The 72,089-nt window shown below is 39.1% G+C and overlaps 2 protein-coding genes and 1 long non-coding RNA gene across 3 annotated transcripts; 2 read left to right on the forward strand and 1 right to left on the reverse strand.

The window, feature by feature from the left end:
* Positions 1–3,288: 3,288 nt before the first annotated feature.
* Positions 3,289–4,255, forward strand: FERD3L (Fer3 like bHLH transcription factor). The gene has a single exon (XM_039238855.1). The coding sequence runs from the start codon at positions 3,289–3,291 to the stop codon at positions 3,778–3,780; it is 492 nt and encodes a 163-aa protein (XP_039094786.1). The 3' UTR covers positions 3,781–4,255.
* A 5,826-nt stretch (positions 4,256–10,081) lies between these two features.
* Positions 10,082–35,459, reverse strand: LOC120236220. The gene is made up of 4 exons (XR_005529604.1): positions 35,372–35,459; positions 31,836–31,995; positions 29,930–30,261; positions 10,082–10,235 (listed from the first exon to the last, which is right to left on the reverse strand). It is a non-coding gene; the product is annotated as an uncharacterized LOC120236220 (long non-coding RNA).
* Positions 35,460–36,059: 600 nt separating this feature from the next.
* Positions 36,060–37,813, forward strand: TWIST1 (twist family bHLH transcription factor 1). The gene is made up of 2 exons (XM_039238856.1): positions 36,060–36,791; positions 37,310–37,813. The coding sequence occupies exon 1, from the start codon at positions 36,144–36,146 to the stop codon at positions 36,747–36,749; it is 606 nt and encodes a 201-aa protein (XP_039094787.1). The 5' UTR covers positions 36,060–36,143; the 3' UTR covers positions 36,750–36,791; positions 37,310–37,813.
* The last annotated feature ends 34,276 nt before the right edge of the window (positions 37,814–72,089 follow it).

Genomic DNA, 72,089 nt, shown 5'->3' on the forward strand with positions numbered 1-72,089 from the left:
CAGAAAAGGCACTTATTTCCACTTATTTCATTTGTAAATCTTTTAATAAAATGAATATGTTTAATGAGATTTAACAGTTCCTTCCAAAGGGATGAACTGTTTTAAAACACTTATATAAATTTACTACATATACTGTAGTAGTGAAACCAAATAGCCACAAAAGCATTTTAAAAAGAGCAGATGTTTCAAAACAGAGAAAAACAATTTCAGTCATTTCTATTCTATCATTATATTTATAGATAAAAGATAGAGTCAGCCATTAGAATTTAGATTTTAACATTTGTGTCACCATGATTAGAACCTTAAAGGATAAACTGAAATTATTGTGGTATAAACAGAAGTGTTTTTCTTGGGATGTTATGATTCAAATTAAGAGAAAGGAGGGTGCCTGGGTGGCTCAGTCGGTTAAAGCCTCCAACATCAGCTCAGGTCATGATCTCACAGCTTTTGGGTTTGAGCCCTGTGTTGGGTTCTGTGCTGATAGCTCGGAGCCTGGAGCCTGCTTTGGATTCTGTGTCTCCCTCTCTCTCTGCCCCTTCCTCACTCGCACTCTGTCTCTCTGTCTCTCAAAAATAAATAAACATAAAAAAATTTTTTTTAATTAAGAGAAAGGTATTTTTAGATTATCACTACAGGCATACCTATTAAGATATTTTTATAAGTTCCCTAATATTTAATATTAATATTTCAGCCCTATCCTGTGCAGTGTTAATTTTGCTATAGTAATTAATTTCCATTAATTTTGTTTCTTTCATGATAAGATTGTTGAAATATTCATCCCCTTGCATAACATCCAAGAAATCTAAGAAAAAATGCCTCTTTAGAGTCCCATGATAGCCTCTGACACCTATTTTCTTAAATTTTACTTCTAAATGTCTGTCATGTTTCCCTTCAGTGAGTGTCCTAATGTATTTTATTGTCAAACTAGATTCTCACAAGATGGAGTATTTAATCCACTTAAAACAGAAAAGTTATGGGGCACCTAAGTGGCTCAGCCAGTTAAGCATTTGACTTTGCCTCAGGTCATGATCTCATGTCATGAGTTTGAGCCCTGTGTCAGGCTCTGTCCTGACAGCTCAGAGCCTAGAGCTGCGTTGGATTCTGTCTTCCTCTCTCTCTGCCTCTCCCCAGCTCTCTTTCTCTCTTCTCTCTCTCTCTCTCTCTCTCTCCTCTCTCAAAAATAAACATTTAAAAACTTTTAAGATAAAAGTTATGAGAAACATTTAACAACTACAAGTCAACTATAAAATGTGTCCAAATATTTAATAACACATCAAGTAAGAGTTAGAAAGCATGTTACTGCTTGCCGAACAAAAATTAATTCTCCCATTTATGTATTCTTTAGCCACTATTGAAATTTCAATTCGTTTTCAGTCTTCTCTTTGAAAGAGGTTGGGTAAAAATGAATACGTAATCATAATCAAGGATCTCATTTTCATTAACATCTTTCAAGAACATAAATTTCAGTTCTTCTCTGCCTGAGTTATCACAATGCACACTGGAGTGTGAAAAATAAACTCAAGAGAAAAGAAAATCAACTAAAGGACAAAAGAGCAAGAGGGAACAGAGACACAAATGTGTTTTTTAAAGAAGAATGAATGAAAGAAAAAGAAGAATTCAAGACAATGCTGCTTTAATAGTACCTGAGAGCACACACTGGGAGGTTAGGAAGAAAAGGAATTGTGCTGACCTGTTAGAAATAGGCGGTTTCTGGGAGCTGTCCAATGTACTAACCGAACCGTCACACAGCTTCCCTCCTTAATAAGAATGGATATCTTCAGGAATTCTTTCTTGAACCAACGAGGTTCTTTACTCATCTTTTTAGGCTATTTCTTTAAACCTATATTTAAAACGATTTTCTAACGTGTTATTCTGCTCTTCTGTGTCTTCCTAAAAATCCCTACACCGAATAATTAAATAAATATAGCTACTGGCAAAGAAGGAAAAAAGAACACTTCTGTTAACATATTAGAGATAATATGAAATTAGTAAAATTTTGTTTTCATCATACCAAATTTAAAATTTCTTTTCGTCTCAAAAACATGATCTAAAGATAACTTTAAAATCTCCCTTAAATAGAATTCAATAAAGTATAGTTTCCACTCTTAAGTCCTGTAGGGCAGTACAAATCAATGAGGAAAATGACCCAGATGGAAGTGAAGATTATCTTTGTTCGCAAATTCCTTGTTTAAAAATCGAAAGACTTCTCCACAGAGAGTGAGGTGATCGACCCATTGGCTTATCAAAGGGTAAATCGCATTTTTGAAAGGAGATCGAAGTTGTTTTGTTTGGGGCGGGAGTGTTTGCTTTTGCTTTACCCGTCCTCCCCACCCCCCGCCGCCTCACGCTGGGGTTACACAGTGAAGCACACTCGGGAGAAAATATAATGAGCTTCCTTTTTTTTTTTTTTTTTTTTCCATTTTATTGCCACCATCATTTTGCCCTGAAGTAAAATCTTCCACTTTACATGAGTAGGAGATAAGTAGGGAAAGGAAAGTCAAGTATCTCAGTTGTTAGGCTGATTACAACAAAACAGGCTTTGGAAGTCAGGGTTTGTAACGCGGCAGGAGAGCTGTTTCGATGCCCTGGAAGGAGAAAGCCGGTTCCAACAGCGACTCTGGGGAATGCGCTCTCGGCCCCCCCTACCGTGCTTACTTAAGCTAATGGAAGATCTTGCCTTTCAGTAGCCGCTGCACTGGGATACCAGACAAACAGTTCCCCTCGACCCCTGGCAGACAGGGCCCCTCTTCAGGACATCATTAAAAGCACATGCACTTGTTTCACACCCATTGCCAGCGTCGGGTGTGGCAGGATTCAGGACTTCTACTCTGAAGCCAAGGAGAAGCCAGAGCGGTGGAAAACATCCTCGCTTTGAAAATCCAAAGCTAAATTAAAGAGCTACATGAGATAAGGAGCCTGAAGAATATTAGTTGGCTGCGGGGGTGAAGAGAGACACAAAAAGCACAGCAGGTAAGAGCCGCGGTTTGTTGCCAAAAAGGAACTGTCCCAGGTGGCGCGGCGAAAGGGGTCTCCGCACTGGAGGCCTATCCCTTTGAGCTTTCCCAGCGCGCTCAAGCTTGTCTTCTTTCATCAGTTTCGAGAAGACGGACGTCGTCAGAGCCTTCCCTATCGGTGCCACTAATCGTGTTATCAGCTTGGCTATAAATATTAATCCCCCTGGCCCTTCGTGATGCTGCCGCCTCAGATTCGGAGCCGTTAGGAAGCCCATCACCAGGATCCCGCCCCTCCCTGCGAGAAACCGATGAGAGGCAGCGCCAAGGCAACGCGATGGCTGCCTATTCGGAGAGGTGCGTGGACGCCACCGTGCTGGACTTCGTCGCGGACCTGTCCCTGGCCTCCCCGGGGCACCCTCTCTTCTGCGACTTCGCACCTGGGGGTCCTTTTGGGGACCGAGACCTTGTGCTCCGCGAGGGAAGACGCAGGAGGCTGGCACGCTTTGAGGAGGAGGATCCAGAAGAAGGCGAAGTAGACGAGGGGGAGGAGGAGGAGGAGGAAGAGGAGCATGGGAGAGGCGCATCCCCGCTGGGCCGTCCCAAGAGGAAAAGGGTGATCACCCATGCCCAGCGCCAGGCAGCCAACGTCCGCGAGAGGAAGCGGATGTTCAACCTCAACGAGGCCTTTGACCGGCTGCGAAGGAAGGTGCCCACTTTTGCTTACGAGAAGAGGCTGTCCCGGATCGAGACCCTACGCCTGGCCATCGTCTACATTTCCTTCATGACCGAGCTCTTGGAGAGCTGCGCCAAGAAGGAAACCGGCTGAGTCCGGGAGGGAGGGAGGTGCGTGCCCCTCCTCGTGGGCGTGCGCGGGCTTGGGGCGCTCCAGGACCCGGCTGGGTGCGGCTGAGAGACCGGGAGGGAGTCTCTAAGACAGAAAATCCGGCGCTCTGGAGCTGTGTCCGCAGCTGAGAAATCCGCACAGCTCTCGCCGAGAACGGCAGCCCGGGAGTTAAATAGACACGCGATTGCTTTCAAAGTCTGGGGCGCCCGAGGAGGTAGAATTCGCTGTGGAGGCAAACTTGCAGAGGCGGCTTCTGCCGGCCTGCTGGGTGGGGACGTAATCCTTTCCTCAAACTGCAGACTTCGGCGGCTTTAACAGAGTCCAAACTCTTTACTTCTAAAAAATTTAGAAATAATAAAATAGACATTCCTACTTTTTTATTTTTTTCAAGCCTCAACCGTCGGTGCAGCCCAGTTCCGGGCAGACGCTCGGTTCCGGTCTGAGGGCTGAGGGACGTCCTGGAACAGATACTCACAATGGGGTGCAGGGTGGAGGGTCTCCTGGGAGGCGGAGGGGCTCTGGACCTCTCCTTCGGTGCTCTTAGGCTTGTCGCGAGACGGAAGGAAGGAGGGGAGAAAGGAAAGGGGGGCCAGTGTACAAGCGACCTCCTAGAAGGGACATCATTCTCCCCTCTCTTCGCCTTAACGTGCAGAACCAGACATCTTGTTCGGGTTCCTCCCAGAGACTGACGGTTGAACTCGGAGGAGGACAGGGAGAGCTCCAGCCCTAGGGGCGGGGACGCTCCTGGGCCTGCAGGATCTTGGGCTCCGAGCGTTGGCCGCAGAGCTGGACTTCCCGCTGCGCTTCCGGGAAATGGACCTGATCTTCCCACACGCAGCGCAGTCTCACCGCACACTTTTAAATTGTTAGCTGTAGGTAGAGAAGACAGCTTTCTTTCTAGTCGCATCTAGGAACAAGCAAATCAAAACTCAAATGAGGAAATGCATTCTACCACTTTGCCAATATGTGCGTGATGGAGAGGAGGTTGAAGCAGGGCCAAGGTGAGGGCCCATCTCCAGTTTGGATCCTCTGCCATACCACGCTTCTTCCTTCTGGGCAACCTGCTAACATCTGAACTGGAGTTCTTCAGATAGCAGTGGGTAAGTGAGGAGGAAAATCCGACTGAACAAGGCCCACCCAACCGCCAATTCCATAATTCTTTATTTTCCTACTTCACCTCACCCATCTTTTTGCATCCAAACACACACACACACACACACACACACACACACACACACACACACACTTCTCCCTATACCTTTAGTAATGTCTTTATTAACAACTAACATATACTTATCCTAGGAAGTTTGGAAAACAAAAGTTAAAAATAAATAAAATTTAAATCACTTCACATCACCACACAGCTAGCATTTTTATTTCCTTTTGGTCTTTTGCCCCCCTGTATAGATATGAATTAAATATGCTTAAGAAATTTGAGCTACTTTGGATATTGATCTTTCTCCACTCAGCAGTATAGAAAAAGCACTTTTCCTGACTTTAAATACTATTCAAACGTAATTTTAATTACTTTATTTTATTGTCATAATGATGTATCACAACTTACAGTCCTTTACAGGTAGATAGCTAAGATACTTCCTCTTTAAAAAATAAGTGATGGTGCAAAGAGTATTCTTCTAGATGTCTTGCCTGCCTGTGATAACTTCCTGATATTAGAGAATTAGAAATAAAATTTCTTCATCATATGAACATTTCATTTATGGCTACAAATGGCCCGATTGCCTTCCAGGTAGGTTCTGCCAGTCCACACTCCTTCCCACTAGCACTGCCTGGATTTGTTCCTCTTTCAAGTGTCTGCATTTAAAACTCTTCCTAGTTCTCCTATCTATAGGAACTGAATTAGTTCTGAAATGACAAAATTTCACAACTAATTCAAATTGTCTTCCAAAGATAATTTATTTTGACTGTCTTTTCAGTAGGATTTTTTCCACATCTACCAGATGAACGTCAGGATAAACAGGTTAAAAAAAAAAAAAAGTAACCAGATAAGACAAAAAAAAAAAAACCGAAAAACAAAAACAAAAACAAAAAACAACCCAGCATAATTAAGGAGGGTATTTTTATTCTCTAGTACCTTTATAAAATAAACTGAAATTTAGACAATGACCTCTATATCAGTTTTATAAAGTAAAATTACTCATTTTCTCTTCTTTTTCTCCACAACCTTTTGGCTATGGAGACCAATATATCTGTATTTTTAAAGGTGAATTTAAAATTACTCATCTTAATATGCTGAAAGAAAATAATTTTTTCTGAACTTTTCATTAAACAGCATTCTGTTCCCCAACTTCTTATGGAGTGCTAGTGGCTCCATCAATACCTCAGCTTATCCAGTTATTTATTTAATTAAAAAGTGTGTTGACATTTTACATATAGTGTGAACAGGTTCAAAATCAAAAAACTTGCAGAAGCTCCCTTACTTCTCCCACTTAAAGTCCTCTTGAGAATTAAACATCATTTTAAAAATTCTATAAGTGTTTTTTAAAAAGTCGTTCAACTCCAGGAATCATCAATAGTTTTATTTTAAAACTAGAAATTTAAAAAAAATCCATGTAGACAAAGGACCTCTAAATCTCTGGGTCATAAAGAGTAAATACAAACATCCATCATCATTAATCCTCTTCCTCATATTCTGAACCATTTTGTTATATTCTTAGTAATCACAAAATATCTTGCAGTGATATAGTTCTTCTGCATATAAATAATATCTAAAGAGCCTCTAAATAAAAAGTGATTTCCCCATTATTACTAGAATTATGTTCACAATTTTCCAATCTGTTAAATCACGTGAATGTTTTGTCCTTTGTAATTTTTTTCTATGTTTAGAAGCTGCTTTAAAATGCAAAGTCTCTTAAAGCATTTTCTTAATCACTGTACTGATAGAAAAATCTGAAGCCAAATAAGGATTGTAAACACAGAGAAATGGGGTGACTTATTTCTTATACCAAACCATCCACAGAGATAAGACACAGTCATCTGCATTTTGAACATGAATCCACTACACCTCCATATCTCAACACTCAACTTTTGTAAGCGATGGGACAGGTCTAGTTTTTTTTTTTTTTATGTTAGATCCATAAATTCAGCGTACTTTTATTTTTTTAATTTATTTTTTTCACTATAGTTGACACACAATTTTATGTTAGTTTTAGGTGTACAACATAATGACTCAAACAGCTCTATACTTATGCTATGTTCACCACAGGTGCAGCTACCATCTGTCAGTGTAGTTTACATATATTTTTTAAATGTTTATTTTGAGAGAGAGAGACAGAGAGAGAGAGTACCGGGGAGTGGCAGAGAGAGAGGGGAGAGAGAGAATCTCACGTAGGCTCTGCGTCATCACTGCAGGGCCTGACTCAGGGCCTCATCACAAGAACCCTGAGACCATGACCTGAGCCAAAATCAAGAGCTGGATGCTTAACAGACTGAGCCACGCAGGTGGCTGTGAGTGTACATTTTAATACAAGTGTTTTTAGTGTATAACATAAGCTATGTTAAAATTGTTTTATTCTTTATCTTTTAAACCAACACTAATAAAATATCAGTAGATACTGGTTTTTTAATACCTGCCACCAGTTTAAAAAAAATTCTAATGTCAATTATTTCTGGAAATTCATAATAATGTTTTTGAAATCTAAAAGTTATTTGGACATTTGGAATCTAAATACCATTTTAGACGTTGCATGGAGGCAACAATTTATTTATCACACAATTTATGTGACCTGCCTTTTGGTCTCAAACTAAGTTCCCATAGTTTTAAGGTTACTATTAGTATTCTGACATGTAAACAAAGATCTAAATGAAATTGTATTCGAAAGACATAATCAGACTTTCAAGGAAAGTAAAAATAATCAGAAGCCTTTGCCATCAACAGGCAACCATTCAGGATGATCATCTTTTTAAAAAAAAATTTTTAATGTTTTTTATTTATTTTTGAGAGTCAGAGAGAGACAGCACAAGCAGGGGAGGATCAGAGAGAGAGGAAGATACAGAATCTGAAGACAGGCTCCAGGCTCTGAGCTAGCTGATAGCACAGAGCTTATGGGGGCTCAAACCCACGAACCGTGAGATCATGACCTGAGCCGAAGTAGGACTCTTAACTCACTGAGCCACCCAGGTGCCCTGAAGATGATCATCTTTTATAGGTACCCAATGTGAAAGTAGATTTTGGCAAAATTTAGCACTGAAAACTGAACCAAATATTATGTTAGTATGTATGCATAATTCCTGCATGAACATACAATTAAGATCCTTGGATTTGTATTGGTATTTATTGTTGCATTTGTCAGCATTTCCATTATAAAAACAATATGGTGGAAGGTTTATAACTATAAAAATTCTGAGATGAAATTTGGTAAGCACAGTTTAGCATAACTATTATTCTTAATTACAAATCTTCAAAGAAAATTTCAAAGGAATTGAAAACACTTACGTACATTTTACATGTAAGCTTTCAAAATGGACCTGCAATTTGAAAAACTAAGAGACTGTATTTAATACAAAATGCAAATTATTTTAATTTGATCAAAAATAACTGGCAGATTGATATTGAATTTTAAGTACTAAATCTACTTTTTATAGGGTGGTGTTTCATTAAATTATCTTTAATGTAAAGCAGAAAAGTGTTAAAGTTTTGGTACATATCTATGTCTTGGTGCAAGTTCACTCAAAGGTTCCTGAACTTTGCCAACATTTTGGGTGAAGTTAGTCCCAGTTTCTGGCCAGCGCCCTCTCTTCCTGTGAATGCTGAACTAAAAAAGGTTACAAAACAAAAGTCAGCAGTTCTGACCATTTTGTTTTGACTTTGGGGTTTCTTTGAATCCAAAGCTCAAAACCAAACCTGGCGGAGGAGGAGACGGACAGGAAAAAAATCCATGCACACTGACATGAACAAAATACCAGCAAGATGGAAAAAACTTCAAGTCTCTATAAACCAAAGCCTATAAAATTCCACAACCTTCTCTGTGACCCCAAATTTTTAGTTCTGTATCTAAGACATATTCCATAAAGAAAGAAAAAGAATTGCAAAGAATAGTAATATATTTTAAAACACTCTTTATGGTTACCATTTGGCAGAATTCCACCTTCAATCTTGCAGAAAGCAAAACTTTTAATACTCAGTGAAACCAAGAATTTAATAAATATGATGGAAATTATCAGAATAAAATGACTTATAGTTACTTAGTGCTTTATGGTTTTCAAAGCACCAATCATGTACTTCCTCTCTTTTGATCCTCCCAACTGGATTTTAACAGATCTAGAGTCTTTCTATTAGATTGAGTCATCAGTGTGCCATCTTAAAAATTCACTCACTCATTAAAATCAGCATGATTCCAAGATACCTAAACAGGATCAATGGTCATATATAAGCAACACATTATTTTGAAAGATATTGTTTCCAAAGATCAAAAGCACCTTAACCCACTTTGTGGATGATAAATTATACCAAAGGGGAGTAGAGTCTGGCTCCCTCAAAGGCTAAATTTTACCACCTTCTATTTGAGTTCTGTGAAAGAGATTTCCACCTGCAGTCAGCAAACATAGATGACCTCAAAGCAGTTGTTATAGACAGCTTTTTATAATTTCCAGTCTTCAAAAGAGAGGAAAACATCTATGAGAATTTGGAAATAGATAAAACAGGTAGTGGTGAACAATAAAAGGCAACAACATCACGTACATGTGTTTGATTGAACAAATGAATGAATATGATTGCACTTTTTTTTTTACTGCTGATAATTTTGTGATTTCTCCAAAACTTAGTAAAATCACAAACTGTCTTTGTTCCCAATAATATCTTGAACTAATTGACTACATTTAGTCCTATAGTTTAGTTGGCTATATTTAATCCCATAGTTTAGTGAAATATTGGAGAAGCTAGCTGTCTCCAGAAGTAAAACCAAATAACTGGATTCTTAGGTCTGGGTGAAGTAATAACATTTATAATAATAAGTAGTGATATCTAATAACCATATCTTTATTGTATTGCTTACTATATTGAGCTGAATTCTTTATATAACTATTAAAGTTCAGATAATAATTTTAGGATATAGACATTATTATTACCCTAGTAATGATGAGGGCACTATGGAATAGAGAAGTTAAATAACTTTCCCAGGCTCAATCAAGATTTACACCCAGTCAAGGACTTGAGACCAAATTCTCAGGGACTGTGGTTATTTGTTAATGATTATATGGTTATTATTTTTAAGTAGAAATGATGTAAAAATAAGTAACTATTTTTATCTTTACTGAGGATCAGAAATGTGGACGTGGGTTTACCATTTACCAAAGGGATACAGTCTCTGCAATGAAACTGACAAGGTGGACTACTGGTGTAAGTTTTTGAAGAAACCTTGAAACAATCTTCTGTGGATATTCTAAAGCCACAACTTTCCTCTAGCAGCTTCAGTGCATTCCTGCCAGAAAAGAAGAGACAAAACTCTTTTGATGAACATAATCATAAACACAAGCTCTGGAATTTGACAGATGTGGGTCTGAATTTCAAGTACATCATGTTCTAGCAGCCAGTACAACTTACTTAACTTTGTTGACCCTCAGTTTGTTCATCTTTAAACTATGGATAATAATATTCAGCAAACAGGGCCCTTAGGAGGATTGACTGAAATATGTATGCATGCAGAGTAAATGGTGTACAGGCACTCACTAAATGGTAACTACTGTCAAAATACTCCTCCTCTTCCTCCTCCTCCTCCTCCTCCTCATCATATCCCTCCCAGTTCTATGGCAACAAAAACTCTATAAACAAAACATCACCTTTACCATCAGTGGTAATATACAAACGTATAAAATATATTAAAAGCAGAACTCATCATATAATACTTTTAAATAAAATGAAAAAAATCAGGGTTTTTTTATTCTCCAATATTTTTTATTCCTGGAATACTTGAGTGCCAGCATTTAGTCCTGGTCCATCCATCTTTCTAAGTAAAACAATACACACCCAACAAGTGAACAGAGATCAAACCCCCTCCTTTAACCTACTACTGCAATAACATGTATATTAAAAAGAAAAGGTAAGTAAGTCACTTTAAATCTGAGAAAAAATGATCAGAATTTGTTCAGATAAGTTTTATTTAATCAGCAGCCTAGATATTAGTTTAATATATATTTTCCACATCTGTATGCATTTATTCAAATCAGATAATTTCTGATCGAATAGTTTTACATCTTAATTGCAACAGTAGTTGTGCTAACCCACATTTGTGATAGAATGGCATAAAACGATGTCTTTTTACATTAGTGTTAATTTACTGGCTTTGATATTGTGCTATAGTTATGTAAGATGTAATCAATGGAGAAAACTGAGTGAAGGGTACACAGAAGCTCCCTGTACCACCTTTGTAATGTCCTAGGAATCTATAATTATTTCAAAATAAAGTGAAAAAATCAGATAATTACTATGACATTTCTTTGAGCCTACAGGGCATCTTACAAATGTAAATTGTCATTAATTTTAGGGAGATAGTCACATAAACTTGACTCATGTCCTGTTCTATAATTTTTCTTTAAGTGTCTCATGAAAGTGAAAACAAGTTTCGTGCATGGTATTATGTGGAATCTAGAATGAAAATCAGGATTCTACCCCTAAAGGTCATAGCCAAGAACTCCTTATCTGATTCTGGGTTCCTCAGCCAAATACCTTCCCAAGTATGGATTTGAGTGTTGGAGGAGCCACTTACAAAATTAGGTAACTCACTTAAAACATCTGGGCTTCAGTACCTACCCTGGTCTGTAAAGTAGAAGTAATAAACACAGAACTATTTAAAGTAGCAGAGGGGTTAAATAAAGTGTTAGTACAGTGCCTGATACAAAGTAAATATTTAGGTAATGCTGTTGTTATTATTATTACTGTTTATGCTATTGCAATGTTCAATGTGTATACAGAGCAAAATGACAATTCAGCCGTTTTGAAGGATTCATGAGAACACACACACACAAAAACAATATTAAATTGTTTTGCTTCTCCTAAACAGAATCAGTCTTTAAAAATTTTTTTAATTTTTATTTATTTTTGAGAGAGAGACAGAGACAGAGTGTGAGCAGGGGAGGGGCAGAGAAAGAGAGAGGAGAGAGAGAGAGAGACAGAATCTGAAGCAGGATCCAGGCTCTGAGTTGTCAGCACAGACCCCAATGCGGGGCTTGAACTTCCAAGCTGTGAGATCATGACCCAAGCCGAAGTCGGATGCTGAACCAACTGAGCGCCCTCAGAATCAGTCTTGTAAAGAGCATGGCATTTCTGCTGAATTTAATCTCATCAGAATAGTGTATTTTTGTTTAATTTTGTTTTGAAAGCATAGAAATTTAAAGGCAAAGCTTCTGGTCCATGACATGTAATCACAATCTATGATCTGCCAAGAAAACCACTGTAAAAACCCTACATTTCCAAATAACCTCTAAATTTTGCATATAAAGCTTGTTGTATGAAATGGTGATACTTCTATTGGTAAATCCTCTGGGACTTTTTTTTTTTTTTTGAGCAAATTCATTTTGAAAGCTGTGGTGTTGAGTAGGACTACTTCAATTACTAAGCATTTATGCATGCCTGATCTGATCTAGACAAACACGAAGTAAGAAACCTGGAACTCAGCTCAGTCAATGGAATGGAGTATGGGGTCATGCTTTGTTTTAGGTCCCCTGAGACACATAGGAGTTCCTGTGTACCTAAGAAGGTTAAACGACCACCACCTGCTTTCCACAGAGGACAATCAGGGAGGAAAAGACACAAGGCCCCTCTTTGGAGCCGTAGAGAGGGAAGCTTGATCTCAAAGTGCACTCTGGGACATCTTGTGCTATTTCTGCCATTTACACTTTTTGAAAAGTTGGTGCCTGGCTTTATCCTCTTCACTTGCAGATTTCTTTTTCGCTCTGATGCTAGTGGATTTATACAAAATCTTTGAAAACTTTTGAATATTCTGGCCTAGACTTACTAGCAATTTAAATAGGAGTTTTTGAAGATAAAGGTGGCCTGAACTTACACATAATTTCTCAAAATTTAAAAACGGGTAACTCTAGGGGCAGCCAGGTGGCTCAGTTGAGTGTCTGACTCTTGATTTCAGCTCAGGTCATGATCCCAGGGTCATGGGATCAAGCCCCACATTGGGCTCCACACTGAGTGAGGATCCTGCTTAAGATTCTCTCTCTCCCTCCGCCCCTCCTCCCTGCTTGTGCGCAAACAATAAAATTTCTAAATTCTCTCTCTAAAATAAAGTAATAAAAGATTTAAAACAAAATGGGTAACTCTGAAAAAGAAAAATAAAATAATAAAAGTGGGTAACCTTTTTCATATCTACTATTTTAATAATTTTTCTGCCTTGTGTAGAAAGACAAAAGGATAATTATCACATCTTGCTTCTTTTAAAAGGTTTGATTCAACTTCAAGTGGTTTGAGGGTTGATGGTAAAGGGTCTCCTGAAACTTACTAAAATTCTTCTCACTTAGGAAACATACCCACTTCAAATATTCTCACCATGGGTTCATATTTTTTACCAAAAAATGTGGTAACTGTAGCTAACAAGCATTTGACAAGTAGTGGTTTTGTTAATTGTAGATTGTACTGAACATGCCACACCATTTCTTTCATCACTATTCATTTATTTGATTTCATCGAAGTTCATTAAAATTAGAGCAGATGAACTCGGTTAAAATATACATATTGGATGCCACTTTGTTTCAAGATGACACAACTACAAACTAAACTTCATACCCTCATTAGTATATTGTATTCATCAAATTCAATCAACTGCTTCTAAAGTTAATATGAAAAGGGCTGAAAAATGCCCAGAACTCAAAGTATCACACAACAAAACACAATGAAAATCTTCCCAAATTTCATCCAAATCTCAGTCTAAAAAATTTTTTTAACGTTTTATTTATTTCTGAGAGAGAGAGACAGCCTGAGCAGGGGAGGGTCAGAGAGAGCGAGAGATACAGAACCTGAAGCAGACTCCAGGCTCTGAGCTAGCTGTCAGCACAGAGCCCGAGGCGGGGCTTGAACCCGCAAACTGTGAGATCATGACCTGAGCCAAAGTTGGACGCTTAACCGACTGAGCCACCCAGGTGACCCCAAATCTCAGTCTATATTTCAGTCCAGACCTCATGGTCCTTAATCATGACACCCTCAGAGCTTCTCTATGGTTATAACCCTTCTCCCATTGTATGAGCCACATACATGCAAACATGCAAACACGTAAAAGTATTTTGATCAAAATGCCTTCATATGTATTTTAGAATGGATGGTACATAGGTACCTTTTTTTACTACTAGCTCAGATCTTAAAAATGTTTTCATTTGCCTTCCTTCTCCATACTTTGGTAGTTTTACTGTTTTTCACTAATAGCCATCTCTTCCTTGACTATTTCATAGTCATAATATTAATGATTGTTGAATTTTTCTAACCTTTGTCAGCAGAATTCAAGTGAACATTATTGTCTTTACATATATTGAAAACAAGCCCAGGAATTACTTCAATTATCAGCTGAGCATTAGCTCCACATTAGTCTATCAGCCCTGCATATAATTACTAAGACCAGCAGCCAGTAAATTGTAAAAAACAACGTGTCTGGAATTGCCATTGGGGAAACCTACAGAACACTCATTGATTAGATGAGGGTCATTTACTCAATGGGAAAAACAGAATTTTCCCCAGGAGCAGAGCTACTTTCTCTTGGAGAGATTCAAGACTATCTGAAGTTCAGGTAATTTACCATATCAAGAAAGACGTTATAAAGGATTGAAGAATGCTCTCTAAACTTTGGCTTTAGTTGGGAATATCTAAGCCATATTTTACAACATTAGGACATTTTGTGGATTCTTGCAGCTTGCTTATGGAAATTTCACTGGTAGGAATTTAGCCTAAGGAAATAACCAGTACTAACCAGTACAAAGATTAGATTACAAAAGATGTATCTGGGTATTGTTTATAACATCAAAATTGAGAAAATAACCTAGATACCTATAACATAAATCCTTGTTTTAAATTAAGGATGATGTACAGAAGAGACTGTGCTATGGGAAGATGAATCCACTACATGAAAAAGTATTAAATTGGGGCACCTGGGTGGCTCAGTCGGTTAAACATCCGACTTCGGCTCAGGTCATGATCTCACGGTTAGGGAGTTCGAGCCCCGCATCAGGCCCTGTGCTGACAGCCAGCTCAGAGCCTGGAGCCTATTTCAGATGCCGTGTCTCCCTCTCTCTCCGACCTTCCCCTGCTCGCTCGCTCTCTCTCTCAGAAATAAATTTTTTAAAAGTATTAATATGTAAATGTGTGTGAATATGTATGCATGCATGCGTATCTCTATATAAATGTTCATTTTATATATGCTAGAGGAAAACTGGTCATTTTTGTACTGGTTTGTATTCTTTCTGGTTTTCTAGCAATTTTTGGAGTCTAGCATTATTTTAAAACAAGTGAGACTACACCAAACTAAAAAAACTTTGCACAGCAAAAGAAACCATCATAAAATTAAAAGACAACCTATGGAATAAGAGAAAATATTTGCAAGCTATCTGATAAGCTGTTAATATATAAAATATACAATTCAATAGCAAAAACAAATAATCCAATTAAAAATGGGCAAAGGACATGAGTACACATTTTTTTCTAAAGAAAATCTACAAATGGCCAGCAGGTACATAAAAAGGTGTTCAACATCATCAATCACCATGGAATTGCAAGCCTAAACCACAATGAGATAGCACCTCACACCCCGTCAGAATGGCTATTATAAAAAAGATAATGATCATTGGTAAGGATGTGAAGAAAAGGGAACTCTTGTGCACTGTTGGTGATTATCTAAATTAGTATAGCCTCTGTGGAAAACAGCTTGGAGAGTCTTCAAAAACTTAAATCTATGATATGACCCAGCAATCCCACGTCTGAGTATATATCCAAAGGAAATGAAATCACTATCTGGAAGAGGTATCTGCACCCACCATGTTCATTGCAGCATTATTCACAATAACCAAGACATGGGAACAAACTAGTGTCTGCTGACAAATTAATGGATAAAGAAAATGTGAACTATACATATAATGAAATACTATTCAGTCACAAAAAAGAAGAAAATCCTGTCTTTTGCAACAAAGTGATGGATTTTGAAGATGCTATGCTAAGTGAAGTAAGTCAGAGAAAGGCAAATACTGTATGTTCTTATATGTGGAATCTAAAAGTGCCAAAATCATAGAAATAGAGTAGAACGGTGGCTGCCAGTTGTGGGGCAGAGGAAATGGGGAGATGTTGGTCAAAAGGCACAAAGTTCCAGTGATAAGTCCTGAGAGTCTAATATACAGTCTGACGACTATAGTTAACAATTCTGTATTACAGACCTGAAATTTATCAAGAGAATGGATCTTAAATGATATCAAAACAAAAAAAGAAAAAATAATAAAATTATTTCCTGGTAAAACTTTGTGAGTTGTTAGTTCTATGTCAGGATGGTGTTACTTAAGTGAAAACCATTGCCTTCTTAACCCTAAAACATTTTAAAACTAGATATTTAACACTTAGATATGATATTCCATAATATTTTTCTTTGGCTACTACAGAGCATAACATCAACATATGAGAGGGCCCTCTTATGCTTTCCTCTACTTACTACCCTTCCCTCCCAACAAGGATATCTAGTAACCTGATCTCTAACATCCTTGACTAGCTTCCCAGTTTTTTATAGCTGTATTGTTTTATATAGCTGAAGTCATTGGGTTTACGGAAAAGAGGGCTTTTCAATATAAATCTGTATTCAATAAAACAAGTATTCTGACACTGACCTTCAACATACAAGAGAAGTTGAAATTAATTAAAAAGATAAGGATTAAATTTGCCTTTTAATACACAGAGTTAACAAAAGGAAAAGTACTTCACAAATAAGCACTTTAATTTTATTGACACTGGAATGGAAAATGCAAATGGAAATCTTAACAATGCTGTGAGTCTTCTCAAACACAGCTGAGTTCACCCATAATTCACACACATACACACAAACACACTCCTAATAAGAATAACTACAGTAAACTATACTTATTTCTAATGAAATTCCTGATTTTTAAACAATTAGTACCACAATTTTGCTTCCTATTAAGTCCCATGGGAATTACAATACATATATGAGTATGTGTGCATGTGCCTTGTGTATGTGTGTGTGTGAAGGTACATATTGTATTGATATTTAATGTTCATTTCATTTTTTAAAAGGATTAACATTCAAACCAAGTAAGTGTGATCCACAAAACTTTACATATTCATATACACTTTCATTTTCATAAACTTTTCGTATTCAAGTTTGAAAACTTTGCCACACAGTAAAAGAAAAGAAGCACATTACATTTCTAACAAGTAATTTCAAAATATTTCAAACTTGCACTGCTTTTAATAACTTTTATTGTTTTTAACATGTGACATTTTATCCCCATTAGCAATAACAGATGTCTAATGCATTAAAAAGGAAAATCCTGCACACATGTTGAAATAGAGGACTTTACTGAAAGGAAAGCATGTGCTTTGATTTATATTAGTCAAAATTTAGATACTGTACTTGGTGCTATTTCAGGAAATGAAAAGGTGAGGAAATAGTTATATACCAGTAAACCAGAGCAAAAGTCTCCATAGAAACCAAAACAGTTTCAGTGGGAGCCACATAAGCTAAATTAATACCTAGAATATGGTCATATTAGCCCCTAGAGAGCTAATTCGAACAAAATAAAACACCGTCCATCGGTTCGTGCATGTTACACTGTATTTACAATTCTTCTTTGTTCACATTTAATTGTCAAAACCTAATCAGTCATCGAGACTATGAAAATTTGCGTGAATACTAAAGAGAAAAGATCACAAAACAGCAGCGTTTACTTATTCTTCCCCAATTCCATTATCTTCACCACTAGTCAAAAGGAACACAAACGGCAAACTGAAATATAATGAACGATAAATCCCATTTTATTTGTTTGGCTAGTGTTTGGCCTCAGCTTTCACAGGTACTGCTGTAGACTCCTCACCTGACTTAGTGCTCCCCACCCCACTGCAGACAGTGCTGAGTGAGGAACCACAAGCCACTGGGGAAAGCAATCAATTTACTGAACAACTACTATGCACTAGCTGCTACATATACTATGCCATCCAGTCCTTACAAAATACTATGATGAATATTAATAAATATGCCTTACATGTTTTTAAAAAGTCCAAATTAGATAAAACATCCTGTCCAGGCTTAGACAGTGGTGGAGACAGATTTTGACACAGCTGTCTCCTTCTCGAGAGGTAATGGTGATAAACTTTGCCATTATATAGCTCTATGCCCCTGTCAATTAGTTGGAGAAGAGCATCTACTCCTTGCAAAGGTGGCCCAGCATTCATTGTGGGTCCAGTGTGTTACAGTACAGACTAAATAACTCTTAAGAATTACTCTTTGTTCCTAAAGGTTTCAATTTATACCACCTTTCAAATAGTGTATTTGTTGCTAGTGGGGTGATTTTTATTCCATGCAATCTGTATTTTTTTCCTTTATACTCATTTTCTATATTATTTTTACTTTGTGTTCACAGAGTGTGATAGAAATAGTTTCCTCCATCTAAATTGGGCTGTTTTTATTAAATGCTTCAGAAATATATACGTGTGTATGTGACAAACAAGTATAGCTTCCAACTGCCTGACCCTATCACAAAAAGGCTACCACACCAAGATCACATACCCCTTGATATTTCCTTCACATGATGCATTTCATTACAGACTCTGATTCATAATTAATCATAAGGTATACTGTCAGCTAAAATATCCTATATAGATTTATCATCTTTATGATCCTTGGAACAGCAAAAAAAGGAGCATTAGATATAAGCATATAAATATAAGCATAAGATATAAGCACTAGATACATCTATCCCATGTTTTGGCAGGTCTGTCCCACTAGTCAAACTGGGTACACTACCCTTGTACTACTGGACAGTTACTTTCAGGTTTTTTCCTTTAGTTCACTTCATTTTCTTGCTCCTTAGCAAAAATAAAATTAAATTGAGAGAATCCTCTATAGGTGAGATTTTAACCTCAAAACAGAGAAAATTTGTTTGTAAGTGTGCTTATTTCATCATCTCCACAAAGGAAAAACACAACTTCCGTGTTGAAACTAAGGCTGGTTTGTATCTATATACAATTCTAGTATAAAATAGCATTTGCCAACTTTTAATGTCATAGCCAAGGAACCAAAAACAATGTCAAGAGCAGCACCAAAGTCAGAAATGCTGAGTCCTACCTACAGGACAGTGTGGACAAGCCCCAAAGGAGAGTCTTTTAAGAGGAAAGGGTACTATTCAGACTAACCTGAACTATGAATCTGAGGGTGGCTGGAAACTTCATAGAGGCTAACCATAAATTTACTACTGAACGGATCAAGTGGCAAAAGTGAATACAATTCTCAGATTTATGACATTTAATTCAGAAATAGAGGTTCTCTTGAAATAAAATTCCAAACATTGGAAGAATTTCCATGCCAAAAGATACAATTTATAACACTTTCTTCATCAGCTTCAAGTTTAAGGCCATTATTATGTCTCTGGCTTTGTGGATGTTCTTTAGGCTACACTATTTTATAAATCTGCTTTTCTTTCAAACTGGCTGATTTCTGACAAGTTGGTTGTGTTGCTTTTTAATGTTCTTATATCATTAATAAAAGGCTTTCCAAGTATTACACTGTATTATAGTTCTAGTTCTTCACCCATATTGTCACAAAGATAAGTGACTATGTAAAACAACAACAACAAAATAAACAAAATCATTATAGATCTCTCTTTCTTCCCTTCTCTTTTCTTTCTCCCCACACAGCTTTTTTTCCCTGTCCATGCCATCACTGTGTTGAATTCACTGACTAAATTTTATATAGTAGTGTAGAAAAGTAATAGTTTCTTTTCTCTTCCAGATTCTTCTGTGAACATGTATGCAAATTACATTTTCTACAGAAATTATAGAGAAAAAAATATGAAGACATATTTTATTCAGTTTAGTGACGTTAGTGGGCTACATAAATATCTCCTTTGGGAGAGAGAAGTTGACAAAATGATCAAGAAGGTGAACAATTTCCTGACTCCCCTTTCCCAAGTCAATGTTCATGGTCATTCTTCTATGTAGCCCTAAACTAAGTAAGCACATAAATGTCACAGTGAGGAGAGAGTGAAAAGCAGCAATAATGTAGGCTCAGTTTACATTTAAATTGGGCTGGATCAGATTGAGTTTTCTTGCTCTTTTCAGTATCCAGTTCCTTTGCTAACTTTCATTACCAATTTAACAAAAATATATCAAATTATTTATTGGATGTTTACTTGTACTTGGCTCTGCTCTCAATACAATTTTTTCATTTGGTTATGATATGTTGTCTAAAATGAGATCATAGTAGAATGAGGGACATACACGTAACCAGCTTGTGTAGACACTGGATAGGATATGCAGAAACAGTAGTTATTGGGATATAATAAAAGAAATGCAGTTAATATATTTTAAGTTCCATAGTAACTTACACCTAAATGCCCTCAGGTTGAGGCCGCTGGGAAGAGGAGTGTTGGCAGGCTGAGTAAAAGGCCCTATACTTGGCATGCACACTACAACTAGGTCTAAAGGAGTAATTCTTAGCTAAGAGCCACGGTGCACCCAAAGATCATGATTGTTTTATTCACTACTTGATAAACAGCCTGCTGGTTATCTAACAATATTCACTCTCCCCTTCTTCTTTAGCAATAGTCTCTGAAGGTTATACTTCACATGGCTATCCAGCTAATGACTACATTCCACAGCCTCACTTACTGTTAGTTGTGGCTATGTGACTAGAATCTAATAATGGGATATGAATACTAGTCACATGTAATTTCCATAGGGCCCTTAAAAGGGGATATGTCTTCCCTGTCCTTTTCTCCTTTCTCAATGGCAGGAATGCAAAATTGAAATGAGCTTGGGGTGGCCATTTGGTCCATGAAATGGAAGTCATATTTTGAGGACAGTAGAAGAAGATGTTAAATCTCTAGCACGCCTGAGCCAGTGAGCCAAGACTGTATCACCTAGCCAAATTTCTCATAAAGTAAATAAACTCTGCTGTTTAATCCACTATATTTATCTATTTATTATAGTGCCATATCCTACTTACTGTATCTCTTCCTCCCAGGCACCTAGGACAGTGCCTGACATATAATAGGGTCTCATTAATATTGTGGACCGTTAAGTATCAGAATGATCTCATACTACACAGGTTTTTAAGTCTAAGGCCATACTACAAATAGGCAACAAATAGGCAAGGACTAAATTGCAATTGTTCTGAACAAGTTAAGCTGATCTGAGAGAGGCAGTTACACTAATGTGTATGCCTTTTCCCTACCCCAGTCTGTAACACACCTCAGCTCTTCAAACCCTAGCCTCACCTCACAAGGTACCATTCTGATGTATCAGAAGGGAAGAACAGTCTAGCTCTACAAAACGAAAGAGAGCATAAAATGTAATAGAGGAAAATCAGCTTCTATGCATTATAATACACAACTGAAAGCTACTGTCACTCTATGACAGTATAAACAATAGAAAAATTGAATGCAATAAAATTTTTCGAAAGCAGTTAAAACATATTTTATCTAAATAAAAATTTTATATTATAAGAAATTCAGCATATTTTTAGTTTATCTGTCTTTTGTTGTGACTTTCTCTTTGACAATGCAGATTTGGGCTAACAGTACTAAATTATAGAACGTGATAATTGTTAATCGTTATACCCTTGCCTCCAACTAGGGGTGACAGAGCCTTCAAATTAAGCATGTCTTCCATTGCCAGATACTGTTGGACTCAAGGGTTTTCTCAACCTAGACTACTACATTTCACTATCAAATTTCAGGGAGCAAAATCTCAAAATCACCTCTCAGGAACTTTCAATATCTCCATTAAGAAAGACAATATTTACTGAAGATAGCCAGAAGTATATTATTCAAGATACTCAAATATCTACGACGGAATTAGGAGTGCCTGGGTGGCTCAGTCAGTTAAAAGTCTGACCCTTGGTTTTGGCTCAGGTCATGATCTCAATGCTTGTGAGTTCAAGCCCTACACTGGACACCACACTGACAGTTAGAGCCTGTTTGAGATTCTCTCTCTCTGTCTCTCTGTTTTTCCCTCTTTCTTTGCCCCTCCCCTGCTCATGCTCTTTCTCTTTCAAAATAAATAAACTTAAAATACTTTTTAAAAAATTCTGTGACAGGATTAAATCATATAAGCAGAAAGAAATTAGCCTTTCACAAAGTTACTTTTAGTAAATCATTTTTGCCACCATAATAACATACACCTATATTAAATAACATTATTTTTAAAAAAGGAACAGCCCTGTGAAATATACTGGATTTTAATATTTAGATATTTTCATGAATACTGTCCTTGATGAAACTTAATGTTTCCTTTTCCAATTAAGTAAAAAAAAAAAATCTTTCAGGTAGGCCACAGTATCAGAAATAGCTGGACTTTTCCTTGATTGTGTGTGTGTGTGTGTGTGTGTGTGTGTGTGTGTGTGTTTCCTTCACAGATTCCATGGATCTTACAAATTGTTTGTGATACCTGTCCTTGTTGTATATTAGACTTCTTAGTGTCAAGTTTCTGATCATTAAAAAATACATAGAACAAGAAAGACAACTAGTTTACTAGAATCCCTGCCTGGCATCTTAAAGATAAGCTATAAGTCCTCCAAAAATACATAGGACATTCTTCTGCTAACTTGAGTTTTACTTTATATACTTAGTTTCCTTTTTTATTATTATTCATGTATCTCCCTTATTTTTAACATATGTCTTCCTGCTGACTTTTTTCTATTCATGTCATCTAGTTCAAATCTTTCTCTGGAATTAAGCGTTATTTATTAATACATGAATATTTTGTGAGATGTTCTCCTTTAAGGATTTATTTGTTTAGTTTTGTACTTACTCTTGTCATTTTTATAACAACTGATTAGACTTGGGTTGTTGTATCTCCTTGTATCCTTGCTCACCTCATTCTTGTGTCATTCTCAGTAAGCTAAGAGTACATTTGATCTTTTGTTGCTGTTAAGAGGACTAAATGGTATTTTCTGTGTCTTCCACACTTGTTCATATGGGTATATGTGACTTTGGTTGGTTATATGAACCTCATGGACTACAATATCCTTTTGGCCTGTGTTCTTTTGGAAAAGACCTAAGTAGCCAGATTTTCTTTTTTGTTGTTGTTGTTGTTGTTAATAAATAATCTATTGTCTCTATCTGGATGCCTATTGGATAGTTTATCTTCAATATTGGACATTTTCTGACAATATTAGTGGGTATGCATTTGTTTTCATTCAGTTTACTTCGAATACAATGTGCCATTCCATTTTATGAACTGTGTTGATTTTTTTTTCTACTCCGGAGAATTATTTTATGTCTTTTATTAACAATTATTACTTCTTCTCAATTTGTCCTAGTTTCTTCTTGGGAAAATGAATTATCTCTAATTTCACAAATATCATCCTACTTTAAATTGTACTCTCCTCATTAATCCCTATACCCCTTCTCTAAAGTATTTTTTTCTCTGTAGAGTGATAACTGTCTTTTGTTTGTTTTAACTTTTCCTCAGACTTACTCACATAGTGATTTTCTCCAGTTAAATAGCTCCAAAAGCCATTGCTATGCTGATATATCCCCAGTTTTACCTTCAGTCCAGACCCTTCTCACAAACTCCAGACTCACAAGTCCAGCTTCTGCCAAGCAATTCCACTTGGATTTCTAACTGACATCTCAAACTCAACATGTTTGAAATGGAACTCTCTCCCCTGAAATATGTTCCACCACAGCCTTCTCCATCTCAGTGGTTGCCAATGCCCCCGCTCATTTTTTCTCAAATAAAAAGCCCTTACGTCATTCTTGATCCCTCTTCCACACACCTCATATCTTATCTTTAGGGAATCATATTGGTTCTATCTTCAAAATATATCTAGAATCTAGTCACTTCTTTCCAACTCCAACTCAACCATTAACATCTAGTTTAGATCATGATCACTTCTCACCTAGATCATTGAAGTGACCTCCTAACTAGTCTCTGTTCCCCCAACGACAAGCCCATACACGCCATAGACCTTGGCACAAGGTCAGTACTATTTCTTATTCTACACAGGAGTGTCATCAAGTGAACACTCTTGAGTTCTGACACTTGTGGTGGAGTGAGATCTTCATATCATGACTGAATGGACCACTCTTTAAATGGCTGGATCATGCTGAGGAATCAGAAAGGACAGGAAGGACATTTCAGAAAGGACTAACCATCCTTCCCATTTGAATTGCTACAGATTTAGACTGGGCATGCCCTTTATATTTTCTCCCAATTATTTTATTACACAAAGCTCCAGCTCTTTGAAACTATTAGGCTGAAAGGTCTTCCTTGTTTCCAGGTCAGGATCAACTGCTTCAGATTCTTCTTTGCAAAGAAAATAAAACTGAGAATTTACAGATATTTTTGGCTTTATTCCAGTCTTTTTCCTCCTTAGCAGTATTTGTGCTGGTGCTTCTATATAGAAAAAAATTGCTAAAATATATATAAATACATAGCCGATATAGCTATAACAAGACAAGATATGGATACCGAATAATTTCAGAATCCAGTTAGTGGTCATATTTGACTGACTATCTGTGGGAGGAAACAGTCTCCAAATTATTTTTTTAAGTTTATTTTTTTTTTTTTTGAGAGAGAGAAAGAGAGAGCACAGGTGCAGGGGGGCAGAGAGAGGGAGATAGACAATTGGGCTGTCAGCACAGAGCCTACTACAGGGGCTTGAGATCATGACCTGAGCTGAAACTAAAAGTCAAGACACTTAACTGACTGAGCATCCCAGTCCTTCCAAATTAGTTCTTCCAAATTAGTATTTTTAAAGCAAGTGTTTTTAATATCCGACTTTTGAAGAATAGATATTACTCTATTGTCGTTTCAGTATATTGGCTAAAATATAACTTTAAGATAACACTGAGGTAAATTAAGGTATATTTAACTTGTGATTGCACTTGCACTTGCACTTTTTGTACATTTCTAAAGAGAGTAATAATCAATAAACAAGTATTTATGGAGTACCCACTTTGCATACTATGGAGCCCATGAGGAATATGAGAAAAGTCTGGTTTCCTACAGCAATTAGGCTTGTTGGGAATAAAATACTAACACAAAGGAAAGAGGCTCCAATATAAGCCACTTAACACTATGCTGTGCTATAGGGAGTCTCAATGGTGTGGACTCTGGAAATGCTATCTCTGTTGGAGTCCTGAACATACCACACCCAAACTACTAAATAGTACTTCCTACTATTGGGTGAATACCCAGTCTGTAGGTCTTGGTGGGAAACTGTACTCGTTGTGATCAACTGGATGCAGGAGAGGGTGGGCTGAGGGAAAGAGACACATTAATGATGGCTTCTAGGGTTTTAGGCTAAGCAACTAGAGAAACAATTTACTGAAATTGTAGGAGGAATAAATTATATAAGACTAACAATAAGTTCAAGACATCTGTGAGAAACCCACATTGCAATATCAAATGGACACCTGAATATAAGAGTCTTTGGCTCAGACAAGATACTGCCTACTATGGAAAATGGAGGTCATATGCCTCCTGTTACCATTTCTTGGTAGCTAGTGGATGTATAAATTACTGAACCTTCTCCAATTAATGTCCTCATCCTAAACTTTGAGTCCTCAGGGACTGAAATAAGGATATAGGAATTGATGTGCTTCAAACAGAACTGGATCATCACTTTCCTCACTGACTCTTTAAGCTCTTCCTTTATACTTAGAATCGGATGCAAATGCTACATCTCAGTCTACAAGGTACTGCATAACTCAGTCCTCATTTAAAATAATAATATCAAACACATATCAAGTGCCAGGCACCATTTTAAGCACTTATGACTCTATTTCATCATGACAGCTAATAACGTACATTATTCCCTCTTTTTCCCAGGAAGCACAAAGGAGCACGTAAACTATCTAACATTACACACAGGTGGTGAGAAGTTGAGTAACATTTGAAACTAGGTTGACTGGCTCCAGAATCTTGGTTGTCGGCTACCACACTGTTCTCTATGGCCATTCTATGTTGCCAGAAAAGGAAGAACAACTCTGGACTTCTAAAACGTCTTCTTGCTCTAGCAGTGTATGCTTCTACTGAAGTGCTTTTTTTTATATATATATAAGCAGTTTCTCCAGTTCTGCAATTGTAATGTTTTAAGGATTTTATAATACATTAAAATAAAATGATCATTTAATTTAACTAGGGATATAATTCAGATTGTTATTTTTTTTTTAAAGGGGACATGCTTTATTTTTTATTTTTTTTATTTATTTCTAGGAGAAAGAGAGAGAGACAGCGTGAGCAGGGGAGGGTCAGAGAGAGAGGGAGACACAGACTCCGAAATAGGCNGAGACAGCGCTAGCAGGGGAGGGTCAGAGAGAGAGGGAGACACAGACTCCGAAATAGGCTCCAGGCTCTGAGCTGGCAGTCAGCACAGAGCCCGACGCGGGGCTCAAACCCACGAACCGCGAGATCATGACCTAAGCGAAAGTCAGACGCTTAACCGACTAAGCCACCCAGGCGCCCCTCAGATTGTTATTTTTAATCTGCTTTCATTCTTTTTTCATCCTATTCTAGTTTAGTCTAGTCACCCATAATGTGATCCTCCACCATGACTATTAACTCAAGGAAATGACAAAAGCCACAGCATCTTGTGATTACAGCTTCCATTGCTGAGAGATTCACAAATAAAATCCAACAGTCTTTCTGTCTTAACCAAAGTTTGCCATGAAATTCTCTCTCTCCCATTTAAAATGTATACTAAACAAAATACTGTAAAATGTTTTGATGAATCTCTATAAAGTATCTGGGTACCCAGTTTTTTATGTAAGAATCAATATAATGAACACAAAAGTGGATAAGTGTTACATAAACCTAGAAATGGAGTTTTACTAATAATTGTATCAGACTGTAGTCTATCTTGGAGAATAGTCCTGTTAAAAAAGAAATATAACTTATTTGCAGTATTGGTTCTTCATACATTTCAAGCCTGCCAATTCACTTCAAATTTAACATCTTTGTCTTAGTCTTTAGAGTATTTTTAACAATTATTTATCCCCAGTCCAAAAACTTGGCTGTGAAATTAAAATTGACATTAAAGTTGCTTTATGACCACCGGTGGCTATTTTTGTTTTTCTCAGTCATTATATATACTTCATGCTCCTTAGAAATAGGTCTACTCATGAACATAAGTACTTCTAAATAGGTCAGTTATAATTAAAACTAAGAGATTGTGATTGTTTGTTCTTGACACACATCTGATAGTGAGACAGAAGAGTATGCCCTATTTGATAGAAACTTTTCAAGGTTCTAAGACTTTGGCAGGAATGGAGATGTGAGACAAGGGAGGTGGGTTCCTGTTTCCTCACTGCCTCATTGTGTTCTACCTAGAATTGAATCTAAAAGACAGAACTGGCCAACATCAGCCACACTGAAGGCATGGAAGGCTCAGACAGGCCAGGTTGTTAGCACAACACCCATCTGGAAAAACTACAAAGGTCCTAGTATCACAACCCCTTCTTTCTTTACAACTTTCCTTGACTTTCGGTGTGGACAATCCAATGTGTCCCAGTATCCTTTGGCTAGCTTGGGCTCCTCCTTTCCTGAGAAAAATGTCATGCAATCAAATACACTCAAAGGTGTCCATGAGCTACTGTGTTACCTCACATTGGGACTTTGCCATCTAAAAGAGGAGCCTGGAGAGGACAATGGCAGGCCCCAACTTAATGAGTTCTCAGTGACAGGTTTAAAGCATGGCTATGGGAAGTATGAAGTGGTTTTGGAGGAAGCCCCTTCAAATCACATCACTGCCTATTTTACTCTTTTTTGGCAAAAAAGTGTAGGCCCACAGTTGGCCACAAGCAGTTTCCAGAACTAGAGGGAACTGATTCTCATTACTTAGGAAAATGCTTTCAGGTTCCAGATATTGCCAAACCGTAGGGTTTGAAGCAGTCATAGAGAAAACTTTTTCATCTATAAAACTATGAGACTAGATAATTTCTAAAATCCTTCAAGTTTACACATTTTTGAACTTTTTCGTATTTTGTCTATCCAATTACCTCATTTTACAGATGAGGAGAGTGATGCCTCCACATCTCCCTGAATCCGTTTTCTCTCAGTTTTATCTTATACTGTCCACATGCCCCATACCTAATGCAATGGTATAAGTTCTCATAAGTAAACAGATTCATTTACAGGACATATATTGTGGGCAGACAGAAGAACTTCCCAAATATAATCACGTAACTGTCTAGCCCATCCCCTGCACTCTCCACAGGCTCATATGTCTAAAATATAAATCTGATCGTGTCCTTTCCCTGCTAAACATTCTTCAGTTTCCCCAGTTCCATTTATTATAAAACCCAAATTCCCTAGGATGCACACAGTTAGTGATCTAAGCTTTGTCTCATTTCCAGCCGCTCCCATACCCATTCCATCTCCAGCCATACAAGACTCCTTACAAGACCCTGAGCAGGTCAGGCATGCTCCTGCCTCCCTGCCTTTACTCATGCCCCTCTCAGTGTCTTTCCTTCCTCCTACCCTTTCGACTTCTCATATGGTTCACCCCATACATCCTTCAAGACCAAACAGGAGATAAAGGGTCCTTCAGGAAGACCACCATGTATGCTTCCTGTTACATTTATGAATATCCAATTCTGCTGAAGAGAATAAGAGAAACGAAGAAAATAGATGACATTAAGAATGGAAGTAAGTAACCTGAGAGACGACATCACTAAAGTAGGTAGAAATGGACAGAAAGGCTATGTAAGCATCAGAGAGTCACGAAGCTCTCATGGAATCCCATATTCATGAGGTCTTCAGCTTCCTGTGTTAACACCCAACTTGGCCCACTTGTGCTCTGGCCAAGACTGAAAGATAAAATCCATTAGCCACTCAGAGGCTAATATCGACCCCCGCTGCGGACAAGAGTATTTGCCTTCTCTAATAGAGCAAGTTAATTTAGCTCCAGGGACCTATACCATTTCTAAACCTCACTTTGACCTCTTAACCATACCATAAGCAAGGAAGGCTGCTGGAGGGCCGAGAGAGATCACTATGAACCTGTGTACTCCAGGATTTAGGTAGCATGGCCCTTCCTGCCTGTTTGCAAGCTATTCTAGTATATTAACCTACTATATTTCCCTTTCTTGCTTTCTAATCAACTTAATAAACCAGGTGATATGTACATCTTCACTTGGTCTGTGGGCCTTTCTGTGTGTTTCTCTCTGTCTGGGCCAAGCTTCCTGGAAGTATATTTGGAGGCTATCATTGCAGAGAGGTAACTTCCCAATGCACAAAGACATCCTGTCACCTCAGACCAAGTCCAGTGTCCTTGGCATTCTTTGAAAATATTTATCACAGTAGTTAGTTCTTCATGCTACATTTTTTTTTCAGGTTTTATTTCTCATTAGACTGTGACACCCTTGATGTCAGTGGCTACATCTTCTTACTCCAAGTACCTAACATAATTAGAGACTGACACGTTTTTGTTAAATTACAAAAGAATCAACAGACATAACTAACTAGTGCCAATTAAAAGCAGAATTCAGGTCTCCTATATGCACCATCAGGCAGAACCAGAACCTTACAATCTCTCAAGGTCTTGAGTTGGGGTGTGTGGGAATAAAATGTCTTCCCCGAGGTATCTGAGATGGGGAAGACAAAGGCATTGGTGCTGGCTAACCACAGGGAAAAAACACCAAGTTTGATTTCCATTGTGGAGGTCACATAGAAAACAATTAATGAGCTAGGATTTCTAAAATCCTATCATATTTCAAAGCATTTTTCACACAGAAATGGCATCAAGTGTCCCCCAGATGTCTTCCCTCTACCATCTTGAGAGGCAGGAACAACATGTAATATCTTTACTCTAATTCCGGATAGACCATATCTATTAGATGAACATTACCCTCAATTAAAAGTTTCCCATCCCTCCACCAAGTTCCTTACTTTTTGTTAGGACTTCAGCGAGAATGACAAGGATTTCTAAAATGGAATGCCTACACCAAGGGGCAGGTAGCTACTTACAACAATCTCTTTGAGCAGAAACTGAGGCAAAGAATCCTGGTGCTTTTCTATTTCCCACTAAATGCATTTCCTTCTTTCTCTTCTGATGTAAGCCTTTTCTCTGGCACTGATCTCTCCATATTAAGCCTCATTCTTTTTCTCTTTCAGTTTCCAATCAGTTGTACCAGTGCCCTCTTACAATCTCTTCACATTCTTCTCTCCCTTGTTCTCCTCATGTTTACTCCTTGTTTACTCCTCATGTTTTTCCTTCTTGCCGGTTTCTCTTTCCAGCTCCTCTGATCCAGTGCTCAGTTCCTTCAGCAGGATCTCAGAGAATGTGATTCGGAACGTATCTGCAATAAGATACACAAACGCAAAACAAAAGCACTGAGTTCCAAATGAGGCGGCAGCGATTCCCCAGCTTGACTGCCGCTGGTGCTCTACCAGAACTATAAAATTCTTCTCAAAAACACCAAGACATAATTCATTTTATACAAAAAAACAAAAACAAAAAACAGATGCTCTGAGATCTTTTTTGAGAAGTAATGGGAGGGGCGCCTGAGTGGCTTAGTCGGTTGAGCGTCCGACTTTTGCTTAGGTCATGATCTCACGGTTCGTGGGTTCGAGCCCCGCGTCGGGCTCTGTGCTGACTGCCGGCTCAGAGCCTGGAGCCTGTTTCAGAGTCTGTGACTCCCTCTCTCTCTGACCCTCTCCTGCTCACGCTGTCTCTCTCTCTCCTGGAAATAAATAAAACATTAAAAAAAAAAAAAAAGAAAGAAAGAAGTAATGGGAAAGAGAAAGGTGATCTTAAAGAGCGTGTGTCATAATTTGGGATAAGTGTTAGGAATCCGTATTATAACATCCTATTTTTCCATATCTTTGAAAAATAATTTAGTTCTTAACTTATAACATGCGTTAAAATAGAACTGGCAAATCATAAAACATAATTTCCATGCATTTGTGCACATAAAGACATCCCAAGTGCTGAAAGTAAAAATTCAAACTTTCAAAGGTATTTTGAAATAGTGGCATATTTTTTTAAAAAATAACTGTTTTTCATTGCCAAACAGGGCTCTAAAATTGAGCAAGTAAAATTCCAGATCAATTCTGAGTTTTGTACAAAATTCTACTAACGTAAAATAAACATGTTCCCTTAACATAGTAGTATTTTGGTATATATTCATAAGTGTTTTTCTTTTATATTCTACAATAAAGAGAAAAGATAAAATCTTCCAAAACATCTAAGGCTTGAATGCCAACTCATGTGTATATTTCTAATTATGAAAAGTGACATAAATCAATTAGGCATCCCCAAAATGGCATTCACTGTGCAATATTTCTTGCTACTTTGTAAGCCTTCTTCTCCAAGTGTCTTTTTAAACAAAGTTCTCTAGGAAATTGTGTCCTCTTGTGGTCACTGGCAAAAACAACATGTTTTGTGCAGGAAGAATCAATCAAAACAATGGAAATAGGATTTAAGGCTTCAGGAAAAGCCATTTGTGAAAAAAGGAAATCCCTTGAAGTGTAGAGAGATGAAAGTTATGAGTAATCAGAGTAGGAACTTTATCTGGAAAAACAAAGAATATAAACCACTAGATTTATATTTAAATTGCTTGATGATTCGAAGGAGAAGATAAAAATGCTTACTAAGTAGGCAGACTTAATAGGAAGCCATGATAAGAGCCTCTATGAAAAGTACATATTTCTTACATTATTTCTTCAGTTACTCCAGCAGCTGTCTGAAATAGGTGAGTGGGTATTTCACCAAAGTTAACTGGCAGCAAAGATGGGACATGGCCGCTGTAGCCTGCATACCCAGGAAGCTAATAAAAGCTGGTGGGGAGGAGGCTCTTCAAGACACCATACTTTTCCACACTCTGGTTCCTCTTTATGTACAAGTTCAGCATATTCTCTTTCTTTATCTTACCTTCACTTTGAATGCAGAATGTCAGATATTTTAAAGATCTACTTGAAAATGTGATTTGCTTGTTTAAGATGCTCTCGGCAACCCAATTTCTTACGCTTTATCCTTTTTCGTTTTACTTCCGGATTGAAGGCTTCACATTTGATAGTTGTAGTTCTTTATCCTTAAAGAAGTTCAGAAAGAGAAATACAGAACCAGGTTCATGAGTTAAACTACCATGAAAACGGAAAGAGGATGCTCTCTTATTTCGGGTAAGGTGTTCAAACATTAAGGCTGCCTGTGTCAGCGAGGAAGAATCTGCTGGCAGAGTCATCCGGGTCACCTGTGCCGACACACACTTCGTATGCCACTCTGACAAAATTCTCTTCTTTTAACTCTCCAACTAGGCGATCCCTGTGGAGTGTTCAAAATGAGATGAAATCTAAGATGTCCATTCGACTGCAGCCTTTTTCAATTTGCGCCCCCTTCTGTGTGAATGCTCCTGTGCCTCATTTATGCAATTCAGAGAAATTATTTCATCAAAGTCTAAGCCAGCCTGCAGGTGGTAGGTCATCCAAAGAATAAGGAGAAAGAGGAGGAAGCACTCACCTTTTGTGCAAACCCAACTCCCAAATTCACCATTTTGCGAACAACTCTGTAGTATATGCGTGTTTCTTTTCCTTCTCTGAACATATTTATCATGTTACTAAGAGAATGCCAGGGCAGATATATTCAGACCATAAAAATACTGATACGTACGTACGTACTGCATCTGCTCGGTAGGAGATTCCTAACTCTGTTTCTTCTAACAGTATTTTTTCCCACTTTTTAACACAGCGCACATTCCTCAGGAAGGACTGCGAACGTGCCAAGTTTGCAGTTTTGAAAACAAAGCTCGTTTTGAATTATCCGAGTGTAAGAGAAAAACTTTTTTGTTTTCAGTTCATTTTTTTCAGGGAATTTGTTTTAGAAATAGACAAAACGATTTAATTTCAATTAATGCAGTATTCCCAAAGAAGGCAGTTATCCACTAATGTCCTTCCAGTCAGGCTGAGTTCAGCCCCAAAGGGGTATTTCTAAAACCATTTTTTAAGAGCCTGAAATTAGGATTTTAGAACTAAGGATGCTTTCCCCAGCAAGTGAGGATAGCCAGGGTGGGACCAGGAAATATTACAGTTTGCAAAGCAGGAGTATCGAGCCCCAGACATTTTGAGAGGTCATTCATTTGGCAAGCCACAACCTTCTGCTCAAAATGTAACATGCAGGCACTAAAAACCCCTCTCATTCTCATCGTCCATTCCTTCAAAGAGTCCAAGAGAAATTTCTTCTTGGAACGAAAGTCATTCATTGTGACTCTGTCACGAAGATTCCACACACCGGGATGGTTCTAGTTAGGTCATTCATTTTCAGTTCTCTTGTAAGCATTCTGGCATCCAGAGCGCAGCCTCAGCCCAGGGGATCCCTGGTGCCCAGCGGCCAGGAGCTCCTCATTCCCTAGAAGCTGAGTTGCTCAGAACAGGGTTGGGTTAACTTGTTTAAGAACTAGTCTTGGAGATTGATGACTTTGCAAGTCTGGCTGGCTAATGATCCCTGGCTGCTATGCTGCTGAGGACATGGTTTCTCCTCAAGCTTCTCTGCCCTCATTTCCATCCCCCAACCCCAATTCCCCTTGGTCAGGTAAGGTTTCCCCTTACACTTTGCCCACACTTTCCTGTCTTGCTTATCCATAGCCACAAAGGAAAAAGTCCAATTACTCAATCTCTTAAGTTTTAAGAATTCAACTAAAGGGAAAAGAAAAACAAAATTAAGATCGGAGATTGATATAAAAAAAAGAGAGAGTAAGGTAAAAGTGGGAAATTTTCAAGATTTCTGCACCCGACACTTTCAAATAAGAATTGCAGAATAATCTGCAATTCGGATTTATAAGAGAGAACACTGGGGAGAGCGGGGCAGCATTTCTGCCTTATTCTGTTTCCAAGGGATAAAATCGTACAGGCAGAAGATGTCAACAAAAGGGTGACTGACTGATGGCAATGAGTTTTGTTTTAAGGATACCTGTCTGCATACTGTTAAGTGGGGGTCAAGTAGAATCTAATTTTCAGACAAGCTCACATTTTAAAATGCAGCAGCAACTCTCCAAGCAGGTCAGCTGGCAAGCTGTGGACATTGTTTCTGAATATTTGTAAAAATGGTGATAGACAAACCCTGCAAGTCACTCCTCCCATGAAAGCACTGCCTTGTTCGCCCCCCACGGGCGGGATGCCTCTTGCCCTCACTTCCCCCAGAAGTCTGAACCCTTCAGCCAGCTCCAGGCGCTCCAGACCCCAGGGTTTCCGGACTGAAACTGTGAGCCTCAGCGGGGCACAGCCACATGGCCTGCCTTCGCGTTGCCTGGGCTCCCTCCTCCTCCTCCTCCTCCTCCTCCTCCTCCTCCTCCTCCTCCTCCCGACACCCGGGGCAACGGGCAACGACCCTCCATCAGGCCCAGGATGAGGTCCTTCGCTAAGTTAATTCTCCCCTGACAGTCCCATCTGTGGATAGAGTGAGGGGGCCTTGGCCTGTGCAGGGCACACAAGCTCAGCACCCCCAAATCTACTCCCTGAATATGACTACTGCTTTTGACTTCTGGTTTGCGTTGCAACTTAACAGATGAACACTGAAACGGTTATTCTAGCTCAACTCATTCCAAGAAAGAGAAGCAAGTCTGGCATTGCAAAGATGGGTTTCTCTTCCACATGGCTTTCCTTCCAGCCCACCGATTTGCAACTTTTCTCGCCTCCGATTTGCCACAATCTGCATTAACACCTTCTTTGGGGCTCTTTGTTGTTAACGTATTAGACAGAATTGCTTGAAATATAAAAGCGTCCAAGTAACTGGACCGCGTTTGGGGAGAGCGAAGCACAACTGTCCACTCCACTTCCTAGGAACGAACGGTGGAGACGGTGTCTCTCACAACCGGCAAGCTGCGGTGTAGTGTTCAGGGGCTTTGGAACCCCATCTTCCTCTCTCCCGAGACTACCTTTAGAGGTCACGACGCGGGGCCTAACTCGTAGGGCAGGATAGGGATGAAATGGCCACAGGGTCCTCCACTTTGGGCTGGCAGCTCGGGAGATCAGGGCCGCAGCGGAAACGCTGCGCTGTCCCTCTCTGGCCCCGCTGCCTTCTCCAAGGACAAGACTGCCTTCGGAGAGAGAATGAATTTGTGTCTCTTTCTAGCACCGTCGGAGGTGTAGCCTTCTGAGTGGTAGGAAGCGTTAGACTGGATCACTGCAGACGGAAAACGAAGGCCCAGATACTTCTCAGGGAGGGGTGAGAGCAGGCCGGGGAGCAGATCCACACTCCCCGTGTCGCGGCCACGTCTTCAGAAACGCCCACGACCTCAGGGCCAGCCGCAGCGGTTTGGCCTTTGGGGCTCTAGGGGCCCGTCTACCTGACTATTGGGGGGAGCTCCGCGGCTGCCAGTTTTCTTGCCATCGCCCCCCCCCGCCCCCGCCCCAGCAATCCCAAAGCCGGCCCCCAAGGACCTAGAGGGTACTGGGGCGAGATGAGACATCACGCACTGCGTAGAAGCTGTAGCTGCCGCTGCTGTCACAGCCACTCCGGGGGGGCTGACACCGCGGCCGAGAGGTTCCCTCTGGCCGCTTTCCGGGGCTGCGCTCGGGTGCGGGGGCGCGGCCCGCGCGCAGCAGCGCGGAAGGAAATCGCCCCGCGCCCGCCTGCGGAGGGCGGCGGGGAGGGAAGAGGGAGGGCAGCAAGGAGGCGGGCAGAGGGGCCGGCCGCCGGAGCCAGGTCGCTTTTGAATGGTTTGGGAGAACGAATTGTTAGACCCTGAGCGAGGGGGGCTGGGGGGTGGGGACGGGGAAGGGGGGCTGGAAAGCGGAAACTTTCCTATAAAACTTCGAAAAGTCCCTCCTCCCCACGTCAAGCCAATGACACTGCTGCCCCCAAACTTTCCGCCTGCACGGAGGTATAAGAGCCTCCAAGTCTGCAGCTTTCGTCCAACTCCCAGACACCTCGCGGGCTCGCAGGCACCGGCAGTGTTTCCAGGAGGCCGAGCAGGGTGTGCGTGCGGCCGTTGGGCGCCTTCTTTTTGGACCTCGGGGCCATCCACACCGTCCCCTCCCCCTCCCGCCTCCCTCCCCGCCTCCCCCGCGCGCCCTCCCCGCGGAGATCCACCCGGTCCCTCCTCCCGCTCCCTCCTCGGCGGGCCGCACCGCCCCGGCCGGCGCCGCGCGCGGGGGAAGCTGGCGGGCTGAGGCGCCCCGCTCTCCTCTTTTCCCCGGGCCGCCCCTCTGCCCCGGGCCTGCGAGGCCGCGCGCTGCCACCTGAGAGATGATGCAGGACGTGTCCAGCTCGCCAGTCTCGCCGGCCGACGACAGCCTGAGCAACAGCGAGGAAGAGCCGGACCGGCAGCAGCCGCCGAGCGGCAAGCGCGGGGGCCGCAAGCGGCGCAGCAGCCGGCGCAGCGCGGGCGGCGGCGCGGGGCCCGGCGGGGCCGCGGGCGGGGGCGTCGGAGGCGGCGACGAGCCGGGCAGCCCGGCCCAGGGCAAGCGCGGCAAGAAGTCTGCGGGCGGCGGCGGCGCCGGCGGCGCCGGCGGCGGCGGCAGCAGCAGCGGCGGCGGGAGCCCGCAGTCCTACGAGGAGCTGCAGACGCAGCGGGTCATGGCCAACGTGCGGGAGCGCCAGCGCACGCAGTCGCTGAACGAGGCGTTCGCCGCGCTGCGGAAGATCATCCCCACGCTGCCCTCGGACAAGCTGAGCAAGATCCAGACCCTCAAGTTGGCGGCCAGGTACATCGACTTCCTCTACCAGGTTCTCCAGAGCGACGAGCTGGACTCCAAGATGGCAAGCTGCAGCTATGTGGCCCATGAGCGGCTCAGCTACGCATTCTCGGTCTGGAGGATGGAGGGGGCCTGGTCCATGTCCGCGTCCCACTAGCAGGCGGAGCTCCCCACCCCCTCGGCAGGGCCGGAGACCTAGGTAAGGACCAGCGCCTCTGCGCCCCTTCGCCGCTCAGGTGGCGGACGGACTGACGGCCGGCCGTGGCTCCCTGTCCCTTCCTCAGCCCCGTCTCCCACCCACCTCTCAAGCCTGCGCCACCGTGTCCCCTGAGCGTCTCCGAAAGGCTGGTCGGTCCCCGCTAGGGAGAGGGGGGATGCGCCCTGGTGAGGAGTGTGCGTGTGCGTGAGTGTGCGTGCCGGACAGGAGGGAAGACGAGAAAGACTCCAGGGTCATGGGTAAGGACAGTTTTCTTGCCAGCGCCTCCCTTTCTTTTGGCTTTAAGTTTTCGTTCTCCTTAAAACAAATGTTTCCAAATTCCACCTCCTCCTTCTTTCCGCCCACCCACTTCCTCTTGCCCTTGGGCTGAAATCCTTCCAGGTTGTTCAGCGCAGTTTCTCAGTAGTGGTGATAAGAGCAGTGCTCACTAGTCTTAGAAAACAGCCACGAAGACCTAAACAATAACCAACTTTCCCCCCCTCCCCTCTGGGTTTTTGCAGATGTCCTTGTTTCCAGAGAAGGAGAAAATGGACAGTCTAGAGACTCTGGAGCTGGATAACTAAAAATAAATATATATGCCAAAGATTTTCTTGGAAATTAGAAGAGCAGAACCCAAATTCAAAGAAACAGGGCGTGGGGCGCACTTTTAAAAGAGAAAGCGAGACAGGCCCGCGGACAGTGATTCCCAGACGGGCAGCGGCACCATCCTCACACCTCTACATTCTGATAGAAGTCTGAACAGTTGTTTGTGTTCCTTTTTTTTTTTTTTTTTTGACGAAGAATGTTTTTATTTTTATTTTTTCATGCATGCATTCTCAAGAGGTCGTGCCAATCAGCCACTGAAAGGAAAGGCATCATTATGGACTTTCTCCATTTTAAAATGGTAACAACCAGAGGAATTTTAAGAACATCTTTAGACATAAAAATACGGGGATCAGACTGATTTGCAAAATCACAGTCAGTTCACTCCTCTTTACGTTCTTCCTCTGAGGGAAAAAAAAAAACTTAAAATACAAAAAACAACATTCTATTTATTTATTGATGACCCATGGTAAAATGCAAATAGATCCGGTGTCTAAATGCATTCATATTTTTATGATTGTTTTGTAAATATCTTTGTATATTATTTTTCTGCAATAAATAAATATGATTGAAAATTTTAAGAACCTCAGAGTTTGGTCTATATTTTTAAAGCTCAGGATTAAGTTGGCGGTAAATACTTGCTTGTTTAACTCTGGAGGCACCCAGGAGGGAGGGGGCACTAATATAAACAAAGCAGTGAAAAACGCAAATAAACTAGCTACTGACAGGCACAGGCATGTTATTTAGAAAGACAGCTTTATTATTATTCCAGTTTGGTGTTCGGTAGGCTTTGTGGCATCTGTCCTTCATCTTCTTATCAGGTCTCCAAACAGCGAAAACGTAACACATTTGTTATTCACCTCTCTTGCTTATATTTTGAGGAGGCAGCTATAAAACAGTTCAATGCATATAAGCAATATGAAGCCAGTGGTATTTTCTCTTAACTCTATATTTTTGTCATGCCCTCCACTGTTAGGATTTTTAAATAAGAGGTTCATTTCAGTGAAAGTGTGTATAAAGTGTTCTTAAAATGACCTATATTTATATTGTACACATATAAATCAATACAAATGCATTGAAAATAATAAAGTTTAATTCAGCAGGAAAGATAGTTCCAGTTGTAGAGTAATTTGCCTAACTCATGAATGAAAATGATATTTAATGTCATATTTGCTTAAAAGAAAAGCCCAAGTTAAGAATACTTTCCTATGTTGATGTTATCCATTTGGGAAGCATGCTCCTTCTTTACATATGTATATATATGAAGAACATATAACTATGAAGTAAAATACAATAAACAAAGAACCTGAACTTTCAGGATCTTCAGTACCTATTGAAGCAATTATAATTTTAAATGCTATACCTATTCATTTTCTGGTCAGTTCATTAGCAAGTATATTTTATCCAAAATGAACGTGGAATTTTTCCTTGGTTACTTATAGGTATACAAAATTTGATGAAGTTAAGTTAAATGGGGCTTGATGTTTATTTCACTATGGTTATTTTTGAGCAAGGAATATATTGGCTCTTACCACTAATATCATTAGACGCAGTAAATTTGTATCACGTAGTTCTTTTACATGTGGTTTACTGCATACAGGTGTCATCTGGGAAGCTTTCAAACTGGAAAATAATTTTGCTGTCTATTTCAAACAATGGCTATGGCAAATAAGTGTAGATGAATCCAAACAGGTCGTGTTTGTTCAACTCAGATTGAGGCTATTATTGCCTGAAGGTTTTTCTTTTCCTCCCACACAACATCAGAGAATGCTGACATAACAATATTGTAAATTTACTATTCTGAATATTTGAGACCATATTTTAGGATAAGGAGCCTATAGCATTTACTTACCCGAAAAGGTTAGTGAAGGCTTGGGGAATTAATTTTGGATTTTGATAGTCCTTTACCAAATAACTACATGAGCCGGGAAAGTGATTACGTGTGCATGTATTTGTAGGGTGTGGGTGTATTTGCAGAGTGTGAGAGAGAGAGCGCGCGAGTGAGCATGTGTATAGGGTAGAAATGTAAGGAGGTTTCCTAGAAACATGACGGAGAGCACATCAAGATGGTAATTCTCTCTGTTGTGTGTTATCATCCTATACCTCCATTTTCTAAACTGTTCACGGAGGAATCTCCTTGTTCACTAGCTTGGTCTGACTATTTGATATTTCAGATTTCTTGACGTACATCAGGATGGAGCTGGCTGTCACTGCTGTTCAGAAGGTAATCTCTATCTTATATCTGACGCTGTAAAACCCAGAGGTCTCACAAAAGGTAGCCTTTCATTTGCCTTTTTAAATTAAAAATTTTTTTTGGTATTTTTTTCTCTTTACTTTTCTCACAAGAGAACCCTTTGGAGAAAAGCAAATGCCTTATTTATGTTGCTAAACTGAAGGGAATATTTTTCCCCTAGATTTTCAGAGAAATGAATGAATGAATGAATGAAAGGCGATGAATATCTTTAATCTGCATGACAATAATTCACGGTGGAAAATATTAACTATTAGAATACAATTTTCAGATTGCAGACTGTTTTTATATTCCCAGTCTCCTCCCCTTTGCACATAACAATGCTAATTCTTTTTCAGAATAGAAATAAAGCCCCCTGTTGTTTCTTTTGCTCTACCATTTTTTTTCCTGTTTTCAATCTTTTTGCTACCTATTCTTATTTAAAGAACACTTAAAGTGAATTAACCTCTGCTTCAGAAGTGAGAATTTAATGTGATGGCTGGACGGGGACTCTGTCCTTTAGCCAGAATGCGTTCACTGGAGAAAAAAAATGCTGTATAAAATTGCCTTGGGTGAATTCTAAACAACTGAGTAAAAATGGTTCCTTTACTGTGCACATATATATTGTTTAAATCTTGCTTTTAACTTCATTGGATCGATAGGCTTCAGTCATAAGAAAGCAGTAAATTTTTGTTCTCAGACACATTTATTTCCCTTCTTTGTGCACACACTTGTTGAGCACATGCACAGATGATAATTCATGCACAGTTGCAGGCATCCTCCCTAAAGTACAAATTATTAATAAAATAAAATAACGTTAAATAGCAAAAACTCACATCTGTGTGTACTTTTTTCCCACACTCAACAACGGCACAAGCTTCTTGCTCCTGCAGTCTTCAGGCTCATATTCATAATGGAGCTTTTTAAGGGACACTTGGCCTCTTGCAAAAAAGTCGAGCATTTTGCACATTCCACGGTTTGGCAAACCCAGAACTGGTTATTTTCTCTAGGCCGGTATCAAGTTCTTCGCAGGCATATGATTTCACTTGAAGTCCTGCCCAGGAATCCTTCAAAGTGAGCGTTTGTCCCGCTCTCATGATGTCAGGCGGTTTTCCCTGCATCTGTAATTTGAAGAAAAACAAACAAACCTGCGGGGAACAAACGCCACGGAAACCCAAACAGAGCTCCGTGGGGAGCGGGAGTCTCACCTGTGGCGGGCGCGGGAGGGGGGCACAGGCCCAGACTCCCCTGCGTGGGTGGCGGTCCGGTGCCACACGCTGGGGAGGGTGACAGTGCCCGTGCCCTCCTCCGACTGCGTGGACCGCTCCGGGCCCCGCGTCCGGCCGCTGCGCGGAGGCGGCCGTTCCAAGTGTCAGCGGTAGCAAAGGCAGCAGCAGCAGCAAGAGTCAGGCAAAGGCCCAACCTCAAATTTCCAGAGACAGGCCCGTATTAGCGACAAACGGGGGTCGAGCGGGGGATCCCCGGGGGCCACTTTTCCAGAATTTTCTGCCTGTTGCGTCGGAAGGCGTGCCCCACCCCCAGCACCAGCGAAAGTGGAAGGAAAGTGCACCGGCAAAGCGGAAGGAGTAATCGGTTTCCTCGTAATTTTTCAAAGCCGGCAACCCCACTCTTTCCCAGAAACCTCGAAACCGAGACCTCAAAAATGCCAACAGGATTATTAATTATCCTTATTTACCGAACAGCAAAAGATAGACCCAGTAAACCGGGCGTGGGATACATTTGCCATTTGCTTTTGTCCCAAGGCCCCAGGACGTGAGCCCACTTAATGTTCTTAGCAAATCAAAGCACGTGTCCTTTGAAGAAGGTGTGTAATTGGAGTTTAAGGCATGTATGGAATTCCCAGATGCCTATAAAGTAAGAAGGAGCATGTGGCAGGTCACTGGAAGGTGGGGCAGGTTAAAATCACTGGCACAAAAGTCCCCCCTTTGTATTCGACTTCTTTATAAGGGCCAGGGAGGTAAACCTTGGGGAAAGGATGGGGCCGGATCATAATGAATATCCAGCTTCTCCTATCAGAGTCATAGTAACCATGGTAAAAAGCACATGGTCAGAAAACCTCAAAGAAAACACTCAATTATAGCCGGGATTTCGTGGGCGCCCTGCAATGAGATCGTTTGGGGTTTGCTTCAGCGAAGGCTCCAACGGCTGTCGTTCTTGTTTACGTGGACTGTTTTCTTTTCCTTCCACTCCACCTCCCCTCCCCACTAAGTTTGTGGATGTGTCTTCGTGCTTATGCGTGAATAAAATTCCAGATTAGGAAAAGAAAAAAAAATGTCTAAAAACCTCCATTCCCAAAGGCAGCCTTCTTGGGGGAGGGGAGATTAAAGATAATGAGCAAGTGAAGTTACGTTTCCGTAAAACAGGCAGTTTACACATCGACCAGAAATGAGCGAATGTTCAATGAAAAGACCACCATCAGGATCAGCAGCACTCTTTTCTCATTTCACTGAGGAATATGCAGATGCATGCGAGACTGTGGAACCCAAGCGCGAGTGTGAAGATTGTGGAGGAGGTAGTTTTGTTTTGTTTGTTTTGTTTTTGGTTTGAAGCCGGAATCGAAGGCAGTAGGACTTTTCTCCTTGGGTTCAAGATGGTGCCCTCACTTACCTGCACAGCGGAGCCAGAGGCGGGAGACGTGAGGCCAAAGAAGTTGGCCCTGGCAGAGGTTGGCTTTGGGAGCAGGCGGCGTGGGGTCATCGAGGCTGGGGGTGCCGCGAGCCTGGGGGCTGGACCAAAGCGCGCCACAGACCCCGCCACCGAGGCAGGCGGGGGGGTTAAAGGGACGCATGGGGGGGGGGGGGCACGAGTGTGACAAGTGAAAAGTTAAGCAGGTACCTGAAGGAAGTTTATCTTGCCCAGATGTTAGGGCTTTTATGAAATGTCACGTGAAGAGAACAGATGTACAATTTGCAAATGGGGCCACGCCTGTGAATACAAGGGAGGCAAATGCTTGGAGGAAAATCCAGACATAAATCATCAACCTCCTTTTCTAGGTATCTATTCTCTCCTTTAAATATTTGCCACCGGAAAGGGAAGACACTGCCTAAATCGTTAAGTGCGTCTTCCAGGAGAAGTCGCAATCCTATCCCCTCCCAGCACCCCCAGCCCCTAAGTGTCTTGGGTGCAGAAGGTTGGGGTGGCTGGCAAATTTCTTACCCGCTCACGTTTTCCATCTTCATGTTTCCCATCCCCCACGTTTCTGTCCTGGCCTCTCAGAGACTTGATCCTGAGAAACGTATCGGATCTCGGTTTGGAAAAGCTGAAACTAATCAATTCCCTTTTTGAAGGGGTAGAGAGTGATAAGAGAGAAGGAATGCCAGGCCTGACAGACCCTAAACCTCCAAGATGGTTGGATGGGCTGAAAGATGAGCAGATGAGCCGGTGATCCCTCACTCCTGGGGCTGGGACCCAGGCTCTGGGGATCCTTGCTACTCAAGGGGTAGGGCTTTTAGGAAGTTAAATTATTGGTTTGGTTGAGAAGGCTTTTTAAAAACTACTTGTACCAATAAGAGACTTTTTTCTCCTTCCATGCAAGAAGGAAGCTCAGTTCATAAACAAAACTAAAATGAATTAGTAGTTGCCCAGTTGTGAAAGACAGTTCCATTCCTTTTTCTCTTCTAAAGAGAGATATTTATAGAAGCCATTGTCAATATTAACGCGTGGCTCAGGCCAGGATCTCTGTGCAATTAAGGTTTACAATATTTGTTGACAATACTTTTAAGACTGTACACTAAATGAACGAACTGTTCCATGGCTCTCCATTTAAATGCCACATTATTCCCAATCTTTGTAAAGTTGACATGGCACCTGGCTTATACTTATTATATAGCTGCCCATACAGCTCTGTATTTTTTTTTTTAAATGTAAGTTGGGGTACTTTCTTCCACAATATTAAATCTAAATTTACTGTCAGAGTTTATACTAATCCTCTTTGGATTTCCAAAGAATTGAAACAAATTCGAAATGATCAACTTTAAGGGTGACAGTTTTTGAAACGGCAAGAGCAGATAAAGAGGCATATCTTTTCTCTCTATGGCATTTAATCTAGATACTCATCCAGCTGTCCCTGGAGGAACTTAACCTTGATTTATTACTTTTGGATACATATCATATCTGGTTATGGCCCCCCGAAGCGTCCTGGAGGAAGACCTCAGATCCTGCTCCTCTGGGTTTGCCCAGCCTGGATGAGCCCCCACAGCCTGACTCTGATATGGGACGCCTGCCTTAGGGACTTCCAGACTTCCATTTATAAACATAGTACTGGACACAACAGTTTTTCTTCTCTTCCTTTGTTTATGAAACTTAACGCCAATCAAAGAATTGTTACTATTGTTGAGAGCTAACATGTAGCAAAAAGAGACCATGCCAGGACTGGAAGTTTAGCAGCCACAATGAATCCAGCGAGGTCTCTTGATGCCCCCCTCCAACAGTGTGTTCCATTCCTGGGCAGAACCATACCTTCCAGCGCAGCCTTCTTTCAAATGCTCTTATAAATCCCCCTTTCATTATGACAGAAGGAAATTTCTGTTAGCGTCTTGCTAAGGTTGCCTATCGCCTCATTTCACCATTCCCTTCTCTTGCTACCTCCTCCCTCCCCCATCAATACACACCTTTTAAAACTTTTAACTTTGTAACGTAAAAAAAGAGACCCGGAGCAGAGAATCCTTCTTCCTCTTCCTTTTCTCCAGGCCTCGACTGAGTGAAACTTAAAACACATCTCATAGATCAGTTTTCCTTCTCTGAAGTTAGGCACAGTCCACGACCCGGATTTTCAAATAGCCCAGGCTGGAGTCTGCAATATTTAATCCAGTCAGCTATTAAATGTCCTCCGGCTAAATCAAGAGTATAAGAATCCGTAGTAGGATAATGATACCAAGGGCAGTTTGGTAAAGGAAAGGGGGGGCTGGGAGGGGGCACGGACTCCAGGGATCCTTTGATTTGCAAAATCCTGTTTTTAGAACTCCTGTCAGAGTAATAACAAAGCAAAGAAACATGAAAGAACAACTCTTTGTTCCAGGATATGGTTTTAATGAAATACTACTAACACACACACACACACACACACACGCACGCACGCGCGCGCGCACACACACACACGAAAAGAAAAAGAAACAAAAAAGATCTATTAATAACGGCTTCTGAGACTCTGCCTTTCTTTTACCTATTAGGGACTAGCAGGCTGCGCAACGTGATCCCCTCTCCCCCTTTTCTGCCCCCGCATTCCCTCTCCAATTAAGCCAAAGTGATTGTTCAGAGGAGTCCCGGCGCACCTAACCGCAGTGACACTGCCCTCAGCTACCCGTGCCTTCTCGGAGCAAAGGCGCCCCCCACCCCCAACCCCGGAACTTGACTGCCGGGGATTTGCCTTCTCCCTTCCGAACGTGGGCACCCGCGCTTTTGGGTTCCTGGCTGGAGGCCTTCTTAGGACCCCAACACATGTGACACCAAGGGGATAGCGTGCCCCAAATCTGCCCGCCTTGGCTCCCAGCTGACCCTGCCCAGCGCTTTTTTGTTGACTTAAAACATCCGGAGGGACTGCAACTAATATAGCTGACAGGGCTGGGGGTAGAGGAGGAGAGCGAAGAGACAGGGGGGTGGGGATCACCAAGAGAAAAAGCAACGGCATTTGGGAAGAGGGGGAGCAACCTTTTAGGCAGCGGGAACGAGGCATTTTAGCAGCCGCGTCTGTCATCTGTAACAGTGGACAGATAAAAACCGTCCCAGATCAAAGAGATTCGTTCATAAATCACCCGTAAGAAATGGATTGTGAGGAGTAAAAGACACGTGTCGAATAATCTCAACCCTGGAGTCAGCGAGCTGCCAGCGCCGTTCCTAACGCCCCCTCTCGCGGTACCCGCGCAGGGAGCGCGTCTTCCCGCGGGGAATGTATGTGGGGGGGAGGTCTCTCCGTGCAAGGAACCCCCCCACGCGGCCCCCGCCAACCTCCTGCCCTCAACCCCGCCGCCCCCTAGCTTCCGCCGTAGACGCTCGGCGGGGCCATCCCTGCTCCAGACTTGAGATTTCAGTTCAGTACAATCGGTGGTGGTAAAAATTGGAGTCTTTTCATTTCTGAGGCCAGAAAGTTGCTTTTTTGGAATCGTAGACGTCTCCCCCTCCAGATCCCCTCTTAATGTTCTTGTCCCTCTGATGATCCCTCTGGAGAGAACTTGGACATTTGCAGGGTTACGGTGCAAATATAACTCAGCCCAGAGAGGGAATTCGGCGAGAGCACAAATTGCCTGGGCGGGTATTTTCTGTTCCGAGTTTTCTAAGTTTCGGATGAACAGTGCTGCGCCCTGAGGTTTGCCGCACCAGTGTAATCGGTAAGGAGCACTTGCTGCCTCCAAACTCAGACTAAGTGGATTCCCTTTCTCCGCCTCCCATCTCCCAAGCCCCGGATTCTCTCGCACCTGCTTCTCTTGGTTGAAAAAACAAGCGAAAGCGAAATGTCCAGTACCGCGTTCTAAACTCTCCAGCCAGCTATTCGGAGGACCCTCGAAACGCGTATTGGGCGAGGTTAGAAATGCTGTGGTTGGCCATCCGCAAGAAAGCAGTTGACAAATCTAAGAAAAGATAGAGCTTGTGAATTTGTGCGAGGGATTTCCAGCGACAAATGCCTCTTACTCCTTCTCTCTCAGTTTTAGCATCCTCCAGATAAGTAGGATTTTGCTTATAATAGGTGTTTATGGTTCCAGGAATTGCACTTTGATCTAGGATTTTGGGGATGGAGTGTCTAAGGGGTCTCTAGACGCTTGTCTGATTTGAATGCTTTTCAGGATGATTTATGGCAAAAGGCTCCTTTCTGACACTTCCAGATGCCAAAGCTCTTACCTTCCTGGAAGGGGTGAGGGAAACCTGCTTCCAATAGGCGCGAGGATGAGAGCCAGCGCGCCTACCGCGCCACCCTGCGGGTCACCTTAAATTGATAGTATACACCACCAGCCTTCTTGAGCAGCTGATAACCCTTCCCCGCCTTCCAATTTAAGGAGGAGGAAGAGACCTTTTCTCGATGACCAACCTAGGGAGAGAAACCAAGTCACTGCTGTGAAGTTAGTCTCTAGCAGTTAACTCTATTTTATGCAATTAACCACCTGCTCCCGCCCCGTTGGTGGTTTGGTGTTAATGCGATTTGACCCACCAATGTAAGGCAGGGAGGGAATAAGCTCTCCGTTGGGACCCCTGGTGGTTTCCCCCGCCGGCCTCAGTCTCTGGCCGAGGCCGCGTGGATAGCAGTACTGGTTCCTGCGGGGCGGAGGCCGGGACAGAGCGCAGAGGCAGCCAGGGAATCGGGGCAGGATTGGGGGTGGAAGCGATGTCTTTCCGAAAGCTCCCCGCAGTTGTAGGACGGTGGTGAGGCGAGGCCAGGAAAAATAACCCTCCCGACTCAATTACTGCGAGCTCCACCGTGAAGCTGAAAAGCTGAAATGTGCGCCGCTGCAGGGGGCAGGTCAGACAGGGCGGACTCTAGTGAGATTTTAGGGGACCCCTAGGGCCCACAGAGCAGAGAGCGCGCTGAAGACATTTGTCAACCTGAAGCTAAAGGTGGGCCCGACCCGCAGTAGCTTCTAGCAGACGCTTTTCCCCCAGGAAACCACGGTTTCCAGCCATTTCTTCTCCGAAATGATTGGGGACTGGGAAGGAGGACTTTGTTTTCTTTCTTCTTTCCCAAGGTGAAGGCAAATTAAGGAAGGAATTAGCCGAGCAGGCTCGAAGACCAGCGGTGAGGAGGGTCGAGGCCAGGGCACTGCTCGAAAATGCCTGCTTACAGAGGAAGGTTTAGCCATGAATGATATTCTGGTTATTTGCTTAGAATCCCACAAGGCTCGGAATCTGTGATATTTGGGAAAGAGTGTCTGACTATTTCAGTCTTTCTCTGAGGAGTCTCCACACTCCCTTTGAGGTTAGTAACTTGCAGGTCAAAGGTTTGTTTTCCCAATTGAGAAGTAAACCCGATTTCCTGGGTGAAAGAGAATGGATTAACTCAAGAACCTGAAGAAGAAGAAGAAGAAGAAGAAGAAGAAGAAGAAGAAGAAGAAGAAAAAGCCACGAATTTTCCAATGTACAAGCTTTCTTCATTCTTTATAACATTACAAAACAAAGAACCAGATCAGAGTTTATTGGTTTATGCAGAAACGGTCCTGATTTGATAAGCTTAATCATATGACAAAAGACATACTGATTATTCCCCTCCTCTCTAAGCAGGGCCTGAGAGTTTTTGAAAGTCACTGCCTTTTTCCTAGCGTTCCAATCACCACATCAAAAGACTCAGGTCACCTCTCGTCTTTTCTGTATGTATACATTCAAAAGCATAAAAATATTAAATAAAAAACTTTTTCAACTTCAAACCTATCAAATGTTTAACAGCTGAAGGATATTCATCTTTAGGAGGCAGGCCAAAATGTCAATAAAAATTTAATTATTTCTGAAACATATGGGAGCACTTACAAGACCCAAAATGTGATACTAAGTATTGATATTGAGAGGAAACCAAACAATATACTTTCATATTTGCTGGTCAAGACCTTATACCCTGAAAAAAGTCCCACAAGCCGCAGAAATTTTGATTCTTCCTGACAGGGTTTCTAAAACCAGCATGAAAGACAGGCTGGTGGTCAAAGGGGTCATCTGTATTCTCTGTAAGGAAAAATTAGTGTTGAACTCGTATGTGTTTGGCATTTGTTTTCTGGAGAAAACCATCTGTGATATCTTTGATAGCAAATTACATTTCAGTAGGGGATGGAGGGAGGGTGTACATTGGTGTGGCCATTTTTGATTTTTAATAGCTAACACAAACTGCTTTTCTGAAATGTTACCTCCCAAAATTCTTGAATTTTGGGAATTCTATTAATTCTGCCATGTTGAGAGAGAGCCTTTTATGCTGGAAGGTGACACTGGTGGTGTTATTTCTGTAGTTGGCTGTGATGACCTAGACTGGTGTGCAACTTGGAATAAGCTCTAAAATGTAATTAGGGTCTCTTAGGTAGCTGCTTTTTTCCACTTAGGAGCATTAGCTTGTTTTCCACTTACAGCTTCCATAGGAAGCTTTCTAAAAAATGACATCAAACTTTAACTGTTGAATTGTAGGTTAATGTGCTAGTCAGCTGCTACTTTTGGACCAATCCTCCAATAAGCCCTGATAGTTGGTCTGATTTCATTGTCATCATTTCCAGATTTCATTGTGGTTCACTTCGCAATGCCTTCAAGAGTGTCTTTGGTACCTCATTTTCCGCTTCCTTGGACAAGATGTTCTCAGTGTCAATATTCGCCTGATGGTGATTTACATACCGTCCTCAATTGATAACCCAGTTAGGTGACAGAGAACGACTCTGGAGTCCAGTGTTTAAGATATTTGCCCAAGACTAACTGGGCCTGGTCCAGTACTCTTTTCTCTACTTAGGAGCATGATTTCAAAGTTTTAAGCAGGTTTGTCAACTCCAGAATTGGCCTGAGTATGAAAACTACCCATTTTCTTCTAGCTGATCAACTATTCCCCAAGGCTTACTATTTTTCTCTTTTACTACATTTTTGTGTAAACAAAGCAGATAACAAGACCATGACTGTCTGTTAACAAGTGAGGCTGGACACCACTCTGTGTATGGATGTAACACCTGGCCAGCATCCTATTTAGCTGTTTTATCTTTTCATTTCCTAAGAATGAAAGTGAGTAGGGCTTTATTTATACCAAAAATTCTAATAGTAATATTATTTATATGTGTACCTTTCAGAGGTCTTTTTATTTTATTTTGATTTTTACAATTACTGGTACAAAGCCTTGTTTGTGGAAAAATGCCCCAAGACCATTATTTTTTCCTTTTATAAGGATAATTACCACTGAGAATACTCTTACAAATTTAAGACTGATGGAAAAAGAAAGATAATTTAACTAGCATGTGCAGAAACTGTTTGTTGGGTAGAAAAACCAGGAGTGTAGTTTGCCCCATGGAGTGATTATGGAATGAGGCAGAACCAAAGGCGAGTGATCATAAGTGGGTTTTCCTACTCTGTGCAAATGATCCCAGAGGCCTTTTCAGTTTGTGATCCCTAATGCTATTCTTATGTCTGACATGCTTTCCTAGTGGGGTTTGTTTTCATGAGTTACTGATGCAAAGAACAATTTGAAATCAAGTTGTTAGTAGCAGAATTAAGAAACGTAACACCCCAGGTAGAGAGAGGGTGAACTTATTCGAATGTATAGTCACAGTGACTCTCATTTACTCCTTTGAAAGATCTACCCAGTTGCCTGATTGTACAGCTAGAGTTAAATATCACTGTAGATCTGCAGAGGCAGTTTCGAAATGTTCATTCTTCCCCAACCACTTTTCCCCAAGTGACAGGCTGCGTGGGTGGCCACTGTGACACTGCCTTTAGTTAAACAAATGCAGGATTATTCAATCAACAAACATTTCTTGGGGGTCCCTGTAAAGCCTAAAGGCTATGTAGAAGTGACTGTGTCATGTTCATCACAACGAACAAACGAACCTCTGATCACATAAGGTTGGTCTTACCTGTGGATATTTGCTGCACGTGTGCTGAAAGCTCCACCAAGTGGTTTTCTTTGATATTCTGGGGGGTGCAGAAAATTAGGGCCCCCTACCTGTGGAAGAATAGGAGTGGAGAGGCAAAAGTGGTTCACTCTGCTTTTAGCATTCTGAGTGGAAACTTTAGAACAGAGAGTAAAAGTGACTCTAAGAATATTTTCTTTTGGCCTTTGCTACTTGTCCTTTCTTTTCAACACACACTTACCAATCTGTAGCAACATTTTATATAGCTGCTTATTAGACTAAGATTTTTGCGCCTATCCAGCTCACTACTAGAATCTCAGCATCTTGCTTAGCACCTGTCACATGACATTTTTGTTGATTTGAACATCGTTGCTATACTATTAGGGAAACTGAGGCAGAGAGGCAGAATTCACATCTAAAAGAACCAAAAACAAACAAACAAACAAATACAATGTGACAGTCCCATACCGTGATGGTGAGGAAATTCATATACTTACCTCTCAGGTTTACAATGAAAACCCAAATAAGCACAAAAGAAAATATGAATTAAAACTTTGAGATTCAGACATTAATTTTAACTTAAGTGTTTTAGAGTGCTTTCTATGTGGAGCCCATAGCTACCATTTGCCTATATGATTTCTTTGTGTGAATAAGTAAAGGGATCCCTTTTTCCGAGGGCTTATGGTTTGTCTGTCAGAGCAGGGCTGACATCAGGCCCCTTACTCCATGGCCCAAATGCCTTTGTTCAATAAACATCCCTCACACCGTGGGTAGCAGCCTTGGCACCTCAAAAGCAGCAATTGTCAAACTTAATAAGAGATCTGGGTAGCTTGTTATCAGTATGTTTTCAAGTCTATGAAATTGATTCCACTTGATTTCTGTCAAAGACCCAAATAGAGAGTCTCCACATGTGTTTCTAAACCAAACTGGGGCAGTTTATCCAGAAGGGTCTCTTCTCCTGATCCATCCAGTTAGAGTTCTATTTTCCTTTATTCCCGTGCTATAAAAAGCTCTACAGTGCCCCATCACCTCCTAAAACAGTATGAACGCTGGTTACTAAACAGTATATGTCAATCAGTATCTACTGAAAAACTGAAACTCCAAGTTACTTACGTATTGCATATATATGCATACATTACTCCAAACACAAGAGTGGTGGTTTAGAGAGTTAAATATAATTGATTGTTATATTGAATTGAAAAGAGGTATTCTAAAACTATTTTAAATTTGGTGTGATTAGTATGAATAGAGAAAGCTGCTTCTCCACCCCCATTCTTTTCCTGCCTTCCCCCCTCACTCCAGGGATGCGGTGAACTTGTGTAATTTAAGGCAGGTGGTCCACATAGTAGGCTGACCACAGAGGATGAGAGTGTGTGCATTTGATACCCTGACTGCTGCTCTTTAATAGACTTTAAATATACTATGACTATTATTTGGCTTTTGGCTATTACATTTATTTTCACTTTCTTTCAAAGGCTTCTCTCTTTCATTTCGTCATTTTCCACACACTGAAATGCAACCCAGGTCCAATGGCACCAAATAGAGAATTTATCTATGTTGTCATCAAACTGGATGCAAACGAAATATCAAAGGAGGGCAGAGGGCGCCACTATATAGGGCTCTTGAATGCTGACAGAAAATGCATGCATTTTTCTTTGCCTAGGTAATAACAATACTTTATTTTTATATAAAGCCTTTCATCTGAGAATCTCAAAGGCCTTCAAGATGTCATTTGGGTCTGGCATTCTTCAATTGGCTGCCCTTTGTCTCTTTCAGTAAGGAAACATTCCTGCTGGATGTAGTTTCATAACTGATCTTGCACTTGAGTATGCACATTCAGGGTCCAAGGGCACTGAGTGTTTCTTGAATAGATCAAACAAATGACCAGTTATGACATTCTCAAAACAACCCTGGGAGGAAGATAGGTGGCAAAGGTGATTATCTAATTTGCAGATGGAGCAGTCATGACACAGCAGGTTAAGTGACTCACCTGAGGGCACACAGTGGAGTCTTTGTTACTGCTGGAAACGGTAGTAACATCTACCAGGCCATTAGCATGGCTGTGTTTCTTTGACATCCCACCTAACTGCTCCTTGCCCTTTAAGAATGAAAATCTCTAAGAAGTGGCACCCTTGTGCATGTGAAAAAGGAGAATAGAGTAGCAACTTTGGAACTTTGGCCTTACTTCTTCAGAAAAATCACAGCTTCTATTCAAATTATTGAGTCTAAAATATAAAAAAATTTCCATTGCACATAGAAAGTGGAAGTATGATCTTTAAATTCCATTCCTTATAAGTAAGAGAGCACGTGTGGGTCTCAGCCAGGAAGCATAGCGTTAATGTGATATGTATTTATGTGTAGCTATGTATGTAAATTCCTTGAGCTATTTGCACATTGTAAAACTTAAACGTATTTACCTTACTTGTAACTATCTTTTTCTTTCCTGGAATTTTGTTTTGCTCATCATTTCAAGCATTGTCACTGGCTTCACATTACAGTTATTAATCTGAAAGAGTCCTGAATCTGGATTATTCCTTGGCATCACTATATGTGATTTACTGGTAACTCCATGTTTGACAATTCTGACTGTGATATTACACTTAACATTTATGTTTTAATGTCCTCTTGGGAGACCATATGGTAATTTACTTTTAATTTTAAAATTCACAGGGGCAGGGATCCCAACTCTGCTTTTGTAAGTAAAGACACCTCTGTATTTTATTCCAGTAAGAAGAACTAACAGGAGTATGTAGATATATTTTTAATAGAGAGTACTTCATAATAAACGTGACTGTAGTTTCCATCTGAGAAAAATTATACATTTGAAACAAAATAATTTATTAAACAACAACTGATTTGATTTTTTTTCTTTCCTTTATCTTATATTTCATATGAGTTTCTCACATGGAATCTGTCTTTCAAAGTGAAAGATTTTTATGATAAATAAAAAAAAAGTTCTGGAGTGATTTTTATATCATATATTCTGAAGCTGTCATTGGTCCATTTTACAGTTATATATAAAAAGAAAAAGAACCGTGGGTGTGTGTCTTCCTATTTTTCTAAGTTTAGAAATTCTCAGATCCAAGATATGAGAATCCAAGAATTTTTTCATTTAGAAAGTTTAGAAAAAGCTGTTCCATATATAACATTGGTTTTACCGTATCAGGGGTAGAAATCTCAGTGATATGCCCATTTTCTTTATCTGTACATACCATCTAGGTTCTCAGCTTAGTTTTGATCTGCTCCAGAAGGAATATGCATAAACAAGCAGGAGAAATGATGAAAAAGTTAAAAACTCCCTGATCTTACTTTGCCTGAATTTGAGAGTCTAGAATCTGTACTGCATCTTGCCATTGTCAGTCTCTCTCTTCCATGAAATCCCCATTGCTTTGTGCTCTCTCTATGAATGAAGCCACATTTGAGAAAGAAGGTGAAGATTTAGCAATGTGAAACAATGAATGATGCTTAAGATTTTTCCCTGCTTTATTAGATAGTCGGAGTATGGGTTTTGCTCTTCTTTTTCTTACACAGAGTAATCAGACCCTTAATGCTGGCCTTTTCATTGGGACATGTATCTTTGCTTTGAGGTTATGAAGTCTTCTTGCATTGATTTTGCCCTAAATGAAAGTTCCACTTCTGATGTATAGTTGAGTTGGGTTAGGGTATGAGTGAAAAAAAAAGAAAAGTCTAGTCTAAGCTCCACCACCTATTAGCTGTGTTATTTGCCAGTTAACTGAATTTATCTGAACATCAGGTTCTCTAAAATTGGGGAGAGTGGTAGATTATATCACAAACATTATCATTCTGTCATACTACTAATTTAACTCGTAACAAACACAAGAGGAGACAAGTCGTAACAAGGTAAGCATACTGGAAAGTGTGCTTGGATAACAAGATGTAGCTTAAACAAAGCATCTGGCTTACACCCAGATGCTAATATCTCTGATGATGCTTCAATAAAATGCAGTTTTAAATTACCATTGCCAACTCACTTATCAAGACATTTTTCTGTCAGATGCCCAATTTTATGTCTATAAGATCAAGTAAAATGTATTTTCCAAAAAAAATTGTAACTTAAAACTTGCGAAATAAAGCATTATTTATAAATCCGAAAACTCTTTGTGAACTTCAAATTACTGTAGTTAAAAAACAGAAATAAAAACTTGAAGTCTGGGAGCAAATGCAAAAGTAGTGATAAATTAGTAACACCTCATTACTTTTAAAAGTCATTTGCTAATAGTTTAACTTTACCATTTTCTTGTTAAAGGAAAGTATTTGTTATTTATCCCTTAAATCAAAGATTAATTCTATCTTAAATTATTCATAAGGTATCTTTACTAGTCAATATTAATCTTACTCAACGGTTCGTAGCTATGTTTTAAGACATGAGAGACAATGAGTATACGTGTTTGAGTACAATTAGCATGCTTATTACTGATAATGAAAATGATAGATGCAGGAATGTATATTGGCTTTGAGAATTCTTTAAAGCATTAGTTCACAATTTTTCATCAAAATTTTCTTTTTCACGTATGACATCAAAGTAAGGGCTTAAAACTTGAAACTTTTCTTAGGACTCATTCTCTGAAGTATTTCTGTTTCTTGTTTTGTTTTGTGGTCACTAACCACAGAGAAATTTGTCTTTTTTACATATGCTGGAAATAATTTACTGCTTTTAGAAATATTAAACCACACAAAAACCCCAATGTTAAAGAAACATGGGTCTGCCGAAGGCCTCAAAAAGCCAGGAAATTGAGAGTTAATGCGGAAGCTCTGATCTGGCTGTATGTCCAAGGGACTTTAGACCTCTGAAGAATGACAGGTAGAGCCCAGGCCACATACATGCAAATATTAAAAAAACAAAACAAAACAGTATTGGCAGGATGGTGTGGTAGAGGGCACACATGATTAGTGTAATTTCTTTGAGACACTAATATTCACACTGACTTACTATAAAATAATATTTTTCATAAACACCAATTCTTACCTAACCTTAACATATAGTCAAAAATCACAAATTCAACACATTTCTAAAATGACAGTGCAGATTTTGATCTGTGGTATAGATGTATTTAATGGTACGAACTTAACAAAAAGGATATTCTCAAATCAAGTTTTAGAAGTTATAGTCACTTGTACAATCTTTGCGTGTGGTGTATGGAGAAGCAGTGCTTTCAAGGGTATCTATTTTACTGACTTCACTTAAGACGCCAAGCTATTTACACAGATTAGGTCTCAGGAAATAAAGTCACCTGATGTACATAACACAGAAGGCAAAAGTTCATGGTTATAGTGGATGTATTTTTTCAAAGTATTGCTTTTCAAACATTACCTTACATGTAATCATATAGAAACTAAAATTCATAACTCAATCAAGAGAGCCAATTTATATTGATTAAAACATTTGATCCAGTTTGTAATTATATTGTTTGTATTGAATTGATTTAAACAACGTAATACTTTTCCTCAAGAATTTATACTTGCCTGTTGTTTCTGTTTTAATATTTAATTATTATTTAGTGCAGAAAATGTATTTTGAATTAAAACATCTATATCAAAAGTGATTTTATTTTTAAAAATTAAATACGTATTTTATTATCACAATTAAACCTAATTCATAGCAAAACATATCATTGGATTAAGTCCAATGCTTTAAATTTTTAAAATCTACAAATAGAGAAAGACTTCTAGTGCTTGTATTGTAGGTTTGCCCTTGATGGTATTATTGAAAATGAATTGTCATATCACAGTAATCATATACTTTTAAAAGTATTTCTGTTGAGCCAGAGTTTTGTCAAAATAATTAGACAATGATAATTAATGAATTAATGTATTGCCTTATTTACCATCATATTATTTGCTTTCTTTGTAAATGAAAAAGCAAGGTGAAAACCAAATATATCAGTTACTTAAAGTAAGCACATTTGGAATCAGAAAGATAAAGAATTTACATGAATCAGAAAGCATAAACTGCTTCCAATTTTAATTAAGGAAAATAATTTTTGTTGTTTGATATAAACATTACCTCACCAAATATAGTTTTTTTTTCCATTTTAGAGCTCTGTTTTAAAAGCAAATAGACTATAAGAATGAGACATACTGGAAGATATATTTAAGAAATACTCATGTCTCAACATATATTTTAATTTATTGACAACTGATCATTTGCCCACCTATGCTAGTGATTTTAGAAATTACTGGTCAAATAGCAAACATTTAATGAGAAACATTTAACAACCTATGAAGAAGGAGTTAAATTATTTTTATTCTGTGAAAAGGACTAAAAATTGCAGTCTAAAACTACTTTCCACACTGAATTTTTATCTATTAGTTTAGATCTAAAATCTTGCTTTCTGTACTTACTTGAACATAGCAATTTTAAAACATATTATTGAATAAAGACTATATAATGAAGTCTTTCCAGATTCAGGAGCCTAATTATAATTTTTCACATTACATATTTCAAATCATAGATTTGATCAGGTTGCAGGTCATGTGTAAATAAGTGAAATTATTCAACCTACTTTTTAACGTAACATCCCCCATAAAACACAGGAAAAATGTACCCAGGGAGAAAAATTAGCACATGAACAAAAGTTGTCATAACGCACTTCTAAAGATTAAACTTTGTGAGCTTAAAAATCATAGCTTTACAAATAAGAATCATTTTGCCTTTCTATTTTGGGCTTAAAGGAAGACATTTGACACATTTATATGGCAAACTTAGTCAATGTTTGGAAATGCTTTGTAGTGGCCAAAAGCTGTGCATTTCCTTCTGTTGACCTGATTTTTTTCTTCCAATAAAGTTAATTAATAGAAGATGCATCAAACAGGATTATTGCAGATGTGCACATACTGCAGTGCTAATTGCTCTTATTTTTTACAATCCTGTCCCGCACATGCTTTAATTTATATTTGCCTGAGTTAGCTTTTTAGTGAATTAGCGGCACTCTGCCACACATTGAATAGTAATGTGCTTGCATCACTCGATTATCTCAGATGTGTTATTGTCTAGAATCCATGCTCCTAATTTCCTTACCACCCACACCCATCTTTTCCCTCTGTTTGGAAGGCTGATTTGTGTTAAGAAGGGACCACCAAGCTATTAACTCTAGGACATAACTGGCATTGTTCATAGAGAGTGGGGCTTATGATCATATCACATTTTAACTCTTCCACCAGCATTATCCTTGTTTCCCCAATGCTTTCAAGAGGCAATAACTCCAAATGCCTCGCATGGAAATGATAAACTGCCTGTTGTGCTTTTTCTTTGAAGGAGTTCTCCTGCAGAGTATCATATTTAAATAAATTGCCATTGAGTTTAGCAAGCAGCACAATCATGACCATTGAGGTGGAGTCTTTTGATCATATTTTGTAATGCAATCAAGGATCACATGAGGATTCTCAAGCAGGCCAGCCTTTCTGTGTGCTAAATAGGCGACAGGAGAAAGAAAACATTAATTGCCCTGAATCCCACTGATATAACAAAGCACACCTGTGTCCCAGATACTCCAGACCCTGAGGCAGTGGTTACATGTATGACCAGAGTAACTCTTTTCACTTGATTGATCAGTAATTTCAAATTACCAGATTAAAAAAAATTCTGATGTATTCAAATTGTCAAAAAAGTCAAATGTGTGCACCTAAGCACAGCATTTATGTATTTTTAAGCAATGGAATGTACAAGATGGGGAGCAGGAGACCTGGGTTCTAGGTCCACCTATCTGCTGCCTGAGTTAGTTGACATCTCTGCTGCTGGCCTCCTTCCTTGTCATACCCTCTCGGAAATTAATAAGACAGGGACAGCAACTGCCTACTTACTGAAACAGTTGTCGAGGATTACATGAGAGAATTGTTAAGAAGAACTTTAGAAATACAAAGGACTTCACAAATGTCCTATTCTGATAACTGTGTGGATGTGTGTGGCACCGACTGTATATGAATGGTGTCCTAATCTCATTACCACTTTGCAAACATTATTACAGTATCAATGTTTCTGGAAAAAAGGACTTAGGGGTCTTTCATCTATCAAAGATGAAGAGGCCCTAGTAGGGAATTTCTAACTGACAGATTAATTGAGGAAACTTGGGGACACTGTTGAACTTCAGTCAATGGATTTAAAAACAGGCAGCAGATGTGGAAGTAGGGGCTTGGAAGGAATTTCCTGCTCTGCTGGTCCAGCATTCCGACTTTCTGTTAAATTCTAAGATATCAATGAGCAAGAACTAGTCTATGACATCCCAAATCATTTCTTGCTGACAGAGACTCTTTATTAACCTGTAACCCTTTCTGCCCTTTTTTTTTTTTTTTTTTTGATGGCTGATAGTAAAGGAGAGAGAAATGAGAGAGGGAGAAATGAAAAATCAAGGAAGTAATTGATAAACATAAAATTATTTCAATCTCTTCTAAGATAGATTTGTGGTTCAGATTTATCTCTTCCCCCAAGAATAGGATATAACTTTTATGTGGCATTCCACTGAGACCTCAGAAATCAAATGGGAATGCCATTTTTGTCAGAATGTTTCTCCTCTTTTATAGAGAAGAAAAATTTGGTCCTAGTCTGATACCTTACCTCTCTGCCCAAAGGGAATTAAAAAAAAAAACAAGAGAATTGAACTAGGGAAGCATACCTTTGGTCCTAGAGGGTGAAGACTGAGGTTCTTTCACAAATGTTAAAAAATGTTTATAATTCTACATCTTTATTATGAGCTGAAGTCAAATAACCTGAAAAATAAATGACCGAGAGGGCAAATGGGCTAAATGGCTTTCACATCACTGTGGAGTGTCTATCAGTTAGCTACGGCTCCCATAAGGAAGGATGGGTGCACTTAAATGACAAACAGTTATTTTCTCACAACTCTGAAGGACAGAAATGCAAGATCCAGGTGTGGCAGTGTTGGTTTCTTGGGAGGCCTCTCTCCTGGGCTTGCAGGGTGCCTTCTTCTCCCTGTGCCTTCACATGGCCTCTCTTCTGTATGTTCCTATGGCCCAATGTCCTCGTCCTATGAGGACACTAGTCATATTGAATTATGCACACCCTAATGACTTCCTTTAGTCTTACCTCTTTAAAAGTTCTATCTTAAAAGACAGTCATGGTCTGAGGGAGCAGAGGATTATGACTTCAACATGTGAATTTTCGGAGGATAAAAGTCAGCCCATAACAGAGCCCCTTTTTATCCAGAGTTCTGAAAAATTTTGCTTAAAATATCTTGGGAAGAAATCTCTTCCCTCAATTCCTACTGACACTGCAGAAAACATGAAGTGTATTCGATTTACAATCCTGACAATTATAGGTGGGATTCCTAGGAGATACAGTAACAAGACTTTTGGATGAAACTTTAAAAAACCCCAAAAAACAAAATCAAACAAACCACCAACAACAAAAAAACTAGCTAGAGTAATTAATCAAAATCTAAATCAAAACCAGAAGTGGCAAATCCACTAAATGATAAAAATTCAAATAATCTAAGAAACATTCTTTTCATTGTAAAAGGGAAGAGCTCCTTCAAACATCTGTTCTTTTTTAGGCCAATCCACACACATAATCCACAGCCCCATCTATAATCCTATTTTATATTTCCCCACAGCCTTTGTTTTTTTGCCTCTCCAATCTGGTAGCTTTGTGCCTGTCATTCCCACCCAATTTTGTATATGTAAATTTTAGGGGGTTAAGGTATTGTCTGTTTTAGTCACCTCTGTAATCCTGATGTTAGCCATACAATGAAAGTTAAGTAAATATATCATGAATAAGTAGCAAGATTGTTGCTAATCATTATGGGCTAGGAATTTGGAGCTCCAAATTACTCTCTATTGCATCTTGTACTCATGTATTGCAGGACAACCAAAGTATCCAATTCTCCTGTAAATCTGAAGTGTTAGTGTTTATCTAAAGCAGATCTTTATAAAAGACTTGAAAAAAGTCTGGTTGCAGTCTCAAGCAGACCAAGAAACATCTTGATTAGTAGATATACCTGTGATCCAATCAGTTTATCAGATAAAAAAAATCACTTGTTTATAAGTTAGCATATATCCTATCCATATATACATAACCTCTAATTCTTAAAGAACCCCACAGAGTGATGTATATAATCCTCATTTTACAAGTATGGTAATAGGGGTGCCTGAGTGGCTCAGTCAGTTAAGTGTCTGGCTTCGGCTCAGGTCATGATCTTGTGGTTCGTGGGTTCGAGCCCCGCATTGGGCTCTGTGCTGACAGCTAGCTCAGAGAGCCTGGTGCCTGTTTCAGATTCTGTGTCTCCCTCTCTCTCTGACCCTCCTCTACTCGTGCTCTATCTCTCTCCCTCTCTCTCTATGTCAGAAATAAATAAAAACATTAAGAAATATATTAAAAAAACAAGTATGGTAATAAAGTTCAGAGAGGTTGAGTTACTTACCTAAGATTTCACAGTCATTAATGGACAGGGTCAGGATTTCAATTTAGGTTTGTCAGGTTCAAGGTCCCATGCCCTCATTACTTACTCAACTTTGTTTCTAGACAAAATGGCCACTCTAGTGAGGTTGGAGATACATAGCTACTTAGAGCCTGATAATATTTTTAAGTATTCTGCTTTCTTAGAAAGATAAAAGAATTGTCTAAGTACTACTCTTCTCAGTAAAGTCAAACAAAAATATTGGCTTGTTGTTACAAATACAGCATGTGTAAATAAATGCTGGGTGGTGTTTTCTGAAAAGAAAGGAAGATCATCCATCCTTTCTCAACTGATTTTCTCATAACTTGACTTCAACTAACCTTATTAATCAGGACAATGAGAAAAAATTCACAAGACCCATGAGTCAGCCATTTCAGATTCTCAGTGTCAGCATATGGCCTCAAAGCCCAGACGCAGTATTTTCACATGATGCATCTTTGACTATTTATTACAGGGGAGGTAGGAGAAGAGGAACGCAGTCTGTTTTGTTATCCATCCAGGAACACAGTTAAGTGTCTTCATTCCCAAAGGCAACTTGGCAGTTTTGGGCTTGGTGCCCACATTGTTCAAGCTGCGTTTGTTCTCAAGTCTCCAGAAGGGCTTTTAAAAAAATATTTTAAATATTCCTATTTCTTCATGTCCCTTTCTCACTCGTCCTCTAGAGAAATTGTTTAAATCATATGATTGATCTAATTTAGGCAACAACTCTGCTACGGCTCTTCAGCAGGGAGACTTGTTTTCTTTTAACTTTATGGTACTTTATATAGGGCCCTTTAGTCATTTTTATATAATCTCTAGCAATCTGAAGTCCCAGAGTCTCATCTGTTTTTAAAAATGCTTTATAAATTAAATGTTGTGCGCACAACTGAAAGTCTTTCTTTCCAGTCATAGGGAAAATAAGATCTAAAAATAAAGTTTTCTTTTCCATCCATATTTAATTCTAGTGGTTTGATTCTAATATGGGGTACAGAAAACATGTTTTGGGCCCATGTGTATACTTACTGTATAGAGGAGGCTCTCAGTAAATGGTCGGTAAGTTGAATTAATATGCCAGCCACGTGGCACGTTCACCTGCCCCAGATCTCTCCTTCACTGTCTCTTATTAGTGAGGCCCATGCCTTCCAAAGTCTGTTCTTTGATTCATATTTCCCTTGTGGCTGCCCAGAAATATGACATTCAATATCTCTACACTCAGTTTCCCTGTTTGTTAAGCGGACAGTAATGGTATGTGTCTCAAGAGAGTGTGCAAATTAAACACGATTACCTATCCAATGAAAGGATAGACCAGTGTCTGTCACATCATATTCCCTAATAACTATTCGGTATTGTTATTATTGTGATTACTATTATCATCACAGAAGTGTGAAAAATATCACTCTTAGTTTTTGAGGAAAGGAAGAAAAGCTATCTCTGAACTCTTTTTCTTGTAGTTCTGTGCATGCTTGGAGCTGGGAATCCTTCAGCTTTCTAATGCCAGCATGGAGGCAGCGCAGTTAACATATCACCTTGCTACCCCAAATCTGAATTTGTAGCTTTGTCTACAAATTCAAGCTTTGGCACACTTTGAATCCTTTCCCAGCCACATTCGCACATGCAAAAGTGTGTGTATAGTGAGGGTGGCGGCCTGGAAGGTTGACCTTCATTCCTAAATAACTTAGTTTTCTGGGAGGAATGGTTTTCCTCTTCACCTCTTCCCCTCTATTTGGTAAATCTGATTTACTTGCAGTAACTCAGAAACAGTGGGATAAGGATGACTATTCCCCAGCAAAGGGAAAGGTTGTAAAACTGTTTCTGACTTAACAATAATAGGAAGATTTCTATTAGGTCAGAGGAGGAGTTTGGCTGGGCCACTTGACATCTAAGACCAAGCATTAGTCTACAAATCTTTATGTGATTGATTATTTTCAAATATTTTTTCAAAAAATTTCTGACTACTCAAAATTTTAAGGGTAACAAAATAAAACCCCTTATTTTCTTGATTACTGACCACACTATCCCTCCTGCCTCTTCAAGGAAGGACTCTTCTGGTAACCATTCTTACTTCCCACCAATGCCTCAGCCACAAGAAAGAGAACTAGTGCAAAGCACATTTTGGGTGCTATGTGTTACTTGACATATGACTGAAAACTTGAAGCGTTTGAACTTACTATCTTGTTCATCGGTGTTACACGTAATCTACTTCATCATTCAAATCAGGAAATAATATGTTCCGCATTTTTACAAAATGTGGGACTCCCTTGCAGTTCCTGAGATCTGAGTTTGGAACTGGAAATGAACCTTTCCAGAACTAAGTTAAAACTAATGTTGTCAAGCACAGCATCACGGTTCAGAGGGAAAACAGAAAAATATCCCTAACTAAGGTTCACTAAGTAAAAGGTTTACCAGTTCTCTTAGTCATCAAATACCTCCTTAGAAACCATGTTAATGAATTACATGTACGTGAATCAGAAACAAAGGTATTATTAACACAAGGCTTCAAAGGGAAACAAAATATTTGGCCACAAATTCTTTCAAACTTTCTAAATGTTCAGTTCTACAACTGATACATTGAAAAGTAGATTTTTTGCGACATTATTTGACTATAGTTCACATATCATACAGCTTATCCATTGAAAGTATACAAGTTGGGGTACCTAGGTGGCTCAGTGGGTTAAGCATTTGACTTCAGCTCAGGCCATCATCTCATAGTTCATGGGTTCAAGTCCTGCATCAGGCTCTGTGCTGACAGCTCAGAGCCTAGAGTCTGCTTTGGATTCTGTGTCTCCCTCTCTTTCTGCCCCTCTCTTGCTCACACTTCATCTCTCTCTCTCTCTCAAAAATAAGTAAACATTACAAAAATTGTAAAGTATACAAGTCAATGATTTTTAGTATATTCATAAATATATGCAAAGGACTACCACAATTTTAGAATAGTCTCACCACTTCAAGAAGAAACAGTTTATCATTTAACAATCACCTCCCAATGCTAACCTAGGGTTCACCAACCCTAAGCAATTAGCAATCTACTTTTATCTTTATTAATTTGCTTATTCTAGAAATTTTATATAGATGATATTATCTAATATGTAGTCCTTTGGGACTGGATTCTTTCATTTAGTGTAATGGTTTCAGGGTTCATCAATGTTGTAGCATGTATCAGTATTTCACTCATTTCTGTGGCCAAGTAATATCCTATCATGGATATACCATATTTTGCTTATCTGTTCATCAGTTGATGGAAAATTGAGTTCTTTCCAATTTTTTTTTTTTTTTTAGCTATTGTAAGCAATACTGCTATAAGTGTTTATGTACAAGTGTTAGTTTGGATATATGTTTTCATTTTCTTGGGAATATAGCTAGGAGCAGGATTGCTGAGTATACATATTAACTCTATGTTTAACTATTTGAAGAATTGCCAGAGTGCTTTCCAAAGTAGCTGCACCATTTTACATTCCCCATAGCAGTGCCTGAGGGTTCCATTTTTCTCCACATTCTTGCCATCACTTCTTATAATCTGACTTTGTGATTGTAGCCAATCTAGTGTGTATGAAGTACTATCTCATTGTGATTTTGATTTGCATTTCCTTGTTGGCTAATGATGTCAAGCATGTTTTCGTGTACTTACTGGCCATTAGTGGTATATCTTCTTTGGAAAGTTGTGTATTCAAAATTTTACCCATTTTTTAATTGGGGTGTCTTTTGTGTTATTGAATTGTATGAGTTCTTTTTATATTGTAGATACAAGTCCCTCATCACATATGTGACTTACAGATGTTTTCTCCCATTCTGTGGATTATCTTTTCCTTCTTGATACTGTCCTTGAAGCACAAAGGTTTTAAATTCTGATGAAGTTCAATTTACCTATTTTTTCTTTTGTTGCTCATTCTTTTACTTATATCTAATAATTCATTGCCAAATTCCAGGTCATAAATATTATCACTGTGTTTTCTTGTAAGAGTTTTATACTTTTAGTTCTTACATGTATGTTAATATTTGTATATATTATGAGGTAATGGCTCAACTTCATTCCTTTGCATGTGGCTATCAAGTTGTCCATTTGTTGAAAGAACTATTTCCCGACTGAATGGTCTTAGAACTCTTGCTGAAAATCAGTTGACCTTAGACACATGGGGTTATTTCTGGACGCTCAGTCTTGTTCATTAGATTTATATGTCTCTCCTTAAGGCACCATCATACTGCTTGATTAATGTTACTTTGTAATAAGTTTTGAAATTGATAAATGTGAATTCTACTTTGATTATTTTTCAAGATTGTTTTGTCTATTTTGAATCTCTTGAATTCCCATGTAAACTTTAGAATTAACGTGTCAGTTTCTACAAAAAAGTTAGCTGGGATTCCAGTTGCAAGTGCATGAATCTCTACATTAATTTGGAGACTATTGTCACTTTATCAATAGTACATCTTCCAATCCTTGAACATGGGATTTTTTTCCATTTATGTAGATATTTTAAATTTCTTTCAACTATATTTTGTATTTTTCAGAATTAGTTTTATACTTCTTTTGTTAAATTTATTCCTAAAACTTTATTGTTTTTGATTCTACTATAAATTGAATTTTTCTTAATTTCATTTTCAGATTGTTCATTGCAAAATTATGGAAATACTATTTATTTTTGTAATGATGCTGCAACCTTACTGAACTCAGTTATTAGTTCTATTAGTTGTTTGTTTGTTTGCTTGTTTTAGTAAACTTCTTAAAATTTTCTATAGACAATGTCTGTATGTCTTTTATTTGTTTGTAGTACCTAATACCTGGACCCTCCAGTATAATTTTGAATAGAAGTGGCTAGAGTGGACAGTGTTGTCTTGTTATTGATTTTAGTGGGGGGAAGTATTGTGTCTTTTAACATTAGGCATTATGTTAAACTGTAGATTTTAAGTACATTACCTTCTTTTTTTAAATTTTTTAAAGTTTTTATTTATTTCTGAGAGAGACAGAGACAGTGTGAGCAGGGGAGGGTCAGAGAGAGAGGGAGACACAGAATCTGAAGCAGGCTCCAGGCTCTGAGCTAGCTGTCAGCACAGAGCCTGACATGGGACTCGAACCCACAAGCCGTGAGATCATGACCTGAACCGAAGTCGGACGCTTAACCGACTGAGCCACCCAGGCGCCCCCAAGTACATTTCCTTCTAAGAAGATTCCCTTCTATTCCTAGTCTGTTAAATGTTGTTAGATTTATCAAATGCTTTTTCTTAGTTTATTGAGATGATAATGTGGTTTGTTTTTATTCTACTAAAATGGTGTATTACATTAATTGACTTTCAGATACTAAACCAACCTTGCATTTCTGGAATAAATCTCACTTTGTCATAGTGTATAATTATTTTATATGTTCCTAGATGATTAGTATGTTGTTGAGGACTTTTGTGTGCATATTCATCAGAGATATTGGTCTATAGTTTTCTTGTGATTGTTTGGTTTTGGTATCAGGATTATCTGGACTCATTTACTGAATTGGGGAGTGTTTTCTCCTTTTCCATTGTTTGGAAGATTTTGTGAAAAACAAATATTAATTCTTCTTTAAATGTTCAGTAGAATTCATCAGTGAAGCCATCTGAGTCTGGACTTTTCATTGTGCATAAAGTTTTAATTACTAATCCAATCTCTTGTTATAGTTCTATTCAGATTGTGTATTCTTGAGTTAATTCTGGTAGTTTGTGTCTTTCTAGGAATTTGTCCATTTCTTCTTATATGTTTTCTAATGTATTGGCAATACAGTTTTTCATAGTTTTCTTTTTAAATTATTTTTTATCTTTTTATAATATCAAGAGTAATGTTCTCTCTTTAATTTCTGATTCTATTAATTTGAGTTCTCAAAATTTATCTTGGAAAATATAACTTAAGGTTTGTCAGTCTTGTTGATTGTTTCAAAGAGTTGGCTTTTGATTTTGTTGATTGTTTATTCTCTATCTCATAATAAGATCATTCTAATCTTTATTATTATGAAAACTAAGGTTTGACATAATCAAGCTGATCTGAGAGTAACTTAATTGCCAAACAAGAAAGAAACTAGAAAAGAATAAGTATCAACAGTATGGAGATCAGTGAAACAAAAAATATACAGTGGGTTTAACTTTTAGTAGTTTCTTTTATTCTTTCTTAGAGTTTCCTTCTCTTTGCTTGCATTACCCATCTGTTCTTGCATGTTGTCTGCTTTTTCCAATAGAGCCCTTACATACTAATTATAGTTATTTTAAAATTTCTCTTCTGTTTGATAATTCAAAATCCATGTCATAACTGAGTTGGGTTCTAATGCTTTGCTTTGTTTCTTTGGATGGTGGATTTTCAGACTTTTAGCATGCCTTGTGATTTTGTTGTTGTTGAAATCTGAATGTGATGTATCCAGTAATAGGAACTGAGGTAAACAGATCTTTAGTGTGAAGTTTTACATTAACATTAAAAATTAAACACTAAATACATCCCAACTAGGAGTTGCCCCTTTTCTTTTCTTCCCTATTGACTTTGGCCTTCCTAAAGTACTCCTCTTCAGAGAGTTGCTGTCTTGCAGTTTATTTAGGTGTAATCTACTGTTATGTTGGAGCCCTGTTACATGGCGGTAAGGTGTAGTGGGGGAGGCAAAGCATTCTATAACTTTGTGATTAAATCAGTCTTTTAGTCTGCCTGTGACACTGAGTTGTGATCTTTTCAAGTGTTTCTTAGCTCTTTTCTTTCTCCCTTAGGTTAGACAAAAGGTCTAGAGGGGACTGGAGTGGGAAAAATGCCTTTTCCTTGAGTTGGATCAGGCTCTGGTAGTCTTTTTCCCTGGAGAGTTGGAGCACTAGACCTTTGTTACGGAGAATACTGAGACTCTATTTCACAATGATTACCCTTCACCTTCCCTACCAAAGGCACATAGGGATCTTTCTGTGCTTTTCAACATGAGAACTTGATGAGGTTCTGGGGAGTAAACCCACAAATTGAGAGACCCTGCCCAAGACTGCAGCCCCCAGATATCTCTCACTCTCACACTAGTCTACACTTAGACTCTAACAATTTATTAAAATAGTATTACTACCAGTTTCTGGCTCCACCAGCTTCTGCTTCTGGTAAGTATATCTTAGCTGTGATGTTCTGGATTTCCCGGTCGTTCCAGATTCAGGGTGGTGATTTGCTCTTAGGCTTCAGCCCCACAGTGGGTCCAAGAAAAGCCATTGATTTTTTAGTTTGCTTAGTTTATTTTTTCTTGTTTTAAGGATGGGAGTGATGACTTCCAATCTCTTTACATTTTTTTCTTTTTATTACAACTGATTTTGTCCTTTTATTTTTATTTGTTTATAAATATAATTTATTTTCAAATTGCCTTACCTACAACACCCAGTGCTCATCTCAAGTCCCTCTTCTTGAGATAATCCAAACATTAATCATTGGGATTTAAAATTTTGGTTATTCTAATTTTTATTTCTAAAATTTCCATTTAGTTCTTATTCATATATACTATTTCATTGTTGAGACTTTCCGTATTTTGTTTCTAGTGTATCTGTAATTATTCTTTGAAGCATTTCAATGACGGCTGCTTGAGAATTTTTGTGAGATATTTCCAAAATCTGTGCCACCTTAGTGTTGATATCTTTTCTTTTTGACAGCCTGTCTTTTCTCATTCAGTTTGAAATGTTCCTGATTTTTTCATGTCATTTGAGTTTTGACTGAAATCTGGACAATTTGGGCACTATGTTAGAATACTTTGGATTTTGTTTAGTTATTAGGTTTTAGCAAGCCTTCTCTGATACCACTTCATTGGGTGAAGGAAGCTGCCACATTATTACTGTCAGATGTCAGTGGAAGTCCAGAGTCTTTACTTGGCCTCTACTGACACCAGTGGATAAGGGTAGGGGGTTGCCCATTAGGCCTCTACTTATACCACTCTGTCCATTTCTTGTATCCTAATGTCACTAGTTTGCCTTCTTTTCTCTATCTTCTTATTTGTGTTTTATATATAACATCCATGCTTTTTAATTGAAGAAAATCTAAACATATCCTTGACTTGAGTAGCATAGCTTCTAAATAGAGAATCATGCAATAGTTTGTAAATTTCTTACTCTGGGTATCTAAGTATTTTTAAATGGACATAAATTAAAAAAAAAACAGGAATAAAGGTCATAAGCAATAGACAGTAAATAAAATAAATACAGCTAAAATAAATACAACTAAAAAATATTTAAACCCACTTGTAATCAAAGGAAAGCAAATTTAAAAAATTTCCAACTCTTGTATCTGAGATTAGCAAATATATCCTGATTGCTAAAAATAGTGTTGAAGGGCATATCAATGATGTTGAGTCTAAAGGATTGGCTCTTTGGAACCAATAATGATAGTTACTAGGCTTGTGTGTGTGTGTGTGTCTGTGTGTGTGAAAATGTGAATAAGAAGTCACACTTAAAGATATTTGAAATAAAATTAATTATAATATCAAGACTAGAATTATCTTTCGTATCCTATATTAGGAGATAAATTATAGCACTCATTCATATGTTGGAATATTATGTAATACTTAAATTATTTTTAGAAAGAATTTTTAATATTGAAAGTAGTTATGATATTAGAGGAAAAAGTAAAATGCAAAATTATTAGTATATTTTATCTTAGCTATGAATTTTTATTTTTAATTTTTATTTATTATTTTTTTTAATGTTCATTTTTTGAGAGACAGAGAGAGACAGAGCATGAGCAGGGGAGGGGCAGAGAGAGAGGGAGACACAGAATCCAAAGCAGGCTCCAGGCTCTGAGCTGTCAGGACAGAGCCGGATGCGAGGCTCGAACTCACGAACTGCGAGATCATGACCTGAGCTGAAGTTAGATGATTAACTGACTGAGCCACCCATGCACACCAACTATGAATTTTTAAATGTTTTATTTATTTTTTTGGGAAAGAGCATGAGTGAGGGAGGGGTTGGGGGGGGTGATAGAGAATCTGAAGCGGCTCTGCGCTGATAGGGTGACTGCAGCGAGCCCAGCATGGGGCTTGAACTCACGAATTGATCATGACCTGAGCTGAAGTCGGACACTCAACTGACTGAGACAGCCAGGTGTCCCTTAATTATGAATTTTTAAAGTATTTGTAGAAAAAAGACTTTAAAATACAGGTATAATTATGAGTATTATTTTTTCATATTTTTGTGTAATTTCAATCGTATTACTTTGTATTCCAATAAAAGTTATGTTTATAGCAATACAAAATATACTCTATAGAATATTATTTTGTTATGACCATCAAATTTGAGTTGGTATATTATAAAAACATTTTACATGATTTGCATAAGTTGTTTTGTTTGGAGCTCATGAAAGGATTAATTTCATTAAGATATTAAATACCTGGTTAGATGAATAAATCCAATAATTTTTCATGCTACTTTTTAAAAATTTGGTTTGTATTTAGATGTGCTTAACATTAAAAACCAAAGTCTTGTTTGTTTCTTTCCACCTACACTAAAGAACACCAAGTTCTACAACGTGGCGGAAACAGGAAACTCTAGAATTATCTTTTCAAGATGACAGAATTATATTGTTTAAAAATATTTTTAATAAAATATTTCATGGGTGGATACTGTTTAAATGTTAATACCTTGCCAACTGTCACTTTTTGACATTGCTTTATTTCTCGTCTTTTTATGCTTGTTTTGTCATTGTATAGTCAGCTTGGACAGCAGTTTCTATTTATTTTTTATGTTGTAACATGGATTTGCAGCATATTTAAAGAGTTCTCTAAAATGTTCCCAGCATGAGTGACTTTAAATAATGTTAAATTTTCTAGCTGATTAAATAAAACATTTAGGATAACTTAAAAAGGATTTAAAACACCAAAATCTTATAACATTATTATTTTTTTAATTTCAATGTTTATTTTAGAGAGAGAGACAGAGAGACAGAGACAGACACAAAATGTGGGTTGAGGAGGGGCAGAGAGAGAAGGAGACACAGAATCTGAAACAGGCTCCAGGCTCTGAGCTGTCAGCGACAAGCCATGGGATCATGACCTGAGCTGAAGTCAGATACACAACTGACTGGGTTACCCAGGTGCCCCTATAACATCATTTTAGATATTATTATAAAAGAAAGGAAAAAAATAATTAAAAAAGTGAAAAATAGAGAGTTTGAAAGATACCATGTTAGAGTTTGAAAATGATGGATCCTACTTCATTTGAACCATTGCTGTGCCAGAGGCCCATAGATATTATTGTTCATATATAAAACTCTTATAAAATTAATTATTAATTTACATACTTTTCATATTCACTAGGGACAGTAGATGTTTGTGATAAGCATAGTCATTTACATGCCACTTAAATCACTCTAAAGTATTCCTATCATATTTCTCAATATTTTTCTGTATCTAGGTTACTTCCCATTTTACTCTTGTTTTGTAGTCCTATTTTCCATGTATTTACCCAAAGAGAAAAATGCCCCTGATGAAATATACTACCAGTCTTTTCCCTATGCAACAGGGCAGTTTCCAGTGAAAAATTAAAAGATGCAAACCTAGAAATTGGAAACTAGAAATCTAGACAGTAATAACTGCTACTTATTTAGCATTTAGCACTTGCTTGTCACTCTGTTAACTGTCTTATATACATTCATTTGTTTAATCATCAAATCAATTCCAAGAAATAGAAAGTTGAGGAAACTGATAATTACAGAGATTATGAAACTATTCCAAGGTCAATGTGGCCAGTAAATGGAATATCTGAGCCTAGAACCTGACTCTGCATGGTTTCAGAGCCCAGCCTCTTAATCACTAAACTATGTTAAGAGACTGGGAAGTAAGCTGAAAGTCTAGAAACTACCTGTTTACTTGCTCTTCTTTTTGCCAGAGAGGCTGGACCTATCACAAAAGAATTAATGGTTCATACAAGAAATGTATTAGTATCATATCCCAACTAATAAACAGAATCCCTATAGTGAGGTCTTAGAATACACCTAGTTTCATGCTTAAGAGGAAGTATTCATCATTTAGAAGACATGTGAAATAAGCCTGTGTCATAGGCTGTTGAATAGTGGAATTAAATGTGTTGATTACACATAATGTGTGCAGTAAAAATCACATTAAGGACGTGCAGAAATGTACAAGTTATATTCATCAATGTGCATGATAGAATGAGATAGTAGAAATATTATGGCCTATTGAATACAAGTCATAGCTGTTCATTACTCACATTGTGGTTTGGACAGGTACCCTCAACAATCCCTAGTTTTTCATGGCCTCATAATGCCTGTTGGGGGAGTTATTATGAGGATTAGGGACACTAATTTAAAAGAACCTAGCTTGGCATCTGAAACACTATAAATTTTGGCTATTAATATTGTGTGTACTAATAGGTAATAAATAAGTACAATTTACAGAATGATGAGGGCTCTGTATGGGGTTCTACTATCACAAAAAGATGTTTTGCATTATATAGGGCAAAGAGGCACACATGTAAATTCAGATTTAAGCATAAAAAGTGATGATCCATATCTTAAAATTAACCATTTTCTCAGTATGGAAGGGTGTGCTGATAATGTGTATATGAAAAAAGACAG

This window comes from Hyaena hyaena, unplaced genomic scaffold (assembly GCF_003009895.1).
Source record: "Hyaena hyaena isolate Hyena2069 unplaced genomic scaffold, ASM300989v1 scaffold_149, whole genome shotgun sequence".
Lineage (NCBI taxonomy): Eukaryota > Metazoa > Chordata > Mammalia > Carnivora > Hyaenidae > Hyaena > Hyaena hyaena.

What these genes read in the sequence shown, in the direction of transcription:
- FERD3L (XM_039238855.1), top strand. Translation starts at nt 3,289, where the DNA reads ATGGCTGCCTATTCGGAGAGGTGCGTGGACGCCACCGTGCTGGACTTC.
- TWIST1 (XM_039238856.1), top strand. Translation starts at nt 36,144, where the DNA reads ATGATGCAGGACGTGTCCAGCTCGCCAGTCTCGCCGGCCGACGACAGC.